This window comes from Silene latifolia, chromosome 9 (genome assembly GCF_048544455.1).
Source record: "Silene latifolia isolate original U9 population chromosome 9, ASM4854445v1, whole genome shotgun sequence".
Taxonomy (NCBI): Eukaryota; Viridiplantae; Streptophyta; class Magnoliopsida; order Caryophyllales; family Caryophyllaceae; genus Silene; species Silene latifolia.
The window spans coordinates 181,199,286-181,271,374 of record NC_133534.1 but is presented as its reverse complement, the minus strand read 5'-3'; positions in this window follow the sequence as shown (position 1 = coordinate 181,271,374).

The following is a 72,089-nucleotide window of genomic DNA, read 5'->3' as shown; positions in this document are numbered from 1 at the left end:
TCCTTATTTTCTAATTTTTCTTATTTCATTTATTCGTTTTTTTTCTTTTATTTCTAAAACTCTTTTGGGCATGTTTATGATGCAAATTCAAATATGTATTATAATTTATTTCTTATTCCTTCGTAATATTTCTTATTATCTTGTATGATTTATTTGCTTGTTATTCACATGTAATTAATTCTAATTCCAACTTCGACATAATTAATTACTAAATTACGTATTAACCGACATAGTTTAATCTCACATGTTAGGATTATTCTATTTGTTTGTCGCATTGCATGCATATAATCGACGACAAATCAACTATGAATAATTTTCCTAATCTTTAGTAGAGGCCGCTATCGAGGCGGGCGGGATTAGGTGTTCGATTAAAGAGTTTCCTAATACGTACCCTCACCTCTTACTCCAGATCACTGTGAACATTCGTGTTCATTGGCCTCCACGAGAGTCATTCTAGACATAGAATGCTAAGGGTAACGAGTTCTTAGTGTTCATGTCACTACTTTGTGTCTTGACATGGCACGAGGTATTCGAACGGTTCCAATTTTCCATAAAAATTGGCGGCGAGTCCACAAATGCACGCTTATTCAAGCGCTTTCACGCGCGCCGCGGGTGGCCCATGCCCACAACTGTATTATAGTATAAAACTAGGTAGTATCCCACGCTTTACGCGACATGTTTTAAAATTTTATTATTATAATTGCAAAAAAATAATATAATTTATATATTTTAATATTTTTACTTATAAATAAAAATAAATTATTTTTTATGAAATTTTATTTGTTAGGTTTAAGTTCAATTTTTAAAATAAAATAAATACAATTTTTATTAAAACTAATATGTTATAGTTAATTATGCATGATCAACATTTTACAAATAATTTGATTGATCAAATAGCATACTCCCTCGCATCCAAACTAAAGGTAACACTTCTTCAATATATGTGAGGAGTATTATATTAAAATGTTACCTTTGGTTTGGATGGGAGGGAGTATTAGTTAAAATAAAATTTATTTGAATAATGCAACAATCAACACTACGTTCTCAAATTATATCATTTCACGATACGTAATGTTTCAAATCAATTAGTATTTGTTCAAAATGATGTGATTATAATTTTAAGCATTTTTTAATTTTTAATTTATAACGTGTAATATTTATGTATCAAACTTATATGGCCAAACTAAACTTATTCAAATGTTTTGGTTGTGTCTTACATGTGTTATGTGTTAAACTTATATGACACATGACACATGTGCTATGTGTCATGCAATCGCTATCACTGTGTACATACATGATGTTTATCACACTTTTTAAGCCCTCTTATAGTCTTATATGTATTTACATTTTAGAATTTTTATTAAAATATTTTTTACTAAATTTAGATTCAAATAATCGTACTTATAATACTCCCTGAGTTCTTTTTATTGTCATTTTTACTTTTCGATACACTTAATTCTCTTTTCAATATCTCTTAAAATATATAACGAAATATATTGAAATGTATACTTATATTAAAGCTCTATTCGTAAAGAAACTTACGGTGTAATTTTTATAATTTTTCAACCAATGTATTTTTGTAGAAATTGAATTCAAATGCTCGCCTCGTAAAATGAAAACTTCAATTTTTCAGAACGGAGGGAGTATAATTTAATAAAAACCGTAACATTTATTAACTATAACTAAAATTTTGCTGAGATGTATGCAGTATTTATTATGTTCATATTTAATAATTAGTTGTAATTAAGGTTGAAACCTCGCGTGGCACATCCACAATGTTTCAACCCAGTTATATAAAATATAAGATAAAGAATTTAATGTGATGTACATACCTGATAGCACTAAATCTTTTAGCTAGACAGCGACCTTCCAGCTTATGAAAGTGCATAAAATCAAACTTGTGATGGGGAATAGATGCGATATCCATGTTAATAACCTTGACATGAGTTTTATAGATAAATGATAACATGATTTTATTATCGCTCACAACGCGGTAATTATCTTTATTTGGCCCAATCTTGAAATTCTTGATTATACAAATACCTCCTTCAACAATTTTGGTACGATAGAATTAGAGAGTAGCATGAATATAATTCTCCATTATGGGGCAAACAATAACAATAACAATAACAATTAATATATAATTTACGAAAGGTAACATTATCACGAAACAAGTTGCGTCCTCATCAATAAAAACTAGGGTTTTTTGATAACTGCTACCACAAGTAAACCAGTTTTTGAGAACTGCTACCAATGTAAAAAAAGTTTAAAAACCGCTACCATAATCATTGGTTCGTTAAAAAATCAGTACCAATTCATTAAACGAGGCTAAATGATTGAATCTCAGCCATCCATTTAAGATCTTTAGATTAAGTTATAATTCCGATTCCTATTTTGCCCTCCCCCCCTCTTTATAACATACACTGATATACTTTTCCTTACCCATTAAACTCTTCAACTACATTAATCCCTCTTCAATTTCTCAACTGTTTTTCCCTAATTCATTGAATCTTTCTCTTTGAATCTATTATCAGGTAACAATTCCTTTCAATTCATTCATTCTCTTTCCTTCTACTCCATTAATTCATGTTAAATTTGTACTTTGTTTTCAAATTGGGATTTTACAAAATCTGGGTTTTTGCTATTTGAATCTTGTTGGAGAAGAAGGTACCAAAATTGTGATTTGATGATGATTAAGTGTGAGAATGAACACTTGTTGGAACAAAATAAGAGGTTCAAGGAAGCCACTGCCATTCTTAGGCAAATTAAGGCATATGATGATGAGGTTGTGGTCAATTAAAATAATAATTAAACAAATTAATGGGACAAATTTCAATGATATTAAAAATTAAAAATTTAGGGTTTTATGAAATCTAATAAACAATTCCGACAAAAGGCTTTTTCAAGTAAATAAAGTTAAGTTATGAAGGTTAATTTTGTCAGGTTAAATTCTTCAGATGAGTAGGTTAATAATTTGATAGATTATGAATGATGAATTTGAAAAGTTAAGTGAAGAAGATGAACTTGATAGAAGATGAGGGTTAAATTGTGTTTCTATGACTGAGTAAAAAAGGGAAAGGTTGAAGAAGGGGTAGTTTTGTCTTTTCAAGTCAAAAATTGCGCTTCGGTGTTAATTGGTACTGATTTTTTAACGAACCAATGATTATGGTAGCAGTTTTTAAACTTTTTTTACATTGGTAGCAGTTCTCAAAAACTGGTTTACTCGTGGTACCAGTTATCAAAAAACCCTAAAAACTATACCAACGCATATTAAACTATTATTTTTTCTAAAGTTTAAAACTTCTCATAATCTCAAAACGCGAACTTTGATTTTTCACTCTTTCTTAGTCGAACTCAGCTCATTGATGAAAGAATAAGAGCTGGTAACCGGAATATAAAACACGATTAAAGCAAATTCATTCCATCATTGCTGTGATTTATTTGACGTACGAGTTTTGGTGCACAACCATGCAAAAGATAAGGCATTAATTAATACGATAAATATAGATACTGTAGAGCATATCTCTTCATGAAACATGTGTTTATATGATAAAAGGATACACTTTGCAGTAAATTAATGAATACGATGTACAACTATTTATAATAAATAAATAATTAAAAGGTTAAAACCTGACCAAATCGAACAACTGCCAACATAGTATCATATGTTTTGGAAAGTACCTTGAAGTTGCCATATTCTTACACGAAAGTTGAAATATGTTTGTATGTATGAGGGAGATTTGTAAACACTATTGCTATGGATATGCAGGGGCGGCCCATAGGTAATGCAGTTCGGTACTCTGCACAGGGGCCAAATAAAATAGGGCCCCAAAATCTAAGCCCAGTTCATTTCTTTGAATGAAATTAATTTTAATGAGAATGACTGTGCCTTCCCCCTCTTTCTGGACTTATATGGAGTAGCCCAATTCAATGCTGGTCTACACTCTACACCTTAGTTGTATTCCCCAAAATACACGTGCATGGCATTCATAGGCAGTCTTTTTTTTCTTTTTATTTTTTTTAAGTAGAGCACATATTATGTCATTGTACACTTTTTTACTTTTCTTGGTTCTTTTGTTGGAGTACAATCTTGATCTTTAAACTTTTTATTTATATTTACACTTTATGTTAATTATTGCATGAGACGGTTTCATTATATAGAAAAACGAGGCATTTGTTATAAATAAAGGAATAGTTATTTTACAAAAGCGAACCATTTCACGATGTTGAACCGTCATATTTATATAACTTTTGTTTTACACATGCCTAAAATAAATCTTAGCATTTCCTTCTTTTCATACTTCGTATATCTTAACCTTTCCTTTTTTTTTTCTTCTCAAATTTTTATTTTTTTAGTTTACTTCGTAAAAATGTACAGCGATGATCAATTAGCTTGGTGAAAAGTGATTTAATAATTTTCGTTTAAAACCTAAAGTAAATAGCGATTAATAATTTTGGGGCCTCAACTTAATATTTGGAACAGGGCCTCCCAAACTCATGGGCCACCCCTGTGGATATGGAGACATCAATTCAGTGATCTTATATAATGAAATAGTAACCGTCCTACAAACAATCGAAATAGGACAATAGGACAATATAAAATACACAATACATAAATTAAACAATGAACTACATACAAATTAGAATTAGAATTAGAATTAGAAGTCTAATGAATTAGGAGTACTGTGTATAATTATGATGACTAATTTAAGTTGGATTAGGTTTTGATAAGCTTTAGATTAGACGTATCATTATGATGACAATTGTTTGGTTGGATTTGGATTTGATAAATAATGGAGGAAGTACATAGTTAAACACGTTTAATTTTTTTTATAAAGAACTTTTGCACACTGCACTACTTTTATTAAAATTTGTTTTAAATTTTAAAAAATGTACTTTTATTAGGATAACTTTATTAAATTTGGTTAAAAATCTACTCTTGTTAGAATAATAATTTTTAAAAAATTTGCTTTTATTAAATTTGTTTAAATATTAAAATTTCTGTAAAGCATAAGAATTCTAAAAAAATTGGACTCTCTAAAATTTTTTTTTTTTTTTGGGAAAATGTAAGTTATCATTGATAATAAGAATTCACCCATACAATTCCCTTAGTCTATTATGCTAAGCCTTTAAGATCACCTCATTTTTACTTTACAATTGAACTTACCCAATTACTAGCTCCTAATATCTTTGATTCTACTCTAGAGTATTTGATACGCAGCATTGTCTCATCCTTACATTGTTTGACAACCTGCTTTGGATGGGGCACAGAGCCCTCAATCCTACATTTGCTTCTGCTCATCCATATATGGTAAATCAAACTTGCAAGAACAGCAGCAACAATCTGCTTCAGAAGCAAAGAACGAGCTCGTTTCTTAACCCATCATTCAATCATTCCCTGAGCTGGCAGAGATATCTTCAACCAAGCAGCAATCAGATTCAGGCATCTACTGCTGAAAGGGCACTGGAAGAATAAATGCTCCACTGTTTCAGTAGTATACCCACACAGAAAACAAACATTCGCCCGAATGATACCCATTCTCATCAACCTATCCTGTGTCAGTAGACGTTTATGAGCAGTAAAGCACAAAATAAAACCATGCCTTGGTATAATGAGTCTAGTAGAAGTCCAAGGATGCCAGGATGTATCAAGCCCCTCACCAGTCAGCCATGAGTAACCCAGTTTAATAGAGTAAGTGTCTGCAACAAAGAGATTTTGGTTAACCAAATCCTTTGCCCAACACACCTTCCTCCAAGCCCAGCTTGACCCTTGACCAGGTTTATAATCCTCCCATTGATGCTCTTTGATGTAAACTGAATGAACCCATCTTACCCACAAATGGTCCGTTTTGTTGGATATCAACCAAGCATACTTCACAACAACTGCAACATTCCACCAGATCAGCTGTTTAATGCCAAGTCCCCCCTTCTTTTTTGGTTTACAGATTTGCTCCCATGACGCCATGGCAGGACTCTCCCTAGTTTCATTACCATACCAGAGAAAATATCTGCAAATACTCTCAATTTGTTAAAGAATTGTCTTAGGGATGATAAAAATCCTTGCCCAATAATTATGTAGAGTACTGTAAACCGCCTTTATAAGGACTACTCTACCTGCATAGGATAGTCTCCTAGCTCCTATCCCTTTAATCCTAGAAGTGATCTTATCAATTAGGCATTTACAGTCCTTAACACTCAATCTTTTTGGTGAAATGTTAACCCCCAAGTACCTAAATGGTATGGCCCCTCTCTTCATTCCTGGGGCCTTTACCATCTGTTGGATAGTACCCTCATCCACTCCATTACTGTAAATATTGGACTTCCTTTGGTTCATTTGCAAGCCAGATGCTTGGGAAAATGAAAGGAAAGCTCTTAAAATTAAAGCATAACCATAGAAGCTATGTCCCTTCTACAAAACATAAGCAAGTCATCTGCAAAACAAAGGTGACTTAGATTGACTCTTTTGCGGAAAGGATGGAACCTGAACTCTCTCTGATTTTGGACCCAGCTGAGAATTCTACTTAAATATTCAAGACAAATGGTGAATAACAGAGGGGACAAAGAATCCCCCTGCCTAAGTCCCTTCTTGCCTTTGAAGAACCCAAATATTTCCCCATTCAGAGATAAAGAGTAGCTAGGGGTAGTCACACATTGCATCAAAATTATGATGATGGAATCAGGGAAATTTAAAGCTATAAGCATGTCATGAAGAAATCTCCACTCAACTGAGTCATATGCTTTCTGAAGATCAGTTTTCATCATGACACGTGGGGAGCAAGCTTTCTTTTTATACATTTTTATGAGGTCCTGGCATATCAGTATGTTGCCCACTATGTCTCTACCTTTCACAAACGCACTTTAAGAAGGGTTGATGATACTAGGCAATATAGCGCTAAGTGAATTGCACAATACCTTTGTGACACATTTGTAAAGAGTGTTACAGCATGCTATAGGCCTGAATTACTGTACACTCTCAGGAACCTCCACTTTTGGGATCAAGGTAAGAATAGTTGCATTGCATTCCTTCAAAAGTTTCCCAGACTGTATCACATTTTGTACAGCTATGGTCACCTCCTTCCCAAAAGTTGGCCATGCATCCTTATAAAACTGACTGCTATATCCATCTGGCCCAGGGGCTTTGTTTCCAGGGATGGAGAACATTGCTCTCTTGACCTCCTCATCAGTGACAGGGGCAAGTAACTCCTGCTGTTGTTGCAAGCATAAGCAATTCCCAGCTCGAACAATATCCAAGTTAACAGGCACTACTTCTTTTGAAGTACCAAGCAGCTCTGAAAAGTTCATGCTTTATATATATGTATTGATTGATTATATTAAATTAGTCAAAATATTAAAAAATTATAAAAATTATGTTAATATATTATTTTAATATTCTTAAAATTTTAGTAATTATTTAGTGTATAATAAGCCTATATATAATATGATTTAACATTATGATGTTGGTTGAAATTAGCAATTAAGTTGGATTTCACTTTCAATCAAAGTTATGTGGCCTAATCACTACATTTGTAATTAATTTATAGACTTGATCTCACAATTATCATCTAAATTAAAGGGGTTAATTACCATTTTTGCATTTACCCTTCTAACCACATCATCTTCTACCCTCTTTTCACATCACTTAAACTATTATATACTTTAGTTAATCCACTCGACTTCCAACATAACATAACATACTCCCTCAAAATCTAATCCAATTCATTCTTCCCATTTAACTTTTTAAGGCCATGTTTTACAAAATTTGACTATAAATACATTAAAAAGATAAAAAATATATGAACACATACAATATGACATTAGCATTTTGTTTGCAAACATGACTCTTGGAAGTCCAAATTTCTTTCTCAAGCGGGTAGGTAAATGTCGTTGTGTCTTATATATTCCACTCTTAGTTTCGTTTCTTCATATTTTATACAATGCATTCATCTCCGTACTCGTGCCCCTTTTACACTCGATAAGATCACTAAAAATTTCCTCTATTCTGGTCATCCTTCTTTAGATAAGATGATCCACCTCATCATTTGGAACCATACCTCCCTCCCCATATCGATGGGCAGTGTAGGTATCCGTACCTTGAAACTTTGAAACCTTTTCTTCGTGGCTCGTCTTTGTCGGAGAACCATCTTCCTCCATTAAAATCTTGCCTCTTCTACCATTGCTTCTTAAAAAATATATTTTGGGCCGTCGCTCCAAACCATTACCCTTGGTTCCCATCTTTGGAAATTTTCTAGACTTGGTTGGCCCTTGATTCAATGTTATTTAGTTTGTTCCATTGGTGATGGTGAGAACATTAATTTGGGATGCTAATTGGAGTACTCTAGGACCTTTAAGATCTCTTGTATTGGGTCCTTTACACTTATCTTTATTTAATCACCGTGTCTCTTCTGTCATCGTTTATGGTTCTTAGGACCTCTTTGATGTTAAACTCGTGCTTCCTTTTTAATACCACGGTTTTTTGAGTTTAGTTCACTCGGCCGAATAGGGGAAACTCAGCCGAGTAGTGTGTCATGTGTTTTATGGCTAGGTTACTGCCCAAGAACACTCGGCCGAGTAGTATGATACTCGGCGGAGTACCCCAGGTGTTCGACTGAGTAACCGGTTTGACGGGTTATTTCTGCGGTCTTGATTAAAATGATTAGAGAAGTATAAATAGCATGTTGAGCAGTTTCTAATCAGTTTCTAAATCATTATTTTACTAAACCAATGACGCCCTAAACTTCTCTAATCATCTTCATCATTTCCTAAGCCAAGGTTGATCGATTGTGAGCTTTTGGATCTCGCCTTCCGTGTCGATTGTGTTTGTAAGTTTCTAGTATTCCTAATCATTTTATTATTGTTATTGTTAGACTTTGTCCAAGCCCTAATTCGTGTTAATTTGGGGGAATGGTTTATAGTGATGGTATGTGATTATTGTGTGTAGGTGACGGTGTCATGAAGAATTGCTATTGACTGCTTGTGTTTGCTTAAATTACAAATGGTAGGGTTTCCCTACTTAGTTGCTTTTTTTAATTTTGTTTTTAATTTTTTTTTGTGAAATGTAAATTTCCATTAAGATCAAAATAGCTATTACAAGCTACATATTTCAATAACATACATTTTCCAACACATAGGTAGCTAGATATTACAAACACACTTACAGATTAGTGAGCCATGAATGATCCCTAACATTAATGCTCGTCTTCACTCTAGCCTGCAACCAAACCTTAACTTCACGTGTTATCAGCTTACAAAGGATATCATGTCTCTGAATGCATCCTTCCAACCTCCCCTTGTTCCTCTGCATCTAAATATGGTATTGTGCAGCAAGGAACATGCACAATATCACACCTTTCTTCATCTTAGAGAGTTAACAGGTCCCAATCCACTGGAAAAAGTTAGTAGAAGGGAGCAAGAACCCACACATTCTGGCCATTTCTTCTAAAACTCGTTTGCTATACTCACATTCCATAAACAAATTTGTATGTGTTTCAGTTTCAAAGTCTACACAGCAAGCAAGAGTTATTAGGAGAGATACCCAAGCTCCAGAGCCTATCCTTGAGAAGAATTGCTTCTATTGCTATCAACCACCCCATGAATTGATGCTTAGGCAAGCACCAACTATTCCAGATGTATTGATGCCAATGCACAACCTGAAATTTCTTCCTCAGTAACTCGTATCCACTGCTGATAGTATACCCCTTACTGTCCAAAAGCAATTGCCCATTAGAATAACCAGAAGCCAATCTGTCCCTCACTTTACATATACTTTTCCACCCCCAGCTAATGTCTCCACTGGGACTGTACTCAGACCAGTTAGCCCCTTTTAAATAGATCTGACTGATCCATTTATCAGGACCGTAGTAGATCCACCACACTAACTTCCCTATTATAGTTATATTCCAAGAGAGACTATCTTTAATGCTCAACCCTCCTTCTTGTTTTGGAGAGCATACTTTTTCCCAACTTACTTTAGGCACCTATATAATCCGCATTGACATCCCAGAGATAATTTTTACAAATAGAGTGGTTTTTATTCAACACACCTGTTGGGATGATGAAGATGTTACTCCAGTAACTGTAGATTTCAGTAAGCACAGAGTTGGCCAAGACAAGCCTACTTGCAGAGGGCAATTGCTTGGACCCGAAGCTCTCGATTCTGCTAATCAACTTCTCAATCAGGATATTACAATCAAATTTCTTCATTTTTCCACAGGTAATGGGAACACCCAAATATCTGAAAGGTAGCTGTCCCTCAATAAACCCAGTTGTTTGTTTAATTGATTTAAGACGATATTGTGTGATGTATTGGCATGATAGTATTGATATTGGAATTGTCTTTCTTGGATGTTTGGATTGTTGTTGTTTGTCTGTGATCTCGAAGCGCGTTTTTGGCTAAGTGGAGTCATCTTCGGGCATGGCTTCACGCCCTTGATTTTCCGCTTGTGGTTCCCGTCACAAAGGGGGATGTGCACATTAATGGACATGGGTTATTACTCGTTGCGATGAGAGGGGATTTGGTGGGCAAGGCTGCGGTCCCCCACTTGCGGTGTGGATTAACTATTGCGATGGGTAATCTGGCAGGGCTACACACTTGAGTGTGTAGTCGGTTACTGGTTACTATGTGTTGGGGTTGGTGTCCTTAACAGTTAGTGCAAGGACTAATAAACCTCTAAAAGGATCAAAGGGCATACTTTGGTATTATTATCAGTTGATCCACGTTTATCAATAACGGTTGGCTTGCTAGATAAGTTTGACGTTATTGTCATACAGATGGCGGTGATCAACTGGTCCCTAAAAGTCACACCTATAGGATACGTTCGAGAGATGTGACGGTATGAAAATACTGTCATGTAGATGCCAAAATTGACTAACCAGTTAGTCCGAGTTATTTGACTAAGTAATTAGTCAAATACGTGATGTTGAGATATTATATTTAATACGGATTAAATATCATGGGCTAAGGCGAATTAACCAGTTAATTCGTGAAATTAAATATACGTAATTTATATTTAATTAAATGTATATTAAAATAATTATACAATACTGTTTTTGTCGGACACGAATTAATAATTCAGCTAACCCGTATTATTAGCCGATGCCTTAATTTCCGATAACCGATAACAGTTTATAATATAAACCGCGTCATATACATTTTAAGCGAGACGGGTCGGATCATCGGATCACTAGTCAAATGAGGAGAAAGTGGAAAGCCCACTCCCTCCTCTCTTGACCCGCGGACCGAGGCAACAAAAGGAGAGGCTCCCTCTCCTTTTGACCTAGCGATTTTCATTTGACAGAAAACTAGGGTTTTGGAGATAGTTTCTCTCTGAAACCTGAGATCTCTCATCTCGACAAAACTCACATCAGTTCTCCCTATATTGCAAGGCAATCGGAGAACACTGTTCTAGCACAAGGGCATATCTCGGACAAAGTCTTGGGTGCAACGATTAGGAGGGAATCGCTTAGATTTTACGATCTTTACGCCGCAATTAAAAGGACCCGAGGTTGATTTCTATACACTTATCGTTTCTATTGTTTTATCGTTTTATGACTATAAATTGCATGTAAATTTTACGTTATAGTCCTGCAATTTAAGGGGTAGTATACGGATATTAACCCACAAGTGGTATCAGAGCGAGGCCACGTGAATTTTTCATGTGTTTTTCATAAAACGATCTTGAAACGATTTTGTTTTGGCTAAAAATTTTGTCTCGGCAGCCATCCTTTTAACTCGGCAGAAATTTTTTCTAATTTGCTGCGTTTTTGGTTGCTTTGGGAACCGTGTCTTGTTTACACGGTTGCTCTTGTTGTTGTTTTGTCTCGAAAACCAAACCGTGTCATGTTTTACACGGCTGTTTTGCTTCAAATTTCATGTTGTTTTTACATGTTGTTATTTTATACGGAGATTATAGCAACATGTCAAGTTTTTGTCAATTGTCAAATTTGTTTTAATGCGTTTTTGATCATATTTGCAATTGATTTTGTCTCGAAATCAGTTTTCACGAGGGTTTGGGATTTTTCAGAAATTTTTGTACTTGATCGAATAAAGTTTCAATCGATCGAGTGTTTTTTCTGCTTGTTTTTGTTCGATCGAGTCCCTGATGTACTCGATCGACCCTGTGTCAAAAACCTTTTCTCGATCGAGTCCCTGTTGTACTCGATCGACCCCCTTTCTAAACCTCACGCTCGATCGAGTTGTCCTCGTACTCGATCGAGTAGTGTTCTTGATATAGGTACTCGATCGACCACCAGTTTAGTCGATCGAGCACCTCCTGATTAGCATTCCTCTCGATCAACTTGCGAGTTCGATCGATCGAGCTCCCCGTCCCTCGATCGAGCACTTATGTCCCTGGATCGAGGGATTTCGTCTTCTTGACTTTGAAAATTTGTTTCTTTTGATTTAAATTTTCCTTTGGCTTTAATATGTACTTTATCCGGATATAGTACACTCGCTTAATAGTGAATCGGTTCACTCACGTACCATATAGTTGTTTTAAAGTGTTTTTAAAATGACGGATTATAATAGATTAAAATTAAATGATAGAAGCGGTTTTATCACACGAATTTTAATCATTAAAAGGTGGTTTGGATAAATTTAACATAATTACAGAATTATGTCACGAATGAATTTGTTTTAGTTGATGCATTTTTATTTATCGTTTTGTTGAATGCCGTGAATGCCTTTTAATTACGTATTTAATTTTACAAGCGATTGTAACTTAGTGTGGCCTTAGTAGAACGTGTTACCGTAATGATGGAACACGGTCTTGGTTGTATTTTGAGATCTTGTATCTCCGTTTTGGATTTTTCACTTGTAATTACAGTTTTAATTAGAATGTAAATAGGTTTATATTTGTAATTTTAATTGTAATTTTTGAGAAGACCAAAGATGGAGACCGGATGCTCACTCCCGCTACTTGGATCAAGATGGAACATCAAGACAAGCTTTCGGGTCCAACGGTGGATTCCAAAGTTGTATTATGTTCTTTTACTAGGATAGGCCACACTAGGACTTTTTTTATTTACGTTTTTGCATTCATTTATTTATTTTTCGCAACGATAATATGCATCATATTCCGCCTAAAAACCAAACCACCTAATTTATTGCATGAAAACTGACACATATAGAGGTCACGAGTTAGTTTTCATTGACATTCTCATGTCACACGTTTTAAAGCCATCATCCAAATAAATTCATTCACGACAGACGCTAGTTATTCGTTCACTTAAAAATGAATTATAATTTAGTTGATGGGATCTTCCTCGTATAAACCAAAATTGAGAACGGTCTTTATAGGTCAAACTCCAATGAGTCCCTTCTTCGTCGGTAGGCATACTATGACCCCTTCTACGTCGGGTAAGTTGGAACCGATTGACCTATTTTATCTCAACTTGTGGTCACTCGTACGATCCTGTGATCATAGTGGACTATAGATAGGATTTACGGAAATCTATCGACCAAGAGTTCTTACGAAGAATTAGCTAAACAGTTGGCTTATCAATTTACTGAAATTGAGTCTTGGGATCACTTGTATCATTCTTGAGGGAGATCAATTATGCAAGTGCAAGAGTCTACATGTTTAAAATGAATTTTAAAATAGACTTAAATCACCTCGATGAGTTGCTTATTTCGTTTTGTTTTTCTTTCTTTTTTCAGTGTAGATCACGTTTTAAATCGCTTAACATCAAATGGCTGGTTCAAGTGATAACCCAATGCCAAGTGCCACATTGGACCGTGAGTCCTGGCTTAGGATCTTCATGAATCGGATGAATCGGTCTACTCGATGAAGAATGATGGATCCAACTTCGCGGATCGGGAGGCAAAGATTACGGAATCTGCCGCTGCGACGGAAAGCTCAAATATCTACTTGAGCCCATGCCGCCACACCCAGTTCCCACGGCTGGAGCTAACGAGATCGCTACTTATAACGATTTCGTCATGGAAGCGGGTGCGATTAAAAACGTGCTCATTTTTGCAATGGAACCCAATTTGCAGAAACGCTTCATAGCCCAAGGTGCAAACAAGATTTTCACCACGCTCACTAAGGAATTCTCGAAAGCACCGAGAATCGTGACCTATGAGCATACCACTCGCTTCTTTGATGCGAGACTCCAGAAGGGCCAACCGGTTAGCCCACACATTCTCAGCATGATTGAGAATGTCGAGAAGCTGGAGACCTTTAACTGTAACATCAGCGAGAATATTGTTATCGACCGTATTCTTCACTCACTCCACGATGGTTATTCGCAATTCAGAGCGAATTACTATATGAATGATTTGAAGAAAACTCCCCATGAACTGCACTCCCTCCTCGTACAGACCGAGAAGGACATGAAGTGCAGTGGGAGTTCGAAACAGGATGTCCTCGTTGTGTCAAACAAAGGGAAAGGTAAGGGCAAAGCTCCGGCAAACCTAACAGTAGGTAAGGCGAAGTTCAAGAAGTCGGGTTCAGGGAAGAGTGATCCTGGTGAGGCAAGTAACTCATCAGGCATGACAAAGAGCAAGAGTGAAAACATGGAATGCCATCATTGCCACAAGACTGGGCATTGGAGACGCACATGTCCTGTTTATCATGAGGACTTAAAGGCAGGTCGTGTTAAACCTGTTGGTATGTCTTCTCTCTCTTCTACTTTTATTCATATGATTGAGATTAACCACGCAAGTTACGGAACTTGGGTACTTGATACTGGTTGTGGTTCTCATCTGTGTAATCATGTGCAGGGGCTCCGAAACATCGAACCCCTCGTAAAGGGTGAGGTGGACCTGCGTGTTGGAAATGGAGCAAGAGTAGCTGCCATCTCCAAGGGGACATATGTGATCCAGCTTCCAAGCGGATTTGAGTTGTCATTATATGACTGCTATTATGTACCTAGTCTTTCTAAAAACATTATTTCTGTTTCTGCGCTTGATAAACTTGGTTTTTCATTTGTAATAGAAAACAATGCTTGCATTTTCTCATTACACGATATGATTTACTGACAAGGCGTTTCCATGAATGGAATTTATGTTTTAGATCAGACCAATGAAATATTACACGTAATGAATAAAAAGTTAAAGGTTGGTGACAAAGATCAAACGTATCTATGGCACTGCCGTATGGGACACATTAATGAGAAACGCGTAAAACAGCTCATCAAACATGGAGCTATCTCGGCCTTTGATTTTCAATCATTTGGCACGTGTGAATCATGTCTCATCGGTAAGATGACTCGGATTTCCTTCAAAGGTGTTGGAATGCGCGCTGCTGACCTATTAGGGCTCATACACACGGATGTATGTGGTCCTATGTCAATCACCGCACGAGAAGGCTATAGATATTTCATCACTTTCACGGACGATTTGAGTAGATATGGCTATGTCTACTTAATGAAGCACAAAAGTGAATCCTTTGAGAAATTCAAGGAATACCAAAATAGGGTGCAGAACCTATTGGGTAGAAAGATAATAACACTGCGTTCGGATCGTGGTGGCGAGTATCTTTCTCACGAGTTTGATCAACACCTGAAGGACTGTGGGATTGCCCTACAGTTAACTCCACCTGGAACACCTCAGTTGAATGGTGTGTCCGAACGGAGAAATCGAACACTACTTGATATGGTTCGATCCATGATGAGTCACACGGTTTTACCTGATTCATTATGGGGTTATGCTCTTATGTCGGCGCCGCTCTAATACTTAAATCAAGTCCGTCTAAAGTGTTGACAAGACTCCATATGAACTATGGAAGGGAACGGTCCCTAACTTGTCCTTTATACGGGTTTGGGGCTGCGAGGCTTATGTCAAGTGGAGACACGAGGATAAGCTCGGCCCGCGATCGGTCAAGACATACTTTATAGGTTATCCTAAAGGAACACGTGGTCATTACTTCTATTCGCCAACCGAACAACGTGTTTTTGTTGCGGCTAGTGCGACATTCTTAGAGAAGGAATTTCTCGAGAATGCAAAGAGTGATAGAACCTTCGACCTGTCGGAGATTCCAGAACCAAATACCGAGCAACTATTGGAGGAACCTATTCCTTCAATCCCGGCTGCGGTGAATATTCCTGAGGAACCTAGGAGGTCGGGAAGAGTCTCTATTCCTCCGGACAGATACATCGGTATGGTCGAGGAACATGACATAGATGACGTTCTACTCTTAACGAGTAGTGAACCCGCAACCTATAAAGGTGCCATGACCGATTCGACTCAAAGCTATGGCTTGAGGCCATGCAATCCGAAATGGACTCCATGTATGAGAACAACGTGTGGGATCTTGTTGACTTACCTGCTAAGGTTCGTCCCCTTCAATGCAAATGGCTTTACAAGATAAAGCATTCTGTGGAAGGTCAGCAAGATATCTACAAAGCACGACTAGTTGCTAAAGGTTTCACCCAAGTGCCAGGTTTGCACTACGATGAGATTTTTGCACCCGTAGTTATGCTGCGTTCCATTCGGATTATCTTAGCGATTGCCGCTTTTCATGACTATGAAATTTGGCAAATGGATGTGAAAACCGCCTTCTTAAACGGTTTTTGGAGGAAGAGTTGTACATGGTACAACCCGAAGGTTTCATCGATCCAAAACATCCTAAGAAAGTGTGCAAGCTTAAGCGTTCCATTTATGGACTTAAGCAAGCATCAAGGAGTTGGAATCATCGCTTCGACCAAGTGATAAAAGACAATGGATTTACTCGATCGGTCGAGGAACCATGTCTATATATCAAGTCGAGTGGGAGCAAGATTGTCTTCCTAATATTGTATGTTGACGACATACTCCTGATTGGGAATGACATACCTCTCTTAACTTCGGTGAAAGTATGGTTGAAAAACCATTTCCAGATGAAAGATCTGGGAGAGGCACAAAGAATTCTAGGCATCCGTATCTATCGAGATAGATCACGACGGATGTTATCTCTCGATCGGGGAGTCTTACATAGACAAAGTCCTAGAGAGATTCAAAGCATGACTAACTCCAAGAAGGGGTTCCTTCCCATGTCCCCGTGGGTGCATTTGAGCAAGTCTCGGCACCGAGACACCGGAAGAGAAAGAGCGCATGACACGGATTCCTTATGCTTCGGCAATAGGATCAATCATGTATGCCATGATATGCACACGTCCGGACGTGGCATATGCATTGAGTATGACAAGTCGATTCCAACAGCAACCAGGTGAACCACATTGGTTGGCTGTCAAGAACATTCTTAAGTACCTACGGAGGACTAAAGATTGGGCATTGACTTATGGAGGCTCTCAAAAGCTATGCGCAACCGGTTACGCAGATGCTAGCTTCCAAACGGATCGAGATGACTCGAAATCTCAGTCTGGATTCGTTTTTACTCTTAATGGCGCTGCAGTCAGCTGGAAGAGTTCGAAACAAACTGTTACAGCAGATTCTACGACTGAGTCCGAGTACTATGCCGCGTCTGAAGCAACAAAGGAAGCGATATGGATGCGTCAATTCTTACATGGACTATCTGTAGTGCCTAGTTCGAATGACCCGATCACCATCTATTGCGACAATAGTGGTGCCATCTTCCAAGCTAAGGAGCCTAAGTCTAGCAACAAGTCTAGACATGTACAACGGAAAGCTCATCTAATCCGGGATTACGTGGAGCAAAAGATAGTAGTGATAGAAAAGATTGCTACAGATGATAACATAGCAGATCCTCTCACTAAAGCATTACGACAAGATAAGCATGAAGGGCACGTAAATTCCATGGGAATCAAACGTGTTCCTGAGTTGTAGTACTCTTTTATGGATCAGATTCATTCTCCTTTGTACTCTATACGACATCATCGTTTTGATATTTTATATATATTTTGTTTTTCATGTGGAATTGTACGACAATTTTGAACACCACAAAGTGAACTGAACAAACATCATATCTTGTTAGTCCTTAATTGCCCACATGAGTGATAACTCGGCAATTATTCCGTGACGTTGGTTGATGGTGGGTTCAACGAGCCATAAGTCAACCGGTTGACTGACCAATCACAGAGGCGATTTATACGGATATTTCGTAGGACACAATTGTGACATCGACGTGGAGTCCTAAATGTTTTATAACATTCGTTGCCCGGTCGTGGATAGGACTTCCATGGTGATCCTAAGAGTCGATTCTTTGACTATCGACTGTCTCTTGAGACTACGGCAGATTTTGGGTGACTTTGGTTTCTTTCTCACGGTCATCCGTAACAGAGGGCCAAGTAGTTTTTTTTTGGGTCATTTCATGTTGTGCTTAGATCGGAAGGAGTCGAGTTGAAGGAAATATTCAGCCTTTATCGGGTACTCGATATTTCTCAGGGCCACTCGAGGAGTCAGAATCGAAATGCATGGCCATGCTCGGATACGGATTCGTTTTATCAGTTAAGTTACTCTCTAGTCGGGGAAACCACTCTAGATACAGATCGATTGTAAAATACGACCTTTGTGGATCCAGATCTGCAAATTGTTTTACATTGAGTGGGAGAAATTTTAAATGAATATGAGAATCGGTTATCGCACCTACACTTGTTCGGACAAGTGGGAGTTTGTTGGAGCTTGTGTCCTCCAGTTAGTGCGGATAACGTCATTGCACATACACTTGTACGGACAAGTGGGAGCTTGTTGGGGTTGGTGTCCTTAATAGTTAGTGCAAGGACTTATAAACCTCTAAAAGGATCAAAGGGCATACTTTGGTATTATTATCAGTTGATCCACGTTTATCAATAACGGTTGGCTTGCTAGATAAGTTTGACGTTATTGTCATACAGATGGCGGTGATCAACTGGTCCCTAAAAGTCACACCTATAGGATACGTTCGAGAGATGTGACGGTATGAAAATACTGTCATGTAGATGCCAAAATTGACTAACCAGTTAGTCCGAGTTATTTGACTAAGTAATTAGTCAAATACGTGATGTTGAGATATTATATTTAATACGGATTAAATATCATGGGCTAAGGCGAATTAACCAGTTAATTCGTGAAATTAAATATACGTAATTTATATTTAATTAAATGTATATTAAAATAATTATACAATACTGTTTTTGTCGGACACGAATTAATAATTCAGCTAACCCGTATTATTAGCCGATGCCTTAATTTCCGATAACCGATAATGATTTATAATATAAACCGCGTCATATACATTTTAAGCGAGACGGGTCGGATCATCGGATCACTAGTCAAATGAGGAGAAAGTGGAAAGCCCACTCCCTCCTCTCTTGACCCGCGGACCGAGGCAACAAAAGGAGAGGCTCCCTCTCCTTTTGACCTAGCGATTTTCATTTACAGAAAAACTAGGGTTTTGGAGATAGTTTCTCTCTGAAACCTGAGATCTCTCATCTCGACAAAACTCACATCAGTTCTCCCTATATTGCAAGGCAATCGGAGAACACTGTTCTAGCACAAGGGCATATCTCGGACAAAGTCTTGGGTGCAACGATTAGGAGGGAATCTGCTTAGATTTCTGATCTTTACGCCGCAATTAAAAGGACCCGAGGTTGATTTCTATACACTTATCGTTTCTATTGTTTTATCGTTTTATGACTATAAATTGCATGTAAATTTTACGTTATAGTCCTGCAATTTAAGGGGTAGTATACGGATATTAACCCACACTATGGAGTTTGGAGGATAATTCTATGATTGGATTGAGTTGTATTGGTTGTCTTTGTGATTTCTTATCTTGATTATACAATTGACTAACCCCGGTTTTGTTTTCAAAACTGTTATAATCCATTCGGGGATGGTGAGCAGTTGATTAAGCAGGTGTGGTTGTGGATAGCTTGCGGGTTTGGATGGGGTCGAGTCATCGCCGATCGCTTAGCTAGCTTCCGCTGATAATTTATACATTAGTACTTTTGATAGTTTTGGTTGTCAACAATTTTGGTTAACTTCAGTTGTATCTTGTTTAAACAGTTTTATTTTTTTATAAACATTCTTGGATGGTCTATGTGATATATTTTACCTCGAGCAACCGAGATGGTAGCATTTTTATATGCTAGGGTGGTCCTTGGCAAGGCACCTTATTATATGGGGGTGTTACAAAGTGATATCAGAGCGACGATTTTGGATTCTAAAACCAACGAACAAAATGAACTTAGGCTTATAATTAAAATGAACCCGGTTAAGAATTGTTTGGAGCTACCGCAAAGGTTTGAGATACATCTCGAAACCGCAATATTGCCCATACAACATCGAGCCGGTCACTACGGGGTGTGCCAAGAGGATCGTTGCGTGTGTGTGTGTGTGTGTTTATATTTGTAGGAATAGAGTGGTGAATGTGTATCTTGGTTGGAGGTGATGTGGAAATTGTACTATGTGGTAGTCTATGAGCATTAATATGGGTATGTGGACTAATGTGGTGATTTTGACGAGTAATATAATTGGCATGGGTGAGGGGAGGAACAATGTGGGTAGTGACGAATTGTGATATGTTTGGTTTGAATTTCATTTTGATGAGATGTGATGCATATTATTCGGTTTGGAAGTACGAGCATGAATGTGGCAAGAAAGGATGAACGCGACTTCTAGCATGTGTAGTATATGAATGTTGTGTTAATTTACATGTGAGTATGATAAAAGTTCACCTATGTACTGGTTTTTAGAAGTATTGAGTTGCTATTGTTTGCCTCATTCATGTTTAAGTTGTTTTGTTAAGAAAAATTGATTTGTATGATGACCGATTATGGAAGGGCTGTCTTAAAACTGTCATAAGTCGAGGTATAGGAATGATATTGCCGTGATTCCAATTTTAAGTGATATCTTGTATTCTTTTGATTCTAACGATAGGTCACACGCCCAAAACGACCAAGTAACGAGTGAGATATGACTGTTTTACGAAAACTGGACGTTGCTGAGAACTGTGCAGGAACTCGGCCGAGTAGGCCCTACTCAGCCGTATAACTTGCGTATTCCGCCGAGTAACCTGTATTCGACCGAGTAATCTTTCTGTGACAATTTGGGTTAGCTTTTGGAGTCAAGAACTCGGCCGAGTGGTATAGTTACTCAACCGAGTACGTCATCTACTCAACTGAGTACCTCTTTGGGCGGTCGTTTTGAGTCGGCGGCTATGTGCTTACATTTTTTTTGAGTCTTAGGTTATGTGCACACGTATGTTTTGGGTCTTAAAGCATTATTTTACATATGTGACTGTCTTGATACTTAAGTTACTCGATACTATGATGTGGAGAGTACCAGCATATTATGAACAATATGTGTTTGGTAAGGAGGACATGGGTACACGTGATTGTGATGGATAATGGAAAGAATAAGTGAAGTTGACATTATTGAGATAAGGAGTGTTAGTTATTTAGACCATATTAATACTCATCTTATGATATTAAAAATAACAAATTAATTAAAAATGGTCTAAATCTACATGCATGCAAAAGAAATGTATAAAAGATGGTTTTGAACCATCTTAAGACAAAAGTTCCTTACATTGCTATAAGGCAAATATGGGCACTACAAAGGTCTCCTACCTTTATAGTTCTTGTGCTATTCAACTTTAGATGATCCTCCAAGAACACTAATTACCAATATAGGTAATCTCCTTTGGTGGCACCCAAGATTAACCCAAAAAATACTACTAAAATTAATAACTAGTTAACAATAGTAGCAACCTTGTAGTTGTATTTTTTGATGTACTAATTAATATTATTACTTTGATAATATTATTAGTTAGTTTTTATATGTGTTTTTGGTGAAAAATGATGAACAAAAATATGAAGAAAAGTTGGTCACTTTGTGTAGGGAATGATTCGGCCAAAGTAAACATCAAGGACCAAATTTTCTTCAATTTTTTTCCACTAATGAATTAGGTGAATTGTAGGGTATATATATAGCAAAATATGGGGACAAAAAAGAATGATAAAAAATCACAAAGAGGACACTTGTTGTGTACTCATAAAAATCGGTCCAAGTGGACAATTTTGAGTCCAATTCGATTTTCGACATTTGCCCCACAAATGCTTATAAGTCTTATATTTAATTATCTTACATAATTAAATATTAATTTAATTATTTAACACTTAAATAATACAAATTAACTACTAATAACTACTTAACCATTAAGTAATCATAAGACCATTTTATCAACATACAATGTGTCAATATTAACCCATTTAGCTAATTTTACAACCTCTTGTAAAATTTAATAGCTAATTGATTCTACCTCAAAACATATACACATATCGTATAAAATTAATTAATTAACAATTAATTAATAATATATAATCTTTTATTATTTAAATATCTCATAATTAAATAATAAATCTCTTTATCCCGAGTTCGTAACCCGTCATCAAATAATACATATATGTGACTAACTAAGAGTCAAATAATACAAGGAATTAATTATTTCGTATCTCATACAAACAATTAATTTATTCTATTTGGGTGTTATCCTATAGGTGTGACCTAAAGGGATCAGCTGATCACCGCCGTCACACGACAGTAATGTCAAACTCTAGTCAGCCAATCATTACCGATTAATGATGACCAGCTGACAAATAAATAAATAAATCCCTGATATTCCTTTTACGAGATTTACTATTTAAACGCACTCATTGTGGAGGACACTACTCCAACAATCTCCCACTTGTCTGACACAAGTGTGCGTTACCAATTTTCTTGTCCAATAATATCTCCCACTCAATGCAAGATGTCTTTCAGGTCGTTCTTGCACGTGATCATATCATAAAGTGGTTTCCTCGATCAGGAGAATGACTGTCTGACCGGATAATCTACTATAGATATCATCCGAGCGTGGCCACGCATTCACAGTCATCTCTCCTCGAGTGGCCTTGAGATAAAATATGACTTATAAGGACAATCCTGTTGACCTATTTTCTTCATTCGATACAGATCACAATGACCCAGAAAATGCTCATCGGCCTCCTTTTACGGTGCGACCTAGAACAAAAACCAAAGCCACCGGAAAACCGTACCAACTCAGACAAATAGCACCAGTCTAAAGAATTGACTCGAAGGAATAAATAGAAGTCCTCGCCACGACCTAGCAACAAAAGGACTCTATAAACGGTCACTGTCCGACAAATTGTCTCACAATATGCCTATGTAATCGACCAGTCATCACTATGACCATATGATGATCGAACTGTCATCTATCGCCTTACAATCTAGTCACTCCGAGATGTCACCTCATTAAGTAACTAGGGACAAAATACAATGTTAATCCAGTTCACTTAATAGGGTTCGACATTGTCTTTACAACCTATTTGGAGAAAACAAAGTATATAAATTCAGACATAAAACTGAATAAAACGATAAATGCAACTTATCATATATGAAATAATAAATACAATATTTTGATTATTACATATCATATAATTTACAACGGTTCGGCATTCGTCTCAACCCCATCGAAACTACATGACTATCATGTTTAGCTTGAGACAATGGCTTGGTTAAAGGATCAGCGATGTTGTCAGTTGTCCCAACCTTACAAACTGCAATTTCTTTCCTTTCGATTAAATCTCTAATTACATGAAATTTCCTCAGTACATGTCTAGACTTGTTACTAGACTTGGGCTCTTTTGCTTGAAAAATAGCCCCACTGTTATCACAATACAAAGTGATAGGATCCTCGGCGGTCGGAACTACTTTCAGTCCCTCTAAAAATTGCCTAATCCAAACGACTTCCTTTGCGGCTTCGAGAGGCTGCAATGTACTCAAACTTCCGTTGTAGAATCAGCATCCACGGACTCTTTGAAACTTCTCCAAAGCAAACCGCTCCTCCGTTCAACAAAAAGACAAAACCAGCATGGGATTTCAAATCATCCTTATCGGTTTGAAAGCGGCATCCGTATAACCTCTTATACGTAATTCAGATTCTCCTCCAAACACTAAGAATGAATCTTTAGTCCTTCTCAAGTACTTCAGAATATTCTTGACGACTATCCAGTGACTCTCACCTGGAGTTTTCTGAAAACGACTCGTCATACTCAAAGCATACGAGACATCAGGACGAGAACACATCATAGCATACATGATCGATCCAACAGCGGAAGCGGGAATCGATTTCATGCGTTCAATATCCTTAGGCTCAGTAGGACACTGTGACTTACTCAAAGTGATCCCACTGCCCATAGGTAGAAAACCTCTCTTGGAGTTTTTCATATTGAATCGGTCAAGAATCTTATCGATATAGGCTTCTTGACTCAATGCTAATATCCTTTTGGATCTATCCCTATAGATCCGAATACCCAAGATGCGCTGAGCTTCTCCCAAATCTTTCATTTGGAAGTGATTTCCCAACCACTTCTTAACAGAAGCAAGCATATCAACATCATTCCCAATGAGTAATATGTCGTCCACATAAAGAAGTAAGAAAACAACTTTACTCCCACTAAACTTCATGTATAAACATGGTTCCTCAACACTTCGAGAAAACCCATTCTGTTTAATAACATGATCAAAACGATGATTCCAACTCCTTGACGCTTGCTTAAGACCATAAATGGATCTCTTAAGTTTGCATACTTTGTTAGGATTCTTAGGATCCACAAAACCCTCAGGTTGTGTCATGAACACTTCCTCTTCCGTAAAACCCGTTCAGAAAGCGGTTTTGACATCCATTTGCCATATCTCATAATCATGAAATGCAGCAATCGCTAACATTATCCGAACAGATCTAAGCATAGCAACTGGTGCAAAAGTTTCATCATAGTGTAAACCATGAACCTGAGTGAAACCTTTTGCAACCAATCTAGCTTTGTAGACATCTTTATGTCCATCCATGCCGATTTTAATCTTGAATATCCACTTACACTGAAGAGGTCGAACATCTTTAGGTAAGTCAACCAGGTCCCATACCTGATTATCGTACATGGAATCCATTTCGGATTGCATGGCTTCGAGTCATAGCTTAGAGTCAGAACTCATAATAGCTGCTTTATAGGTCTTGGGTTCATCACTTTCTAAAAGTAAAACCTCATAGTCACCATCTTCCTCGATAATACCAAGGTATCTATCAGGCTGGCGACTAACCCTTTCTGACCTCCTAGGTTCAGAAGGAACAATAACCGATTCAGACGTAGAAGGAACATCTTCCTGTATTGTCATATCAGTTTGTGGCTCTTGAACTTCGTCAAGTTCAAATTTTCTCCCACTCTGTCTCCTAGAAATAAATTCTTTTTCTAGAAAGACAGCTTCACGAGCCACAAACACTTTGTTCTCGTTACTATTGTAGAAGTAATATCCACAAGTTTCTTTAGGGTAGCCTACAAAAATACACTTTTCAGAACGAGGTGCAAGCTTATCGTCATACTTGCTCTTGACATAAGCATCATAACCCCATACTTTCATGTATCGCAGATTCGGGACTTTTCCTTTCCATATCTCATATGGAGTTTTGTCAGTTGGTTTAGTGGGACTTTTATTAAGTGATTGTACATCAGATAAAATGGCAAAACCCCATAATGACTTAGGTAATTCTGTTTGACTCATCATCGATCGAACCATATCTAATAAAGTTCGATTCCTCCTTTCAGCCACACCATTTAATTGTGGTGTGCCAGGAGGAGTTAACTGAGATACAATACCGCAGTTTATAAGGCGATCTTTAAATTCATTGCTTAAGTATTCCCCACCACGATCTGATCGTAATGCTTTAATCTTCTTATTTAATTGGTTTTCTACTTCATTCTGAAACTCTTTGAACTTATCAAAAGCTTCACTTTTATACCTCATTAAGTAGATATACCCATATCTACTCATGTCATCGGTAAAAGTAATGAAATAGTCATAATTACCTCTAGAAGGATTTGTCATTGGGCCACACACATCGGTGTGTATTAAACCCAATAACTAACTAGCTCGAGATCCTTTTCCTAGAAAAGGTGAACGAGTCATCTTGCCAAGAAGACAAGATTCGCATGTACCAAATGATTCGAAATCAAAAGGTTTAATTACACCAGTCGACACTAGTCTTTTAATGCGCTTCTCGTTGATGTGTCCTAATCAACAATGCCATAAATAAGATAGATCAGGATCACCTGTTTTGAGTCTTTTATTATCTAAATGATAAACATCGTTGCAAGTATCTAGAATATAAATACCATTGATTGAAATAGCTTGACTATATACAATCCCATTAAGGGAAAAAGTACAACACTTGTCTTTAATTACAAAAGAAAACCCTTCTGTGTCTAACACAGATACGGATATTATATTCCTAGATAGCGTTGGTACAAAATAACAATTATTAAGATGCAACTCCAAACCCGAAGCTAAACTAAGTACATAAGTTCCTACTGAGACGGCAGCTACTTTAGACCCGTTTCCCATTCGGAGATCGACATCACCTTTGTTTAGCTTTCTTATGCTTTTTAGGCCCTGCAAATGATTGCACAAGTGAGAACCACAACCAGTATCTAATACCCAAGTTGTATTTGAAGCATAATTTATGTCTATCATAAAAGATTCAGTTGAGAAATTACATGTCGGCTTCACAATGCCAGCTTTTATGTCATCCAGGTACTTTGTACAATTACGTCTCCAATGTCCCTTGTTATTACAATAATTACAAGTATCTTTAAGAGGATTACCCTTTATGGGATTTGGCTTGGTAGAGCAATTCGCAATTGCTTTACCTCTGCCCTCCACCTGAACGGGCTTCTTACCTGCGTTCCTCTTAAACTGCTTCTTCCCCTTCACGTTAATCGCAAGAACATCTTTCCTTGTACTCCCACTCAATCCCATGTCCTTCTCTGCTTGCACAAGCAGAGAATGGAGCTCATGTAAACTCTTTCTCATGTTCGTCATATTGTAATTTACCCTAAATTGGGTAAATCCCTTGATGTGCGAGAGAGAGTGGAGCACTCGGTCCACCACAAGTTCGTCGGGGATCTTGCATCCCAACCCCTCTAAAGTTTCCACGTACTCAATCATTTTAAGTACGTGTGAACTTACAGGTTGACCATCTTTGAGGTTAGCCTCAAAGAAACGAACAGCGGTGTCATACTGAATTATTCTCGGGGCTTGAGAAAACATAGTTGAAAGCCTCGAGAATACTTCATGTGCATCACGAAACTTGACACATTGCCTTTGTAAAGCAGGATCCATTGGAAAAATCAAAACATTTTTAACAGCAGCGGATTCCTTTTGATAATTTGTAAAAGCCTCCCTTACATCGGCAGTGGCCCTAGTACTAGGCGAAGGGGGAGAGGGATCGACAAGGTAGCGTAATTTGCCATCACCTGCGGCAGCTAATCGAAGTTGTTCTTCCCAATCTTTAAAATTACTACCGTCGGCTTTTAAAACATATTTGTCCATAAAAGAACGTAGCCATGAATCTCTAGCTATTGTGGCGGTTTCACTAGTAGAAGTCATCGTGATTACTACAAAGGAAATAAAGGAAAGATTAACATTCGTCTAGAAATATTTAACTTGTGAAACTATTTAACAAGTTCCCATTTATATAATGATCTCCCACTGAATTATATAAATGATTCCAAGATCCAATTTTATATAAACACGGGCACGGTGGACCGATTCAACCCATATTTATATAAATTTGGTGAGTCAACAACTTTGACTGATTCTACTACTAGAACTCTTGGTTGACGGATTTTCTTAAAATCTATCTTTTAGCCCCAGAATAAATATGGGCACGGTGGACCGATTCAACCCATATTTATCCCGTTGAATCCAATCAATTTTCACGCGTAATAACTTTTATTACCCTACTTACCCAACGTAAAAAGAGTGTACCTCGGTGATCCGAACCTACCTCTAATGAAGAAGGGATTCATAGGTGCTATTATTTGGTAAGACTTAATCTCAATTTTAAACAAATGTGAGAGATCTTATCAAATTAATTGTCTATCACTTTTAAGTGAACTAAATTGGTGAATGCTAGACAATTAAATCGATAACAACAAAAATAAAACATGTAGTGACGATTTGGCATGAATGCATAAAAGAATTAAAACAAACAAGTCCTAATATGGCCACCTAGTTAATCTAATTAACTAAAATTATTACACTTCGGAAACCAACTCCTTGGTCCCTTGAGTCTTCATAAATTGGCCTTCTTCTTTAGGATTTCGGAACGCCTTTCCGAAAACACCGTCTTCATGAAAACTCCATCTTTAGAAGCTTCATCTAATTACTAATAATTAAATTACATAACAATACCCTATCATACAATTTTTAATAAAATTAAAATAAAACTATTAATTAATTACAAATTAGGCGATGCGAAATCGCAATAAATTACAAAACAAGTCGATATTCCCTTACATTTCGGGAAATACCAACTTCTACCTATGGCCATATTAGGAAAAATTACATAATTATAATTCTAAAAACAATTCATCTAAAAGAATATTAAAATGCATTATGAAAAATGACATGCCAAATCGTCTAACTTACCAACAATGATCATTTGAGCTTGCCTTGACGGAATTTTTACCAATAAAAATTCATAATCAATTCTTAAAACACTTTTAAGACTTACTCATCATTCTAATCTGGTCTAATATCAAAATAATTATTCTCAACAATTATCTTGTATTTATATGGGAATTAAAACACAATTGTGACAAAAATGATATAATAATTCACAATTATCATACAAAAATTCCATTTAATGTAAAAATTTATGGAAAAATAAATTTCAAAACCATGAATATTCTGGTCTTGCACCAAAAATGCCATGCAAGTGAAAATTTTTGTTTTTGAAATTTATTTAAAACGATTTCACAATTTAATCGGTAAAGCGATAATTTTTACGATTTAATTCTAAATCAAACCATAAAAATTGAAATGACTTAAAATAAAATTTTGTACATTTTGGAACAATTTTCAGGAGCTAAAAATTCATAAATTTCGAGCCCCAAAATTAAATCAATATTTATTTACAAAATAACCATTATTTACCCATTTTCATCAAATAAAAATCAATAAACTACCTAAATTAATCACATTAATCTAAAGTATCTACTTATCTCATAAATAGAACATACATGTGGTTATTTCTAAATAAACATGCATAAAATTAACATGCAACCCAATTTAATTAACTCTTAATTAATTTTAATGCATTTTTACTCAATTTTATGCCAATTTAAGTAATAAAAAATGGAAAAATTTAACAAAAATCAAATTTTCGTCCCATATCATCCTAAGAACAAATTATTTACATGCAAGACTATATTATGTGATAAAACGAATTTTAGTAACATAATATCAATTTTATTAATTTATCTCATAAATTACTAAAATCGTCTTAAGACAACATGCATGTATTTAACAATGCTCTGATATCACTTGTTAGTTATTTAGACCATATTAATACTCATCTTATGATATTAAAAATAACAAATTAATTAAAAATGGTCTAAATCTACATGCATGCAAAAGAAATGTATAAAAGATGGTTTTGAACCATCTTAAGACAAAAGTTCCTTACATTGCTATAAGGCAAATATGGGCACTACAAAGGTCTCCTACCTTTATAGTTCTTGTGCTATTCAACTTTAGATGATCCTCCAAGAACACTAATTACCAATATAGGTAATCTCCTTTGTTGGCACCCAAGATTAACCCAAAAAATACTACTAAAATTAATAACTAGTTAACAATAGTAGCAACCTTGTAGTTGTATTTTTTGATGTACTAATTAATATTATTACTTTGATAATATTATTAGTTAGTTTTTATATGTGTTTTTGGTGAAAAATGATGAACAAAAATATGAAGAAAAGTTGGTCACTTTGTGTAGTGAATGATTCGGCCAAAGTAAACATCAAGGACCAAATTTTCTTCAAGGAGCACCTTCCATAAGCTATAATAAGTGAATTAGTCGTTGGCTTAAGTGGTGTGGTGATGACCGTATATGGTCTAGTGATGATGAGACTGGTAATGTAAATTCGAGGAATGTGAGAAAGAAAAGTTTGAAATAAGGGATGTGAAAATTATGGTAATTTGGGATATATAGTGATTTTGGGTGAGATATGATTATGACGATGTTGGGTGAGGAGATGTGTAATGGAAGGTTGTGATCAAAAAAATGGAAAAGATTGGTGTGTAGTGATTTTAGATTGAGGGATGCCGCAATGAGGAATTGTATGTGGTAGTTGTTATGGAGATTTGTATTACTAGAAGGTGAGCCTAGTGTATAATCATTTGGGAGGTCACGGGATGAAATGAATCTTGGTTTTCTAGAATTATTAGAAAAAGATGTAACCAATTAAGGAGAAATCATTGAGTGGGTGAATCTATCGGTGGGGAGTATAGTGAAAAACATGATGAGAGTGTAACACCCCATACACCAAGGTGCCTTACCAAGACCACCCTAGCATATGGAGATGCTACCATCTTGGTTACCCGAGGCATATTAATAAATGTAGACCATCAAGAAACGTACTTTAAGTATAGGGTTAATTGATACAAATACTATGAACTATAAGGGTGCTTCTCAAAATAGTCTATACTATGTTTTAACTACCAATAAAACCATCTATTATACCCATTCGCTTATCTTATAACATGTTAACCGGCTACCTAATAAGGAGGTCGCCTTTTTATTTAAACCGCTGTTTACCTATTTTCTTTCTCCTCTCCTGTTTATTGGGTTCAAAAAAGTTGGATTCAAAGATTATACTTACCCACTTCTCCATACATCACGCATCACCAAGCTCCGACCACCGTAGCCCCCGTTGGTCACTGATGCGACGCTTATTCCTCCTAGTACGTTACGTGCGCAGCTACGACACACACCGCCACCCAGATCTCACCGGCCGTCCCTTTCACAGGACACCACTCCTCAGACCGCCTAAACGCCGCCTCGTCGCACACTGGTGCGATACCGCCACGTCCACCTCAGTTGTCCCTGGCGAGCACCACGAAAACCCTAAACCCCAAATCGATTTTTATTTGTTCTCATAAATTCGGGGTTTTGTTGTTTCGAGTTATTGTTCGATTTCAAATGATCCTTAGGGGTTTGAGTTTAATTTGAACGGATTTATGGGTTCGACATTTTTAATTGTGCTGTAAATTGGACACGAAATTTTCTGGTTTCTCAAGCTTGAAATTTTTTTCGAATTTCTGGGCAATATGAGGCGTGATACTACATGATTAAACATCTAAAGACTCATATTTTTGCTTTTTCAAGTCTTCTTCAGCCAATTGAAACAATTTAGCAGCTTGTTGTCTCAATCATGACTTGTAATCGGATGTCCCACTCAATTTTGATAAGGAAGAAGATGATGTATGTTAAAAGGGGATAAGAAGAGTGGGCCCAAAGCTAAAATAACCTGCTATAACAGGTTAAAAAGACATCAATTATATTCAAAGCGAATGGGTGTAATTGTTGGGTTTATTGGTAGTTAAAACATAGCATAGAGTATTTTGAGAAGCGCCCTCATAGTTCAGAGTATTCATATCAATTAACCCTTAAGTATAAAAGTTTAACTTGAGTATAACAAAACCAAAACTGAAATGTAAAATACAACTGTCTCAAAGCCGAAATCCAACTAAAGCAAAAAGTGTGATGACAAAACAACGGAAGACTATGACTCTGACACATGGCGACTCTATCCCCAGCTAGATCCCGCGCGTATCCAAAATTTACATGCTAATCAAGTGCTCACTATCCCTGAATGGATCACCACAGTTTTCAAAACATTTAAACAGGGTCAGTTACTGCATAAACAAGATAAGTCAATAACAATAGTCAATTACACAATCACATTCCTCCAACTACGTCACATAACCAAACATCTAAATACACACTAAAGTGTGTAGCCCTGCCAAAATATCCATTACAACAGATATTCCACACTGCCAGCGGGGACCGCAGTCGTACCACCTAAGCACCGCTCAAAACCATAGAGCGAATAACCCATGTCGATTAATGTGCACATCCCCTTGTGACGGGAACCACAAGGGGCAAATCAAGGGTGTGAAGCCACTCCCGCAAGTTACTCCACTCAGCCGAAGGCGAACCTCGCGAACCTCAGACAAACAACAACCAATCCGCAACATTAAAACATGCCAATTCCAAAGTATGTTAACAACAATCATGCCAATCAAACAACCATGCCCACTTATAATATTTACACAGTCAACTGAGTAGGAAAACCCTACCTGAAACGGAATCACCAACTATCAACCAAATGCAACGGATAAAAAACCTTCTTCTACGAAATCACTTCCTATAATCAATTAATCACATAATCAATATCTATCACATAATCAATCCCAAAAACCCCCAAATTACCCAATCAGGGTTTTAAACAACATTAACTATCTGACATAAAACAGTACAGTGATCTTACCCACAAGATGACGATCAAAAAGATGTGACGAATTCCAAAATCCCACGACCCTAGCCCTTGATTTGATAGCAAAGAGTGAAGAGGAAGAACGTCGTTGCTTTTCTTTTTGTGAAAAGTTTAGAGAATAAGGTAAAAAGTAAAAGTAAACTATCGAAATCACTTTATATAACTCTTCACGCATTACTGTCAAACCCGGCCGAAAACCCGTAAAACCCGGCTTACTCGATCGAGTAACTAACGTACTCGATCGAGTACCTGCTACTCGATCGAGTAACTACGAAGCAGAATACTGTCCAGAATGCAGCCAAGACTTACTCGACAGAGTACCTAACAGCTCAAATATCTGAGATATTTCAGTCTTCCCTCCTTAAAAATGAACTTCGTCCCAGAAGTTCAAACCCATACTGAAAAACAAACTCATTAAACTCAACTATAACGCAATGACACAACTAAAACTCAAAAGCAAAACTTAAACACAACTCATTATGACTGAAAATAAACACTACCTTACCAAAACTGACCAAAAACCGTACCAAAACCTTATGTGATCATCTTCTACCTCCCTTAAAGAAACATGGTGACGTCCCTATAACCACACATACCTGATCAAAAAGAGACGGATAGAGTTTCCTCATAGCTTCCTCCGCCTCCCAAGTTGTTTCTTTAACGTTGTGATTGGACCATAAGACCTTTAGCAACACTGGCTTCCCAGTTCTAGTCTTGCGAACCTTGCGATCTAGGATCTCTTTTGGCACCTCAAGATAAGACAAAGATTCATCCAACTCAATGTTCTCAACCTCTAGCACATGAGAAGGGTCACTCACATACCTCCGTAATTGAGACACATGAAACACATTATGTACACGATCCAAAGCTGGTGACAAAGCTAACTGATAAGCAACCTCTCCCACACGATCCAAAATCTCATAAGGGCCAATGAACTTCTGGCTTAGCTTCCCTTTCTTACCTAATCGCATCACTCCATGCATAGGTGACACTTTCAAAAGAACCATGTCCCTAACTTGGAACTCGATGTCCCGACGACGTAAGTCCGCATAACTCTTTTGTCGATCTTGTGCCGCTTTCATCTCTTGCCGAATCAACTTCACCTATTCCACCATATAATGTATCATCTGTGGTCCTAAAACCACTACCTCTGCGCAATCATCCCAGCAAATCGGACTCCTATATCTCAGCTCTTCCCATACAAAGCCTCAAACGAAGCCATCCCAATACTCGTATGGTAGCTGTTATTGTAAGAAAACTCAGTCAAATCAAACCTATCTTCCGAGCTACCACCAAAATCCATCACACAAGCCCTTAACATACCTTCCAAGGTCTTGATTTTTCTTTCCGTATGCCTATATGTCGCAGGATGAAATGCAGTATGTGGGAAATAATCTGTATACTTTCCTTTAACATGAAGGATTACAACGATTTAACAAAGATGATCTAAGGTCATAAAATAAAATACATAAACAAAAGTAAAAGGATTTTGAATTAACCTCAGGTCCTAGCAAAATTGGCCTAAGAACAATATCAAAACTGATATTCGCCTATTAGTTGCACCCAAGACAATCTGAGATATACCCTTTGATTATGCTAGAAATCAATCTAAAATTTTCTGTAAAATTTAATTGTCTTTGTGTTCTTGTGATGAGAAAAGGAGGCAAGGTCAAGAAAAAGCATTAGGGTAGAAATAATTCTCTCCCTTTCTTTTATATAGACCGAATTACCAAATTAATTAGGAAAGATACAACCTCCTAATTTTCGGCCAAACAGACCGAAAATAAGGAGTGTATTTTCCTTATTTTGGTCTTTCCAAAAATATATAAAGTGTGTTAAATTGTCATCTAGTGAGGATCGAACCCATGACCTCTTGGCTTGTGTACCCTCACTATTACCACTATGACACATTCAACTTGTTGATATTAAATACAACTGATTATATTTAATTTAACTACGAATTAATGATTAATTCGTCCAAACTAACCTTATATATATTTAATTTAAATATAACTTATTATATTTAATTTACGAATTGACAGTTAATTCGTCTCAACTTAATATTATTTAATTTTCATTAAATAATTATCTCATCAACACATTGACTAACTTTTTAGTCATTTTGGGCATCAATGTAATTATATTTCTATAACCACATTTCTCAAAGACATCCTATAGGTGTGATCTTTAGGGACCAGTTGATCACCGCCATCTGTATGATAATAACGTCAAACTTTCTAGTAAGCCAACCGTTATTAGGTAAACGTTAATCAACTGATTAAATATACGAAGTATACCCTTGTGAACCTGTAAGAGATTTACAAATGTTATCACACTAATTTGTGGAGGACACCACCTCCAACAAACTCCCACTTGTCCTCACAAGTGTATGTGCGATAACCGATTCTCATATCCTTTAAAATTTCTCCCACTCAATGTAAAACAATTTGCAAATCCGGATTCACAAAGGTCGTATTTTACAAGCGATCAGTATCAAGAGCGGTTTTCCCGATTAGAGAGTAACTTAACTGATAAACGAATCAACATTCGAGCATGGCCATGCATTTCAGTTACAACTCCTCGAGTGGCCCTGAGAAATAACTATACCAGATAAGGGATGGATATTTTCCTCAACTCGAATCCTGCAGATGTAAACACAGTATGAAATGACCCAGAAAAAATCTACTTAGCCCCAGTTACGGTAGACCGTGAGAAAGAAACCAAAGTCACCCAAAAACTGCCTTAATCTCAAGAGACAGTCGATAGTCAAAAGAATCGACTCTAGGAACACAATGGATGTCCTATCCACGACCTGGCACCGAATGTTATAAAACATTTAGGACTCCATGACGTTGTCACAAAAAGTTGTCCTACGAGGTATCGTCATAATCTCGCATCTGTGTTCGATCAGTCAACCGTTTGACTTATGGCTCGTTGAACCCACCATCAATCGACTGCACAATATAATATCCGGAGTTATCAACTCACATTGGCGATTACGGACCAAAACAAATATAATGTAATTCAGTTCACTTTGTGGCGTTCAATGTTGTCAGTACAATCCACATGAAAAACAAAATATTATATATAAAACGATGAAGTTATAAATAGTATATGAAAAAGATAACGTATCGAATTCATAATCAACTACTATAACTCAGGTACACGTTAAATTCTCGTGGAAATAACGTGTCCTCAATGCTTATCATATTTCAATGGCTCAGTAGTAGAACCTGCTACAACTTCCGTTTGGAACTATTCCGGTGACCGCAAAGCACCATTAAGAGTAAGAACGAATCTAGACCGAGATTTCTAATCATCTCGATCCGTTTGGAAGCTGGCATCTGCACAGAACCGATTGCGCATAGCTTTGCATCACCTCCATAAGTCAATACCCAATCCTTAGTCCTCCGTAGGTACTTGAGGATTCTTTTGGTACCGACTCGTCATACTCAATGCATATGCCACGTCAGGACGTGTGCATATCATGGAATATATGATTGATCCTATTGCAGATGCATAAGGAACACGACTCATGCGCTCAATCCCTTCAGGCGTCGTGGGTGACTGAGACTTGCTCAACTGCATCCCACACGTCATTGGAAGTTTCCCCTTCTTGGAGTTGGTCATGCTGAACCTCTCAAGAACCTTATCCTAATAAGACTCCTGACTAAGTGATAACGTCCGTCGTGATCTATCTCGGTAGATACGGATTCCCAAAATACGCTGTGCCTCACCCAGATCTTTCATCTGGAAATGGTTCTTCAACCATTCTTTAACCGAAGATAGGAGAGGAATGTCATTCCCAATCAAGAGTATGTCATCGACATACAATATCAAGAATACAATCTTGCTCCCACTCGACTTGATATATAAGCATGGTTCCTCGACCGATCGAGTGAAACCATACTCTTTTATCACTTGGTCGAAACGATGATTCCAACTCCGAGAAGCTTGCTTAAGTCCATAAATGGAACGCTTAAGCTTGCATACTTTCTTAGGATGCTTAGGATCTATGAAACCTTCGGGTTGGCACCATGTACAACTCTTCCTCCAAATAACCGTTTAAGAAGGCGGTTTTCACATCCATTTGCCAAATTTCATAATCATGAAATGCGGCAATCGCTAAGATTATCCGAATGGAACGTAACATGACTACAGGTGCAAAAATCTCATCATAATGCAATCCTTGCACTTGAGTGAAACCTTTTGCCACAAGTCGTGCCTTATAGATATCTGGTTGCGCGTCTACAGAACGCTTTATTTTGTAAAGCCATTTGCACTGTAGAGGTTTTACCTTATTAGGTGAATCAACTAGATCCCATACGTTATTCTCATACATGGAGTCCATCTCGGATTGCATGGCTTCGAGCCATAACTTTGAGTCGGAACAGGCCATAGCACCTTTATAGGTTGCGGGTTCATTACTTTCTAGAAGTAAAACGTCATTCTCCTCGACCATACCAATGTATCTGTCCGAAGGATGAGAGTATCTACCCGACCTCCTAGGCTCCTCAGGAATATTAACCGTATCATCAGTTGAAGGTACAGCTTCTTCCATCTGTTCCTCAGTTGTTGGTTCTGGAATCTCCAACAGCTCGAAGGTTCTATTACTCGACTTGTTCTCGAGAAATTCTTTCTCTAAGAACGTCGCACTAGCCGCAACAAAAACTCGATGTTCGGTTGGCGAATAGAAGTAATGACCAAGTGTTCCTTTTGGATAACCTATAAATTATGTCTTGACCGATCGCGGGCCGAGCTTATCCTCGTGTCTCCACTTGACATAAGCCTCGCAGCCCCAAACCCGAATAAAGGACAAGTTAGGTACCGTTCCCTTCCACATTTCATATGGAGTCTTGTCGATGACTTTAGACGGACTTGATTAAGTATAAGAGCGGTGACAAAAGAGCATAACCCCATAATGAATCAGGCACTACGGTGTGACTCATCACGGATCGAACCATATCAAGTAAGGTTCGATTTCTCCGTTCGGACACACCATTTAATTGAGGTGTTCTAGGTGGAGTTAACTGTAGAGCGATTCCACAGTCTTTCAGGTGTTGATCAAACTCATTTGAAAGATATTCGCCACCACGATCTGAACGGAGTGCTTTAATCTTTCTACCCAGTTGGTTCTGTACCCTATTCTGGTATTCCTTGAATTTCTCAAAGGACTCACTTTTATGCTTCATTAAGTAGACATATCCGTATCTACTCAAATCGTCCGTGAAAGTGATAAAATATCTATAGCCATCTCTAGCGGTAATTGACATAGGTCCACATACGTCCGTATGTATGAGTCCTAATAAGTCACTAGCGCGCATTCCAACACCTTTGAAGGAAATTCGAGTCATCTTGCCAATGAGACATGATTCACACGTGCCATATGCAGAAAATCCGAATGAGGGAATAGTCCCATTATCGGCGAGTTTCTTTACGCGTTTCTCATGGAAATAACGTGTCACTAAAATAAAATAAACATACATAAGACAAAAGTAAAAGGATTTAGAATTAACCTCAGGTCCTAGCAAAATTGGCCTAAGAACAATATCAAAACTGATATTCGCCTATTAGTTGCACCCAAGACGATCTGAGATATACCCTTTGATTATGCTAGAAATCAATCTAAAATTTTCTGTAAAATTTAATTGTCTTTGTGTTCTTGTGATGAGAAAAGGAGGAAAGGTCAAGAAAAAGCATTAGGGTAGAAATAATTCTCTCCCTTTCTTTTATATAGACCGAATTACCAAATTAATTAGGAAAGATACAACCTCCTAATTTTCGGCCAAACAGACCGAAAATAAGGAGTGTATTTTCCTTATTTTGGTCTTTCCAAAAATATATAAAGTGTGTTAAATTGTCATCTAGTGAGGATCGAACCCATGACCTCTTGGCTTGTGTACCCTCGCTATTACCACTATGACACATTCAACTTGTTGATATTAAATACAACTGATTATATTTAACTACGAATTAACAGATTAATTCGTCCAAACTAACCTTATATATATTTAATTTAAATATAACTTATTATATTTAATTTACGAATTGACAGTTAATTCGTCTCAACTTAATATTATTTAATTTTCATTAAATAATTATCTCATCAACACATTGACTAACTTTTTAGTCATTTTGGGCATCAATGTAATTATATTTCTATAACCACATTTCTCAAAGACATCCTATAGGTGTGACCTTTAGGGACCAGTTGATCACCGCCATGTGTATGATAATAACGTCAAACTTTCTAGCAAGCCAACCGTTATTAGGTAAACGTTAATCAACTGATTAAATATACGAAGTATACCCTTATGAACCTGTAAGAGATTTACAAATGTTATCACACTAACTTGTGGAGGACACCACCTCCAACACAGTACTCATCTACAAAGTAGTCCCCATCAATTCCTGCAAATGTAGCTAAAATCGAGAAATGAATCTCGCATCTCGATCTGAGACAATGTTCTTTGGCACCTCATGTAACCTCACTACATTCTTTCTTTAGCCATTTGTCAGCTGCACTTTAGTCCACGTATCCATCATGGGAATAAAATGAACTGACTTGGTCAAACGATCAACGATTACCCAAATCATGTTATTACCTTGTTGAGTCCTCGGTAATCCCACAATGAAATCCATGGAGATAGATTCCCATTTCCACTCAGGTACCTCTAAAGACTGAATCTTAACTTGCGGTCTTTGTTGTTTCCCTTTAACTCTCTGACAAGTCAAACATTGAGCCACAAACTCAGTTGTTTCCCTCTTCATCCCAGGTCACCAAAACGTCTTCTTAAGATCCTTATAAAGCTTGTCACCACCTGTATGCACCGAATATAGAGTGCAATGAACCTCTATCATGATTATCTTTTTAAATTCTTCATCCTTAGCTACACACCATCTCCCATCAAACCGAACACTCCCATAAGAATGAATAGAGAACCGAGACACTATCCCTTTTCTCTACTCTAACTCTCCACTCCCGAATCTTAGAATCAAGAGTCTGTTTCCTGCGAATATATCAAAAAGATCTAGTTTAACTGTTAAATCTCCCCTGGCATCCTCCTTTTAGATCACATGAATCCCCATCTTGGTCACTTCATCTTTTAACCTCATCAGTGACATAGCTATGCATAGAAAATGCACACTCTTCCTAATCAACACATCGGCCACCATATTAGCCTTCCCTTCATGGTATATAATACCCATGTCATAGTCTTCTACGAGCTCCATCCACCTCCTCTGTCTCATGTTCAACTATTTCTGAGTAAAGATGTACTTTAAAATCTTGTGATAATAAAACACCTTAAAGGCCGCCCCATATAGATAGTGTCTCCAAATCTTTAGAGCAAAAACAACTTCACCCAACTCTAGATCATTCGTCGGATAGTTCTCCTCATAAGACTTCAATTGCCTAGAAGCGTAGGCAATTACTTTCCCGTTCTGCATCAACACACAACCCAACCCGTTCTTCGAAGCATTTGTATATACCTCAAAATTCTCACTCCCTTCAGGTAAAGCTAAGACTGGAGCTATGGTTAAATGCTCCATTAATGTTTAGAACGTCGTCTGACAACTTTGATCCCAACGAAATTTGTTCTCTTTCCTTATCAAAGCAGTCATAGGTCTGGCAATCTTTGAAAAGTCTTTCACGAACCATCGATAGTACCCCGCCAAACCTAAGAAACTTCTGATCTCGGCCACTTTCTTTGGTGCCTCCTAGTTAGACACCGCCTAAATCTTGCAAGGATCAACATATACACCCTCTTTAGAGATCACATGGCCCAGAAAGGCCGCTTTCTCTAACCAAAACTTGCACTTAGACAACTTAGCATACAATTAGTTGTCACGTAGAGTTTGCAACACCAACCGTAAATGCTTCTCGTGATCCTCCTAAGTCTTGGAGTAGACTAAGATGTCATCAATAAACACCACCACAAACTAATCCAAGTACTGGCTTAAAACCCGGTTCATCAGATCCATAAACACTGCTGGCGCATTCGTTTATCCAAACGGCATCACGACATACTCATAGTGACCATACCGCGATCGAAAAGCTGTCTTTGGTATATCTTCATCCCGAATCTTCACCTGATGGTACCCCGACCTTAGATCAATCTTCAAAAAGACACCAGCTCCACTCAACTGGTAAAAAAGATCATATATTCTTGGTAAAGGATACTTGTTCTTCACTGTAACATGGTTCAACTCTTTGTAGTCGATACACAGCCTCAAACTCCCATCTTGCTGCTTCACAAACAAGACTGGTGCACCCCACGACTATACAATAGGTCTAATATACCCCTTATCCACCAAGTCATTCAACTGTTTCTTTAGCTTCTCTAATTTCTTAGGACCCATATGGTACGGGGCCTTAGAAATCGGTCCCGTCCCTGGTTTTAACTCCACAATGAAGTCGATCTCTGTCTTCAGTGGTAAACCATGTATCTCATCTGGAAAAACATCTGGAAACTCTCTTACCACTGGTATCTCAGCTACTGTCGGCTCTACCATGTGAGTATGTTTCACATGCACAGTATCAAAGGACTTCAATGTCACCGCTGTAATCACTTTGACTTTGGGTTTGATAACAAACCCACGATAAGACACACTAGCCCCCTTAGGACTTCTCAAATACACTTTATTTTGGTGACAGTCTATTCTAGCTTTATACTTACCCAACTAGTCCATCCCGACTATCATCTCAAAACCATCCATAGAAAACTCCAACAAGTCAAGTGGAAGATCAACTTGCCCAATAACCATGGACACCCCTTTATACTGTTTCCACAAGACACTGACTCCCCATATGGTATAAAAACTTCATCTTTTACATACTCAAACTCTCTCAAACCTATTTACTTAGCATGACTTGACGATAAAACGAATGCGACACCCACGAATCAAACAAAACAAAGGTAGAAACGTTGTTAACAAGAAATGTATCGGTGATCACGTGAGCATCATCCTCATTAGTTTGCTTATCCATCATGAAAATTTTGTCACTGCTCTTTTGTCCTCCCCCTTGCACTGTACTAGCTGATGTAGAAGGCTTGGCAGCTGACACCTGATCGGTATTAGCCACCGGTCTCTGATCGGAATTGCTGCCATTGCGGTTGGAACCAACGTTGTTGTTTCCCTGCCCCCCTCGGTTGTTCCACCACCCAGCTGGCCGGTTACTAGCATAGCTCTCCGTCGGTCCCTAAGAAAAGCTTTGTTGAGACAGTCCTTGAAAACGCCTCCCCACGGCACTAGTACACTCATGCCTCGTGTGACCAACACCTCCATAGTTGAAACACGCGATACCCCAACTACTACTGCTACCACGACCACGCCCATAAAAATATCTTCCACTAAACCCTAACCCATAATAATAAGCCCTTGTTTGATTGTGGTTACCTCTCTTGTAACTAGATTGGACACCGCCATCACTCTCAGCCTCCCTCTTTTTCGAGTCCTTCTCCTTATTTTCCTTGGCCATTTCGACCAACCTCTCTGCCCGTCCAGCTCTCTCATAATCCTCCTTCACATCGGTAAGATTCCCCGTCGGTAGCTTCTCTATGATCTGATAAGTTAACCCTTTCTCAAAATGAAGTGCTAAGTTCTCCCGACTTAGCCCCATATCCTCCGCATACCTTGCCTTCTCGTTGAACTTGTGGTTGTACTCTGTCACTGTCATGTCCCTGGTCATCTTAAAAGAATCAAACTCATCATGTAGCTTACTGCAAACATGCTCCGGAACGAACTCCTGCCTCATAGCTCTCTTGAACTCAGACCACGGAATAACAGTCTTACCCTGCTTCAGATACATGTCTAAGGCACTGTATTTCACCTTATCCCACCACTCTCCGACTGAATCCCTTAGGTAGAACGCATCTTGTTCCACCTTAAACTCCTCTGGATAATGCACCACTCTAAGGATATTCTCCATCTAACGATGCTAGTGTCGAGCAGAATCGACGCACCTGTACCCACATAGTTAGTGGGGTTGAAGCGAGATATTGTAGTGCTCATCTTGGCAAAGTCTACCCCAGCCTCCTTATCTTTCCCTATCTTCTTGAGGATCTCAGTTAGCGCGTCTTGGTGCTCAAGAATTTTGGCAATGTCCTCAATGCTCATCTCTTGAGCCTTAGCATACATAGGTGATCTCTTTGGCTGCATATCTTTGAGCTATAAAAGGGAGATAAACGTAAGCACATAGCCTACAGCTCAAAGCAAATATGACCCGCACCAGAACTTACTCGATTGAGTAACCACACATATTCGATCGAGTAACCTACACACTCGATCGAGAACCCAAACTACAGAAGCTCTCTAGAACTGACATAAAACATACTCGGACGAGTCACTTACGTACTCGGTCGAGTACCAGACACTCGATCGAGTACTCCCCTTACTCAATTGAGTAACACGACTCCGGTAGCTACTGCTCAATCACATGCGCATAACCACTCGATCGAGCCAAGCCTACTCGATCGAGTCCACCCTACAAGATCGAGTTGCCCCCACTTGATCGAGTCATGCTCAGATACATACTACCCGTATGCTTTTATAACCTTACATAAAACAAAATCATAAATATACATCGCAACCCGTATTCACACGTTACTAATACAACAACATTATAAATCCACTTCGTCACATAAACATATTCTCACGCAATTACTAATACAACAACATTATTAATCATGAAATTCATATTCTCACGTAATTACTTCCATATTTTCCAACCAATTTATCCATTTTAATTACACACCTGACCGGTTTAAAGTTGCAAGGGCAAGTTTGCGACTTTAGGACGTCTCCCAAGCCTTTGCATTAGCTCCTAACAATTCCTACCCGGGTTCATTTTAATTTGACTCTCTACATTCATTGGTTTCATAAGTTACAGGTTCCAAAATCGTCGCTCTGATAGCACTTTGTAAAACCCCCTACACCAAGGTGCCTTACCAAGACCACCCTAGCATATGAAGATGCTACCATCTTGGTTACCCGAGGTATAATAATCAAAGTAAACCATCAAGAAACGTACTTTAAGTATAAAAGTTTAATGTGAGTACAACAAAACCAAAACTGAAATGTACAATACAACTGTCTCAAAACCGAAATCCAACTAAAGCAAAAAGTGTTATGACAAAACAGCGGAAGACTACGAATCTGACACGTGGTGACTCCATCCCCAGCTAGATCCCATGCGTATCCAAGATATACCTTCCAATCAACTGGTCACCATCCCCGAATGGATCACCACCGTTTTCAAAACATTTAAACGGGGTCAGTTACTGCATAAACAAGATAAGACAATAACAATAGTCAATTACACAATCATATTCCTCCAACTCCGTCACATCACCAAACATCTGGCTACACACTTAGTGTGTAGCCCTGCTAGAATATCCATCTCAGCTGATATTCCGCATTGCCAGTAGGGACCACAGCCGTACCACCTAAGCCCCGCTCAAAACCATAGAGCGAATAACTCATGTCCATTAATGTGCACATCCCTCTTGTGACGGGAACCACAAGGGGTGAATCAAGGGCGTGAAGCCACTATCGTAAGTGACTTCACTCAGCCGAGGGCGTACCTTGCGAACCAGAGCCAAACAACAACCAATCCACAATACCAATAAAACATGCCAATTCCAAAGTACGATAACAATAATCATGCCAATCAAACAACCATGCCAACTTATAATATTTACACAGTCAACTGAGTAGGGAAACCCTACCTGAGACGTAATTACCAACTATCAACCAAATGCAGCGGATCAAAAACCTTCCTCTACGAAATCACCTCCTATAATCAATTAATCACATAATCACAATCTATTACATAATCAATCCAAAAACCCTCAAATCACCCAATTAGGGTTTTAAACAACATTAACTATCTGACATAAAATAGTACAAAGATCTTACCCACAAGATGACGATCATAAAGATGTGACGAACTCCGAAATCCGAGGATCTTAGCCATTGATTTGATAGCAAAGAGTGAAGAGGAAAAACGTCGTTGTTTTTCTTTTGTGAAAAGCTTAGAGAATAACGTAAAAAGTAAAAGTAAACTGTCGAAATCACTTTATATAACTCTTCACGCATTCCTATCAAACCCGGCCGAAAATCCGTAAGACCCGACTTACTCGATCGAATAACTAACGTACTCGATCGAGTACCCGCTACTCAATCGAGTTGCACCTACTCGATCGAGTAACTTTGAAGCAGAATACGGTCCAGAATGCAACCAAGACTTAATCGACAGAGTATGTCCTACTCGATAGAGTAACCAACAGCTCAAATATCTTAGGTATTACAGAGAGGGATTGTTGATCATAAAGAATGAGAAGTTATTGATACGAATTAACGGAATTTGACTTTTGCAGGTAATGAGACATAATTGAATTACTAAAGAGAAATGTAGTGGGAGGACTGAGTTGAATTGTTAGTTGGCATTGTCGAGTGTACTGGGAAAATAAGGATAAAAGTAAGTTGAGTGAAGGTTGACCGGACTTATGGGACATGAAAGTAGAGAATCATGGTGGTATGGAGTATTTTTATAATGACGATGTGAGTTAAAGAATATATATATATATATATATATATATATATATATATAGAGAGAGAGAGAGAGAGAGAGAGAGAGAGAGAGAGAGAGAGAGAGAGAGGATCTCGTGAGTTTGGTTCTTATGGTGAGTTTGTGCTCACAAATCTAAAGCATTGGATAAGTAGTAGGTGTACGGTTGAGATGATTCTAAAAAAATAGAATAGTTAACTCGAAACACCCTTTTCATATCACTTCATCCCTTAACCATGAAGTCAGTGGTCCGATCCTGCCGTGAGAATGAAAGAAACTCTTTGGTGTAGTTCTTACATCTTCTCTTCGTGAGAAAGACGCAATGAGGATTATTATCTGTTTGTTGTCGACGGTGGACAACCCGATTTAAAAAAAAAAAAAAAAAAAAAAAAAAAATCACCGAACTCGACTTTCTCTCTCCTTTTCAACAATGGCAGCCAATTATGCCATTATTTAAAGCCCCAATTCTGCCATCGCTTTCGTGTAGCTGTCAATTGCTATCTCTATCTTCGTCGCCCTATTTCTTTTGTTAAAAATAAATACTTTTACAAAGGAGGAAAATCGATGGATAACCATTAAAAAAGCAATCTATTCATAAAAATCCATTAAATACGCCGGAGAGCTGACTGAACTTGAAGGCGTGCCGTTCACCGGAAAGCTGCAAATTACCGGAGACGAAGACAACCATGGCGTTCGACAATTATTAATGGTGCTCGGTAGTCGTTAGATCTGTGATCGAACTTGAAGAAGGGAGGAGAGTAGTGACCGTGGTGGAAGCTCGACGTGACATTTGGTGAACTGTTGTGATGGTCCGAGCCAATTAGAAAATTAATGGGATAGCATGAATAAATTGCCGACGGAGTAGTGAACGGGGACGAAAAAATCTCAGCCCTCGGATCTGACACTTTTGCCGACGGAGATTGATCGCATGATGGCTGAGATAGATTCCGACAAAGACGGCGTCATTACTCTCTGCAGCACAGTTGCTTCCTTTTCCTTTCTTCTTTACTCCAAATTCAAACCAAGCACAATTCCGGATTTTAGCTTGAACAAGGGATGGCTGTTCGTGGTGAATTCTGGGCTCGGAATTGTTGGTTGCCTGAGATGCAGGGGAAGAGGAAGTCGAAAAGTGGATGTTGGTATGTTAAAAGACGTCGTGTTATTGGAGCTCAATTTGAAGTCCAAGTCTTCTTTAAGGCGCATTTGGACCCGAAACTCTCACCTCTTCCTTAGACAAGGCCTTTTGTTACATGAAAATGGAAACTAGTGATTGAATTAGCCATGTCTAAATGATGCTGGCGAAGAAGGCTTGCGGAAGGTTGTCATCAACAAAATATGGAAAACCTCATCATTCTTTGTTTGGCTTAGCTACTGTTGGTTGAATATTCTACAGTTGGATGCTGTATTCAGCTTTAAGTTTATTTAGAATTTTTAAGAAAATCGAAACAGATATTTGTGTTCAGCACTTGAACTAGCTGTAATGCTTTTGACTAATCAGTCTTATTTGATAAGAATGGCTGGCTCATTGATGAGGTTTTGACACTCCATGATGGGGTTCCACTTGGCGATTATTACAATGTATGCTGGAGAAGGTGGATGATGTGGATTGTGGAACTTGGTTATGGTGATGGAAGGTTTTGAGGGTGAAAATGTAAATGAATGGTGTAATGGTGGTGTTCAATGGAGATTGATTCAGTCACTAGTGTATGATATGTTTGAATTGTATAAATAATATGTTGAGGGTCCTAACTCCTAATTCAGTCACTAGTGTTGTTATTGAAAATTGAAGTTGCAGAAGATAACGATGACACTACAATAATACAACCATAACACCAGAATAATACTACTCCAATAACACACGGATAAAACTACAATAACACTACAATAACACGGGAGGAAAAAAAAGTAAAAAATCAAAGTAGTAAAAAAAATCAAAGTGACAATAGAATAATATCATAATAACACCAAAATAACAATACCACCACCAGAATAACAGCAGAATAACACGTGGTAAAAAGAGTAAAAAAATCAAAGTAGTAAAAAAAAATCAAAGTGACACCGGAATAACATCACAATAACACCAGAATAACAATAACACCAAAATAATAGCACAATAACATGTGGTAAAAAAACTGTAAAAAAATTAAAGTAGTAAAAAAAATCTAAGTGACACTGGAATAACATCACAATAACAATAACAACACAATCACACGTGGTAAAAAAAAGAGAAAAAAAAAATCAAAGTCGTAAAAAAAGCACAATAACAACATAATAACACGAGGTAAAAAAAGAGTAAAAAAAATTAAAGTAAAAAAAATCAGAGCAACACTAGAAAAACAAGTGGTAAAAAAGATAAAGAAAAAAGGTAACATTATGAGAATAACACTACAATAAAAATGTGGGCACAAACTCACCATAAGAAACCAAACTCAAAAGATTCCATCTCTCTCTCTCTTATAGAATTAGGTTCAACTAAGTACACCTTCCTTAGATGAGTCCATGAGTCATATTTCTGACCATTAGATTATAATAAAATCAAAGGCTAAAACTAAATCTCAAAATAAAGTGCCATATAAAAACACAACAAACCCTAAATATCTATTTCATTGCCTCACAAACACATTTATCACTTTTTTCTCTCTTCCTCCTCAGCTTCTCTCAACAGCCCACCACCAAACACCACCGCTCACTACCACCTCCGGCCATGACACCACCCCAGCGGTCCTCTCTGTCCCACAGATCACCACCACCAATGACGGCCGCCAACTTCCCCTCAAGCAACTCAGGCACCCACCACGCTGCCCACACGATCTCCTTCCTCTCGGCCGCAGGCACCACGGCCACCCACACGCTCCCCTCAAGAAACTCAGGCACCCACCATAGCCACGCTTTTGCTGCCCTCGGCAGCAGTCTTCTCATTTTCATTTTTTTTTTTTCAGATTTGTTGTTGGTGGGTTATGTGTGGGCCGGATGGTGGTGGTGATGGCATGGTGGAGGTCGGTGGGTCAGGCCGCCACCTCCTTGTTTCTCTTTTTTTTTTCTTTCTTTTCCAGATTCGATGGTGGTGGTTAATGTTGTCGTGGTGGTTGTTGGTGGGTCAGGCCGCCGCCATCACGTTTCTCCTTTCCTTTTTTTCAGATCTGTTCGTTGAGTGGTCATGTGTGGGGCTGGTGGTGGTGGTGGTGGTGGTGCTGTCGTGATGCTGTGTTGGTGGGGGTGTTGGTGGCGGTTGGTGGCTGCTGACTCCTTTTTTTTTTCCAGATCTATGGTGGTTGTTGGAAGGTGGTAGTAGTTGGTGGGGGACTGTGGCGGTGTTTCTGTTATGGTTGGGGGTGTGTGTTGGTGGTGGGTCAGGTGGGGCGTTGTGATGGACGTTGGTGGTTATTGCATATATTAAAAGTTTTGACTCGCAAATATTAAAGTTTCGACTCGCAAGCATTAAAGTTTCATTCGCGTACCATTAAAATTACAATCAATAGTTGGTGGTGGGGTAAGGTGTTGGTTTTGTTGTTGTGGAGAGGACGTGGAGGTGACAGCGGGGTCATTTTGGTGATAATGACATGGCGATAATGGATTAAAGTTTCAAAGATATGAACTGAAGTTTCACTGGTATTGACTAAAGTTTCACTTGACACGCACTAAAATTTATTTCACATGATATAGACTAAAGTACACATGACATGGACTAAAATTACATTCCTAAGAGCATAAAGTTTCATAAACCGTTTAAATTACATTACATAAGTTCAAAGTAGTATAAAGTTAAAATCCTAAAAAAAAAAATAAAGTTTCAAAAATTATGATTAAAGTTACAATCGTAAAACATTAAAGTTACGTTCATAAAATTACAATATTTACATAAAATTTATAAATCAGTAAAATTAATTAAATTCAAATATTTATATTAGAAATTGTCCAAAAAAATTAAAGTTTTAATTTTTAGCATTAAACTTTCACTCGTAAAACATTAAACTTTCACTCGTAAAACATTAAACTTACATTTATAACGTATAAAAATCTCTTATAGGTTCACAGGGGTATACTTTGTATTTTATCAGTTGATTAACGATTGCCTAATAACGGTTGGCTTGCTGGAAAGTTTGACGTTATTATCATACTGATGGCGGTGATCAATTGGTCCCTAAAAGTCACACCTAAAGGATGTGTTTGAGAGATGTGATTATGGAAATGTAATCACATTGATGCCTTATATGACTAAAAGGTTAGTCCATGTATTTGACTAAACAGTTAGTCAATGTGATGATGAGATTATTATTTAATTCAATTAAATAATATTAGCTGAGACGAATTAACTGTCAATTCGTAAATCGAATATAATATGTTATATTTAGCTTAAACGAATTAAGATGTTAATTCGTAATTAAACGTAACCAGTTATATTTAATTAGCTAATTATAAATATGTTATATTTATAGTTAATGTATATATATACGATATTGTCATAATAAATGTTGACAGACCGGTATTAATAAATCGACTGCAAGCTGTTATAAGTGGACTTATTAATACATGTCAACATAATTGATAATTGATAAAATATACAGATATTATTATACATTTTTGATAACTACCTAAAAATAAGAAGATTTTTCTTCTTATTTTGTTAGGTGGTTTGACCGAAAAAAGGTGAAAAAAATATCTACCCTAATGACTCCTTATACACGGTTTATAGGGAGAAAGGGAGATCATTATTTTTAAAACCTAATTTTTCTAAAACAACTCTCTCATCAAAAACACATAAACCCTAAAATTAGTTACTGAATTTGGGGATCTCATTCTAGCAAATTGAGAGGCATTTCTCGGAGCATCTTGAGTGCAACAATTAGGAGAATATCAATTCGATATTGTTCTTAGGCCAAATTTGCTAGGACCAAAAGTTGATTCTTAATCTTTCTATTTTGTTTATGTAAATTTCATTTATGACTAGTTTTTCATAATCATAATTTCGTTATAATCTTTATAATCTTAAAGGAAGTATACCGATATTTCCTACAAGTGGTATCAGAGCCAAGGCCACGAAATTATTTTTGATGATTTTCATAAATGGATTTAAACAAATTTGAAGACAAAAAAAAAGGTCTCGGCTGCTTTGCAAAATTTTTTTTTGCCGTATGAAATTTTTTTTAGGCCGTGAGTTTTTTTTGTTTTGTTATTCTTATTTCCATTTTGATTTATTAATATTGTTGTTTTAATAAATTAAAATGATAATATGATGAATTTGTAGTTGTTTGATTTAATTAGAATTAAATTAAAATGTAAATGGAAATCGTTTTGATTGTTGATAATTTGTTTTTGCTATATACTTTTGGCATAGAAATTAATTTAATCATGTTCAAATCAATTGTGATGAATCAAATATATGGATAATCGATTTCGTCATAATTTGGATATTCATTTTAAGAAGTTAAATTGAATCATTAAGTTTGAATCCATGTTTAAATTAATAGATGATGTTTATGTCGATCATGTTATATTAGCAACATTAAACTTATTGTCCACATAAATTTTTTTTCGAGAAAAGTATGTATAAAACGGCTTAAATGCCGCAAGAAAAAAAAAGGGAAATCTGTTTTGTTTTTTTTCAGTTTTGCCGAGTAAAAAAAAAAAAGTTTTCTGTTTTTGTTTCGGTTTTTGTGGGATTGCCGAGGAAAAAAAAATATTTTCTGTTTTTTTTTGTTTGCCGAGAACATAAGGCAAAAGAGAAAAAAAAAATTTTTTTTTTGGGCATAAATGCCGAGTGCAGCCGAGTATAACAAAAAATAATTTCTGTTTTTGTTTTATTTTGGCCAATGATTATTATTACACATCATTTCTATATTTTGTATAATAGTTTGTTGTGAAAAAGTTCACAAATTAAAGATACCTAATTATTTTAAAGAGGTTTAAAATAATGTTGGATTAATTCATATTACAAGATTAATATGTATTAAGATTAAAATTATTGTGAGTAATTGAGCAATTGTCACATAATTTGATCATTTAAATAGGTGGTTTGGATAAATTATTCTACATAATTAAGGAATTATGTCTTGAATGTTTAATTTATTAGTTGATGCATTTTTATTTAGTTGAATGTTTTGTTGAATGGTTTAATTTAAGTATTTTTGCAATCGGTTGTAATTTGTAATACCTAGTGTGGCCTTAGTTAAATTATGTTTTCGTAATGATGGAAACATAATTTTTAATGTGATTTTGAGATCTCGTATCTCCTTTTGCTTTTCTTTAAGTATTACGGTTTTGAAATTAGAATGTAAATAGGTTTATTTTGTAATTTATTAATTGTAATTTTGAGAAGACTAAAGATGGAGATTGGATTGCTCACTCCCGCTACATGGACCAAGATGGAACATCAAGACAAGCTTCTCGGGTCCAAGGATGGATTCCAAAGTTGTATTTATGTTCATTTTGGTAGATAGGTGATACGTGCATTTTATGTAGTCTTTTTAGCCTATTTTATGCACGTATTTCTATGCTTTTATCGTGGTTTTACGCTACGAAATGCCCCGAATATGCTACTTTGGGTTATTTTGTCTTATTTGCAGGAATGAACCAGAAAGTAGCGGAAATCAAGCCAATTACCGTCCGTTTAGCATGCATTTGGAGAAAGAGTAGAATTGGAGCGGGAATTATAGCTGTCTTGGGATGCGTGAAGGTGTTTCGGGAGCTAAAAGGACAAGTCAAAGTCAAACTAACGAGAATTGTAGCTGCTGAAGTCAAGACCCACCTGATCGAGTGATTTATTACTCGATCGAGTGGTTTTAGGTGCAATAAATAGTCGATCGAGTTGCTTCCTTAGTCGATCGACCAGTCCCTTATGTGTAATCAGTCGATCGAGCACCCTTCTTGGTCGATCGAGCTGTTTCTGAGTCAAGTTCACTCGATCGAGTGATTTAAGTGGTCGATCGAGTGGATATTGATGACGGGCTGGGCTTTTTAGTTATTTTCCGTCATTAGGTTTAATCCTACTCCTAATTTCTTATAAATAGGAGTAAAGGTTGTCGTTTGTAATCATCCAACAATCCAGGGAAGGATCACGTTACTCCTTTTCCCTTCCTCTATACACTGTTACTTTGTTCTTCCATTTCCGGACTATTTAATTTAGTAATTTCTCTCCCTTTTTCTCCTTAATTTCTTAATGTTATTTATTGTTTCTTCTTTATTTCTTGTTCTTCCTTTAATTATGCGTAGCTAAATCCCGTAGTATGTTAGGATTAGGGAAGCCGTGGTAGCGATGTTTTAATTGTATTAAATAGATTAGCCTTGCGATAGGAATTGTATTAGGCAATTTAAGCGTTATCCCGGTCGAATGAATGCATGCGAGGAGACAATAATTCTAGTTAACCCGACCTAGATCGAAAGATTGGAAGGGAAGGCTTGCTTAATTACAATAGGGTATTGCGGTGAGGGCGAAAGTTAAGCTGTTTACACTCTAGGGCGGTTTAAGGACCGAAAGGTGACGACCATAGCTCTTCTTATCAATAGTCTAATCGCCTTAATATTCCGATATAATAGATCGATAGGCGCCACGGTGGACCGACTCTTAGCATACTTCTTTCTCTTCTTTGTTAATTCTTTTCCCTTGCCTTAGTTTCTAGTTTAGCTGAATCAATTCAACCCCATTAGTGACCTTAGACAGATAAATAGACAAATAGATAGTACACCGCCTCCCTGTGGAGATCGACCCTACTTACCCGACTTCGTTAGTTGTACTTAGGTATTTTATTTTTGGTGTAGAAACGACCGCATCAAATTTTGGCGCCGTTGCCGGGGAGGCAATCTATTTATTTATTTGTTTAATTTTTATCTGTTTTTAGCCTCAGGGGATTTTTCCCTGAGGCCGTTTTAATCTTTTGTTTAGTCTTTGTTTTGATAGGCCTTACAGTACTACCTAGACAGTTCTAGGTGAAAGACGATCAAAGGGAAGGCTTGAGTACCTTTGACCCATCACCGATGTCCCATTATATGGAATGTAGGTGATCGCTATGGGAGATGTGGTCCTGCTGAGCACAATGCAGCTGTAGTTGTGCCGCCACATCCGCCCTATCAATGGCCGCCGCAACAAGATCCTCCTGATATACAAGAAGAAGAGATTGCGGAGCTGAAATCCTTACTGCAGACACTTGCATCTCAATTGCAAGATCGTGACCGAGAGAGGCAAGATCATGATAGACGCACTTCTTCGCGACTTGAAAAGCTCGAAACTGATATTGCTCGGTTAGCGGTGAGATACAAGAAGAAGAGGTTGCGGGCGAGGTCTTTAATGGAGATACTTGCATCTCAAATACAGAATTATGATCGAGTGAGGCAAGAGAGTGATAGACGTGCGGATGCTCAAATCATTGAGCTGGAGTCTAAAATTGCTCAGTTAACAGCTGAGTCGGATAATTCGCAACCAGAAGAGGTACACCTCGGCGAGAACGGTTTTCCCATGAAAAAACCGTGTTGCCCAATGCTGAGGATGACTTTTATGACTCGGACGACGAGTTTCTATCACATTTCATTGCCCCACACGAGGATTTCAGCGCTGTACAGGAGGAATCACTCGATCGAGTGACTTATACTAGTCGATCGAGTGATTTTCCAGAAGAACTTGCTCGATCGAGTGATACCACTGCTCGATCGAGTGGGATTCAGGAGGAAGTTGGTCGATCGAGTGACTATTCTGCTCGATCGAGTGAAATGCGGGAAGAGATTGGTCGATCAAGTAATTATTCTGCTCGATCGACTGAAATGGCCATTGGGAGCTTTGGTTCGTCATTTTGGTTTGATTTGGATGACGAGTCTGACGATGATTACGGTGAACCTCCCCTATTCATAGCCGAGTCGGATACACTTGAAGCTGCGATCTACGGGGCAGATTCCACTGAGGAGGTTGATGAAGAAGCAGTTGAGACGGTAATTGCTCCTAGCACGGAAGAGGTAATAAACTCTTTTACCTATGATTCCGTCATTGAGAGCGACCGATCTGAGGTAGTAAACGATAATTTTATTATTGTTTGTTCTAATAGTATTTTGCCTCGTTTGACTCGCGCTATTCCTTTTAAAGTGTGGGTTAATATCCGTATACTACCCCTTTAATTGTAGGACTATAACGTAAAATATACATGTGAATATAGTCATAAAACATAAAAACGATAAGGAACAAGAAATCAACCTCGGGTCCTTGATGAACGGCGTAAAGAACAGAAATCAAACCAGATTCCCTCCTAATTGTTGCACCCAAGACCTTGTCCGAGATATGCCCTTGTGCTAGAACAGTGTTCTCCGATTGCCTTGCAATATAGGGAGAACTGATGTGAGTTTGCTTGAGATGTGAGATCTCGGTTTCTACAGAGAAAAATGCTCTCTCGAAACCCTAGTTTTTTAACAAATGTTTTGATTAGGTTAGAAGGGAGGAGAAACCCTCCCTTTTGTTCCCTCTCACTCGGCCGGCCATGGGCTACCTAGGGAAGTGGGCTTCCACTTCCTTTTAGTCTTGGCTCATGGTCTGGTTCGCAAAATCGCTAAAATGTATATGACGGGTTTATATTATAAACTGTTATCGGTTATCGGAAATTAAGGCATCAGCTAATAATACGAGTTAGCTGAATTATTAATATGTGTCCGACAAAACAGTATTGTATAATTTATTTTAATATACATTTAATTAAATATAAATCACGTATATTTAATTTTACGAATTAACTGGTTAATTCGCCTTAGCCCATGATATTTAATCCGTATTAAATATAATATCTCAACATCACATATTTGACTAATTACTTAGTCAAATAACTCGGACTAACTGGTTAGTCAATTTTGGCATCTACATGACAGTATTTTCATACTGTCACATCTCTCGAACGTATCCTATAGGTGTGACTTTTAGGGACCAGTTGATCACCGCCATCTGTATGACAATAACGTCAAACTTATCTAGCAAGCCAACCGTTATTGATAAACGTGGATCAACTGATAATAATACCAAAGTATGCCCTTTGATCCTTTTAGAGGTTTATAAGTCCTTGCACTAGCTGTTAAGGACACCAACCCCAACAAGCTCCCACTTGTCCGTACAAGTGTATGTGCAATGACGTTATCCGCACTAACTGGAGGACACAAGCTCCAACAAACTCCCACTTGTCCGAACAAGTGTAGGTGCGATAACCGATTCTCATATTCATTTAAAATTTCTCCCACTCAATGTAAAACAATTTGCGATCGGATCCACAAAGGTCGTATTTTACAATCGATCTCGTATCTAGAGTGGTTTCCCGACTAGAGAGTAACTTAAGCGATAAAACGAATCCGTATCCGAGCATGGCCATGCATTTCGATTCTGACTCCTCGAGTGGCCCCGAGAAATATCGAGTACCGATAAAGGCTGGATATTTCCTTCAACTCGACTCTTTCCGATCTAAGCACAGCATGAAATGACCCAGAAAAAATCTACTTGGCCCCCCTGTTACGGATGACCGTGAGAAAGAAACCAAAGTCACCCAAAATCTGCCTTAGTCTCAAGAGACGGTCGATAGTCAAAGAATCGACTCTTAGGATCACCATGGAAGTCCTATCCACGACCAGGCAACGAATGTTATAAAACATTTAGGACTCCACGTCGATGTCACAATTGTGTCCTACGAAATATCCGTATAAATCGCCTCTGTGATTGGTCGGTCAACTTTGTTGACTTATGGCTCGTTGAACCCACCATCAACCAACGTCACAGAATAATTGCCGAGTTATCGGCTCATGTGGGCAATTAAGGACTAACAAGATATGATGTTTGTTCAGTTCACTTTGTGGTGTTCAAAATTGTCGTACAATTCCACATGAAAAACAAAATATATATATATATAAAATATCAAAACGATGATGTCGTATAGAGTACAAAGGAGAATGAATCTGATCCATAAAAGAGTACTACAAAGGCGAGGAACACGTTTGATTCCCATGGAATTTACGTGCCCTTCATGCTTATCTTGTCGTAATGCTTTAGTGAGAGGATCTGCTATGTTATCATCTGTAGCAATCTTTTCTATCACCACTGTCTTTTGCTCCACGTAATCCCGGATTAGATGAGCTTTCCGTTGTACATGTCTAGACTTGTTGCTAGACTTTGGCTCCTTAGCTTGGAAGATGGCACCACTATTGTCGCAATAGATGGTGATCGGGTCATTCGAACTAGGCACTACAGAGAGCCCATGTAAGAATTGACGCATCCATATCGCTTCCTTTGTTGCTTCAGACGCGGCATAGTACTCGGACTCAGTCGTAGAATCTGCTTTGTATGTGACAGTTTGTTTCGAACTCTTCCGGTGACTGCGGCGCCATTAAGAGTAAAAACGAATCCGACCGAGATTTCGAGTCATCACGATCCGTTTGGAAGCTAGCATCTGCGTAATAGGTTGCGCATAGCTTTTGTTCGCCTCCATAAGTCAAAGCCCAATCTTTAGTCCTCCGTAGGTATTTAAGAATGTTCTTGACAGCCAACCAATGTGGTTCACCTGGTTCTTTGTTGGAATCGACTTGTCATACTCAATGCATATGCCACGTCCGGACGTGTGCATATCATGGCATACATGATTGATCCTATTGCCGAAGCATAAGGAATCCGTGTCATGCGCTCTTTCTCTTCCGGTGTCTCTGGTGCCTGAGACTTGCTCAAATGCACCCCTGGAGCCATAGGAAGGAACCCCTTCTTGGAGTTAGTCATACTGAATCTCTCTAGGACTTTGTCTATGTAAGACTCCTGACTGAGAGATAACATCCGTCGTGATCTATCTCGATAGATACGGATGCCTAGAATTCTCTGTGCCTCTCCCAGATCTTTCATCTGGAAATGGTTCTTCAACCATACTTTCACCGAAGTTAAGAGAGGTATGTCATTCCCAATCAGGAGTATGTCGTCAACATACAATATTAGGAAGACAATCTTGCTCCCACTCGACTTGATATATAGACATGGTTCCTCGACCGATCGAATGAATCCATTTTCTTTTATCACTTGGTCGAAGCGATGATTCCAACTCCTTGATGCTTGCTTAAGTCCATAAATGGAACGCTTAAGCTTGCACACTTTCTTAGGATGTACTGGATCGATGAAACCTTCGGGTTGTACCATGTACAACTCTTCCTCCAAAAAGCCGTTTAAGAAGGCGGTTTTCACATCCATTTGCCAAATTTCATAGTCATGAAAAGCGGCGATCGCTAAGATAATCCGAATGGAACGCAGCATGACTACGGGTGCAAAAATCTCATCGTAGTGCAAACCTGGCACTTGGGTGAAACCTTTAGCAACTAGTCGTGCTTTGTAGATATCTTGTTGACCTTCCACAGAATGCTTTATCTTGTAAAGCCATTTGCATTGAAGGGGACGAACCTTAGCAGGTAAGTCAACAAGATCCCACACGTTGTTCTCATACATGGAGTCCATCTCGGATTGCATGGCCTCAAGCCATAGCTTAGAGTCAGAACTGGTCATGGCACCTTTATAGGTTGCGGGTTCACTACTCGTTAAGAGTAGAACGTCATCTATGTCATGTTCCTCGACCATACCGATGTATCTGTCCGGAGGAATAGAGACTCTTCCCGACCTCCTAGGTTCCTCAGGAATATTCACCGCAGCCGGGATTGAAGGAATTGGTTCCTCCAATGGTTGCTCGGTGTTTGGTTCTGGAATCTCCGACAGGTCGAAGGTTCTATCACTCTTTGCATTCTCGAGAAATTCCTTCTCTAAGAATGTCGCACTAGCCGCAACAAAAACACGTTGTTCGGTTGGCGAATAAAAGTAATGACCACGTGATCCTTTAGGATAACCTATAAAGTATGTCTTGACCGATCGCGGGCCGAGCTTATCTTCAGGTCTCCACTTGACATAAGCCTCGCAGCCCCAAACCCGTATAAAGGACAAGTTAGGGACCGTTCCCTTCCATAGTTCATATGGAGTCTTGTCAACAGCTTTAGACGGACTTCGGTTAAGTATTAGAGCGGCTGACATAAGAGCATAACCCCATAATGAATCAGGTAAAACCGTGTGACTCATCATGGATCGAACCATATCAAGTAGTGTTCGATTTCTCCGTTCGGACACACCATTCAACTGTGGTGTTCCAGGTGGAGTTAACTGTAGGGCAATCCCACAGTCCTTCAGGTGTTGATCAAACTCGTGAGAAAGATACTCGCCACCACGATCTGAACGCAGTGTTTTAATCTTTCTACCTAATAGGTTCTGCACCCTATTTTGGTATTCCTTGAATTTCTCAAAGGATTCACTTTTGTGCTTCATTAAGTAGACATAGCCATATCTACTCAAATCGTCCGTGAAAGTGATGAAATACCTATAGCCTTCTCGTGCGGTGATTGACATAGGACCACATACATCCGTGTGTATGAGCCCTAATAGGTCAGCAGCGCGCATTCCAACACCTTTGAAGGAAATCCGAGTCATCTTACCGATGAGACATGATTCACACGTGCCAAATGATTGAAAATCAAAGGCCGAGATAGCTCCATGTTTGATGAGCCTGTTTTACGCGTTTCTCATTAATGTGTCCCATACGGCAGTGCCATAGATACGTTTGATCTTTGTCACCAACCTTTAACCTTTTATTCATTACGTGTAATATTTCGTTGGTCTGATCTAAAACATAAATTCCATTCATGGAGACTGCCTTGCCATAAATCATATTGTGTAATGAGAAAATGCAAGAATTATTCTCTATTACAAATGAAAAACCAAGTTTATCAAGCGCAGAAACAGAAATAATGTTTTTAGAAAGACTGGGTACATAATAGCAATCATATAATGATAACTCAAATCCGCTAGGAAGCTGGATCACATATGTCCCCTTGGAGATGGCAGCTACTCTTGCTCCATTCCCAACACGCAGGTCCACCTCACCCTTTACGAGGGGTTCGATGTTTCGGAGCCCCTGCACATGATTACACAGATGAGAACCACAACCAGTATCAAGTACCCAAGTTCCGTAACTTGCGTGGTTAATCTCAATCATATGAATAAAAGTAGAAGAGAGAGAAGACATACCAACAGGTTTGACACGACCTGCCTTTAAGTCCTCATGATAAACAGGACATGTGCGTCTCCAATACCCAGTCTTGTGGCAATGATGGCATTCCATGTTTTCATTCTTGCTCTTTGTCATGCCTGATGAGTTACTCGCCTCACCAGGACCACTCTTCCCTGAACCCGACTTCTTGAACTTCGCCTTACCTCTTTGTTAGGTTTGCCGGAGCTTTGCCCTTACCTTTCCCTTTGTTTGACACAACGAGAACATCCTGTTTCGAGCTCCCACTGCACTTCATGTCCTTCTCGGTCTGTACGAGGAGGGAGTGCAGTTCATGGGGAGTTTTCTTCAAATCATTCATATAGTAATTCGCTCTAAATTGCGAAAAACCATCGTGGAGTGAGTGAAGCATGCGGTCGATAACAATGTTCTCGCTGATGTTACAGTTAAAGGTCTCCAGCTTCTCGACATTCTCAATCATGCTGAGAATGTGTGGGCTAACCGGTTGGCCCTTCTGGAGTCTCGCATCAAAGAAGCGAGTGGTATGCTCATAGGTCACGATTCTCGGTGCTTTCGAGAATTCCTTAGTGAGCGTGGTGAAAATCTTGTTTGCACCTTGGGCTATGAAGCGTTTATGCAAATTGGGTTCCATTGCAAAAATGAGTACGTTCTTTACCGCTTTTGACTTCTAAAGCGAAATCGTTATACTTGTTGATTTCGTTAATTCCAGCCGTGGGACCTGGGTTTAACGGCATGGGCTCAAGCAGATATCTGAGCTTTCCGTCAGCAGCGGCAGCATTCCGTAATGCTGCCTCCCAGTCCGCGAAGTTGGATCCGTCATTCTTCAGTCGAGTGGACTGATTCATCGACTCATGAAGATCCTAAGCCGGGACTCACGGTCCAATGTGGCACTTGGCATTGGGTTATCACTTGAACCAGACCATTTGATGTTTAGCGATTTAAAACGTGATCTACACTTTGAAAAAGAAAGAAAAACAAAACGAAATAAGCAACTCATCGAGGTGATTTAAGTCTATTTTAAAATTCATTTTAAACATGTAGACTCTCGCACTTGCATAATTGATCTCCCTCAAGAATGATACAAGTGATCCCAAGACTCAATTTCAGTAAATTGATAAGCCAACTGTTTAGCTAATTCTTCCGGAAGAACTCTTGGTCGATAGATTTCCGTAAATCCTATCTATAGTCCACCATGATCACAGGATCGTACGAGTGACCATAGTGTTGAGATAAAATAGGTCAATCGGTTCCAACTTACCCGACGTAGAAGGGGTCATAGTATGCCTACCGACGAAGAAGGGACTCATTGGAGTTTGACCTATAAAGACCGTTCTCAATTTTGGTTTATACGAGGAAGATCCCATCAACAAAATTATAATTCATTTTAAGTGAACGAATAACTAGCGTCGGTCGTGAATGAATTTATTTGGATGATGGCTTAAAACGTGTGACATGAGAATGTCAATGAAAACTAACTCGTGACCTCTATATGTGTCAGTTTTCATGCAATAATTAGGTGGTTTGGTTTTTAGGCGGAATATGATGCAAATTATCGTTGCGAAAATAAATAAAGGAATGCAAAAACGTAAATAAAATTTTCCTAGTGTGGCCTATCCTAGTGTAAGAACATAATACAACTTTGGAATCCACCGTTGGACCCGAAAAGCTTGTCTTGATGTTCCATCTTGATCCAAGTAGCGGGAGTGAGCATCCGGTCTCCATCTTTAGTCTTCTCAAAAATTACAATTAAAATTACAAAATATAAACCTATTTACATTCTAATTAAAACTGTAATTACAAGTGAAAAAACAAAAACGGAGATACAAGATCTCAAAATACAACCAAGACCGTGTTCCATCATTACGGTAACACGTTCTACTAAGGCCACACTAAGTTACAATCGCTTGTAAAAATTAAATACGTAATTAAAAAGCATTCACGGCATTCATAAATTAACGATAAATAAAATGCATCAACTAAAAACAAAACAAATTTATTCATGACATAATTCCGTAATTATGTTAAATTTATCCAAACCACCTTTTAATGATTAAAATTCGTGTGATAAAACCGCTTCTATCATTTAATTTTAATCCATTATAATCCGTCATTTTAAAGACGCTTTTAAAACAACTATATGGTACGTGAGTGAACCGATTCACTACTAAGCGAGTGTACTATATCCGTATAAAGTACATATTGAAGCCAAAAGAAAATTTAAATCAAAAGAAACAAATTTTCAAAGCTGTTAAAGACGAAATCCCTCGGTCCAGGGACACGAGTGCTCGATCGAGGGACGGGAGGGCTCGATCGATCGAAGCGCAAGTCGATCGAGAGGTATACTAATCGGGAGGTGCTCGATCGACTAAACTGGAGGTCGATCGAGTACCTATATCAGCAAAACTACTCGATCGAGTACGAGGACAACTCGATCGAGCAGAGGGGTTTTGAAAGCAGGTCGATCGAGTACAGCAAGGACTCGATCGAGCAAAAAGGTTTTGAGACAGGGTCGATCGAGTACAATAGGGACTCGATCGATCAAAAACAAGACAAAAAAAGACACTCGATCGAGTAGAAATACGCTCGATCGAATGCAAAAGTGGTGAAAACCTCGGAAAAACCAAAACCCTCGTGAAAACAAATTTCGAGACAAAAACAATTGCAAATTCGATCAAAATTGCATCAAAACAAATTTGACAATTTACAAAACATGACATATTGTTATAATCTCCGTATAAAATAACAATATGCAAAAACCAAATGATGAAAACGTGTAAAACATGTCACGGTTTCATAAAACGCATAACTGTGACCAAATTAAAAATTTTGCTAGTGAGAAAAATATGCTGATGCAAAGACGGATTTTTAGACAAAACAAAATCGTTTCAAGATCGTTTTATGAAAAACACATGAAAAATTCACGTGGCCTCGCTACGATACCACTTGTGGGTTAATATCCGTATACTACCCCTTTAATTGTAGGACTATAACGTAAAATATACATGTGAATATAGTCATAAAACATAAAAACGATAAGGAACAAGAAATCAACCTCGGGTCCTTGATGAACGGCGTAAAGAACAGAAATCAAACCAGATTCCCTCCTAATTGTTGCACCCAAGACCTTGTCCGAGATATGCCCTTGTGCTAGAACAGTGTTCTCCGATTGCCTTGCAATATAGGGAGAACTGATGTGAGTTTGCTTGAGATGTGAGATCTCGGTTTCTCTAGAGAAAAATGCTCTCTCGAAACCCTAGTTTTTTAACAAATGTTTTGATTAGGTTAGAAGGGAGGAGAAACCCTCCCTTTTGTTCCCTCTCACTCGGCCGGCCATGGGCTACCTAGGGAAGTGGGCTTCCACTTCCTTTTAGTCTTGGCTCATGGTGCAGTTCAGTTCGCAAAATCGCTAAAATGTATATGACGGGTTTATATTATAAACTGTTATCGGTTATCGGAAATTAAGGCATCGGCTAATAATACGAGTTATTTGAATTATTAATATGTGTCCGACAAAACAAAGTATTGTATAATTTATTTTAATATACATTTAATTAAATATAAATCACGTATATTTAATTTTACGAATTAACTGGTTAATTCGCCTTAGCCCATGATATTTAATCCGTATTAAATATAATATCTCAACATCACATATTTGACTAATTACTTAGTCAAATAACTCGGACTAACTTGGTTAGTCAATTTTGGCATCTACATGACAAAGTATTTTCATCTTGTCACATCTCTCGAACGTATCCTATAGGTGTGACTTTTAGGGACCAGTTGATCACCGCCATCTGTATGACAATAACGTCAAACTTATCTAGCAAGCCAACCGTTATTGATAAACGTGGATCAACTGATAATAATACCAAAGTATGCCCTTTGATCCTTTTAGAGGTTTATAAGTCCTTGCACTAACTGTTAAGGACACCAACCCCAACATAAAGTTATACCTCCTCTCATGTGGTCGATTAATTTAAAGATTTTTCACCGTCCTCATCATTTCAAAACTGTTAATCTGAATCGGGACCCCCATATATTGACGATTGCTCCCGCGCACCTTTATTTTGTGGATAAATTTAGGAGCGCCCATAGGAAATTTGTCAGACTTAAACGGTTGTTTAATTTTATTTCCTATTTCTGTATTCCACTTTTGTGCTACTTATGCTTTTGTGTAGCACATGCGCAGCTATTTGACAAAGTTCTTCGCGCGCTTTGAAATTTGTTTTGATTGTGACTAATTAGAGAGGCTCGAAGAAAAAGAAGGTCGAGCGGGACTGATCGAAGCTAGCGCTACCCGGGAGGCAACCCGGCGATTTATTTCTGCATTTATATTTTCCTTAAGTTGTAATAAATGGTTTTATACCATAGACTATCTCAGTATGCTTGTCTTGTTAGTTTGCGGGCTGTTCTTATTGCGTTTTGCAGGAAATACGATGAGAAGTACTCGATCGAGTGCTTTCTGTACTCGATCGAGCACTTGTGCTGCCAAATCCTCTCGATCGAGCTAGTGTCTACTCGATCGAGCACCTGCGGAATGAGAAACCACTCGATCGACCCAGATTCCAGTCGATCGAGCAGTTTAGATGGCCATGTTACTCGATCGACCACTGTTGGACGGACATCGAGTGTTATTGACTTGGATTAGCTTCCTGAGACGGTTTTCCGGGCCTTTAGCAACCTCCCATTTCATGGTCGGTTTGGGGAGGCTCCCTTATTCGCGTTATCTTGTAAGTTTTTCCGTATTCACTCTCTTTCTCCTTTAGTTTGCATTTCCTTTCCATGTTTTGGTACAATGGGGGCATTGTACGGTTTGGTTTGGGGAGGTTATGCATCCATATCTGTGTCTGCATATTGTTTTTATTGCATTTCAGTTATCACGTTTAATTTATGTTTGCATTGTTGTTTATTCTTGTTAAAAATTCAAAATTCAAAATTCAATAAAATTGTTAAAAATTCAAAAAATTTCACGTTTATTTTAGCATATAGGTTGAGTCGGAACGGTAGATTTCAATGATGATATTGCTCTATAACTGTCTTTTTGCTTAAGCCTTGCATTAAACTGTTATCTTTTAGCTTTGTCTGTTGCATAATCTACGAGTTTATGTTTAATTTAGCTGAACGAATAGACTTGACCTGAAATTTTGGCAACCTACTTATAATTTCTAAGGAATTAGAGCCTTATAAACTGGTGTCATTTGTGACCAGTTTCATGTAGGATTGTGAGTAGTTACTCCTTGCATATCATGTATCATTAATTTGCACGTATATGAAATTCAATTGCTTTTTGCCGTCATACATTCGGGTTAGTGGTTGGTGTCACATGCAGGGAGGTGCTTACATTTTCCCCTTTCTTTCATTTTACCCATAAACTCCACATTAGCCAAATTTGCCAGTTGACCCTTAGCCACATTCCAAATTTAGCCTGCCTTGTCAAGCTAGTTTAGATTGTTTTTGCGGTATATTGTCTATTGTATCAAATATTGGCGCATATTCTATAAAATTGGAGCTGGTAATTTATGAAGAAAAGGAGGAGGATGAGAAAAAAAAAAAATGACGTGAAAAAGAAAAAAAAAAAGAATTGAAAAATGAAAAAAAAAAGAAAAATCAGAAAAGAAGAAACCGAAAGAATTGAAACGAGAAGAAGAAAGAGAAACCAAAAAAAAAAAAGAAAAAAGATTTTTGATTATGAGACGGTTTCTGCTCCTATGTTCTATCTTACATCATATGAGGAGTATGTTCAGTTTGGTTTGGTGAGTTTTATGCCAAATGAAGGGCATTGTGCTTATTCTATAATTGCGTAAGAATGGATGTTGATATATGGTTTTGTTTAGGTACTAGCTTGATCACCTATACCTCCACATTCCCATAAATGTTTTGCCTTTTCTTACCCATTGCCTCACTTTACCATATCTTTGTAAGCCCCCTCGGTGTGACGGACCTTGTTTGGTTGGAATGTATGAACGGTAGCTAGAATTGTCTATCATATTAGTTGCATGCATGTTTATGTGGGTCGTAGTCTCGGTGAGCGACTATTTTTCTTCTTCTCTCTTACATTCATATGCTTACCCTTTGCTTCATGAGAGAAGAGTGACCCGTAAGAGTCCATTATGAAAGGTCTTGCAAGGTCGACGGTTCAGCTTTATTTATAAACATCTTACAACTCGTTTGCATTTGACTGTTTAGCTAATAAGTGTTAGTTTGTTTGCATTAAATTGGCTTAAGTAGGCATTTGTAGCTAGCTCTGAGTTATCTTTTTCCGTTCCATTAGTTGCATTTTAGTTTACTCGGGGACGAGTAAAGGTTTGGTTTGGGGAGATTTGATACGTGCATTTTATGTAGTCTTTTTAGCCTATTTTATGCACGTATTTCTATGCTTTTATCGTGGTTTTACGCTACGAAATGCCCCGAATATGCTACTTTGGGTTATTTTGTCTTATTTGCAGGAATGAACCAGAAAGTAGCGGAAATCAAGCCAATTACCGTCCGTTTAGCATGCATTTGGAGAAAGAGTAGAATTGGAGCGGGAATTATAGCTGTCTTGGGATGCGTGAAGGTGTTTCGGGAGCTAAAAGGACAAGTCAAAGTCAAACTAACGAGAATTGTAGCTGCTGAAGTCAAGACCCACCTGATCGAGTGATTTATTACTCGATCGAGTGGTTTTAGGTGCAATAAATAGTCGATCGAGTTGCTTCCTTAGTCGATCGACCAGTCCCTTATGTGTAATCAGTCGATCGAGCACCCTTCTTGGTCGATCGAGCTGTTTCTGAGTCAAGTTCACTCGATCGAGTGATTTAAGTGGTCGATCGAGTGGATATTGATGACGGGCTGGGCTTTTTAGTTATTTTCCGTCATTAGGTTTAATCCTACTCCTAATTTCTTATAAATAGGAGTAAAGGTTGTCGTTTGTAATCATCCAACAATCCGGGGAAGGATCACGTTACTCCTTTTCCCTTCCTCTATACAATCTTTGTTACTTTGTTCTTCCATTTCCGGACTATTTAATTTAGTAATTTCTCTCCCTCTTTCTCCTTAATTTCTTAATGTTATTTATTGTTTCTTCTTTATTTCTTGTTCTTCCTTTAATTATGCGTAGCTAAATCCCGTAGTATGTTAGGATTAGGGAAGCCGTGGTAGCGATGTTTTAATTGTATTAAATAGATTAGCCTTGCGATAGGAATTGTATTAGGCAATTTAACTGTTATCCGGTCGAATGAATGCATGCAGGAGACAATAATTCTAGTTAACCCCGACCTAGATCGAAAGATTGGAAGGGAAGGCTTGTTTAATTACAATAGGGTATTGCAGTGAGGGCGAAAGTTAAGCTGTTTACACTCTAGGGCGGTTTAAGGACCGAAAGGTGACGACCATAGCTCTTCTTATCAATAGTCTAATCGCCTTAATATTCCTGATATAATAGATCTGATAGCTGCCACGGTGGACCGACTCTTAGCATACTTCTTTCTCTTACTGTTAATTCTTTTCCCTTGCCTTAGTTTCTAGTTTAGCTGAATCAATTCAACCCCATTAGTGACCTTAGACAGATAAATAGACAAATAGATAGTACACCGCCTCCCTGTGGAGATCGACCCTACTTACCGCTGACTTCTGTTAGTTGTACTTAGGTATTTTATTTTTGGTGTAGAAACGACCGCATCAAATTAAGGGACTGGTCGATCGACTAAGGAAGCAACTCGATCGACTATTTATTGCACCTAAAACCACTCGATCGAGTAATAAATCACTCGATCAGGTGGGTCTTGACTTCAGCAGCTACAATTCTCGTTAGTTTGACTTTGACTTGTCCTTTTAGCTCCCGAAACACCTTCACGCATCCCAAGACAGCTATAATTCCCGCTCCAATTCTACTCTTTCTCCAAATGCATGCTAAACGGACGGTAATTGGCTTGATTTCCGCTACTTTCTGGTTCATTCCTGCAAATAAGACAAAATAACCCAAAGTAGCATATTCGGGGCATTTCGTAGCGTAAAACCACGATAAAAGCATAGAAATACGTGCATAAAATAGGCTAAAAAGACTACATAAAATGCACGTATCAAATCTCCCCAAACCAAACCTTTACTCGTCCCCGAGTAAACTAAAATGCAACTAATGGAACGGAAAAAGATAACTCAGAGCTAGCTACAAATGCCTACTTAAGCCAATTTAATGCAAACAAACTAACACTTATTAGCTAAACAGTCAAATGCAAATGAGTTGTAAGATGTTTATAAATAAAGCTGAACCGTCGACCTTGCAAGACCTTTCATAATGGACTCTTACGGGTCACTCTTCTCTCATGAAGCAAAGGGTAAGCATATGAATGTAAGAGAGAAGAAGAAAAATAGTCGCTCACCGAGACTACGACCCACATAAACATGCATGCAACTAATATGATAGACAATTCTAGCTACCGTTCATACATTCCAACCAAACAAGGTCCGTCACAGCCGAGGGCTTACAAAGATATGGTAAAGTGAGGCAATGGGTAAGAAAAGGCAAAACATTTATGGGAATGTGGAGGTATAGGTGATCAAGCTAGTACCTAAACAAAACCATATATCAACATCCATTCTTACGCAATTATAGAATAAGCACAATGCCCTTCATTTGGCATAAAACTCACCAAACCAAACTGAACATACTCCTCATATGATGTAAGATAGAACATAGGAGCAGAAACCGTCTCATAATCAAAAATCTTTTTTCTTTTTTTTTTTTGGTTTCTCTTTCTTCTTCTCGTTTCAATTCTTTCGGTTTCTTCTTTTCTGATTTTTCTTTTTTTTTTCATTTTTCAATTCTTTTTTTTTTTCTTTTTCACGTCATTTTTTTTTTTTCTCATCCTCCTCCTTTTCTTCATAAATTACCAGCTCCAATTTTATAGAATATGCGCCAATATTTGATACAATAGACAATATACCGCAAAAACAATCTAAACTAGCTTGACAAGGCAGGCTAAATTTGGAATGTGGCTAAGGGTCAACTGGCAAATTTGGCTAATGTGGAGTTTATGGGTAAAATGAAAGAAAGGGGAAAATGTAAGCACCTCCCTGCATGTGACACCAACCACTAACCCGAATGTATGACGGCAAAAAGCAATTGAATTTCATATACGTGCAAATTAATGATACATGATATGCAAGGAGTAACTACTCACAATCCTACATGAAACTGGTCACAAATGACACCAGTTTATAAGGCTCTAATTCCTTAGAAATTATAAGTAGGTTGCCAAAATTTCAGGTCAAGTCTATTCGTTCAGCTAAATTAAACATAAACTCGTAGATTATGCAACAGACAAAGCTAAAAGATAACAGTTTAATGCAAGGCTTAAGCAAAAAGACAGTTATAGAGCAATATCATCATTGAAATCTACCGTTCCGACTCAACCTATATGCTAAAATAAACGTGAAATTTTTTGAATTTTTAACAATTTTATTGAATTTTGAATTTTGAATTTTTAACAAGAATAAACAACAATGCAAACATAAATTAAACGTGATAACTGAAATGCAATAAAAACAATATGCAGACACAGATATGGATGCATAACCTCCCCAAACCAAACCGTACAATGCCCCCATTGTACCAAAACATGGAAAGGAAATGCAAACTAAAGGAGAAAGAGAGTGAATACGGAAAAACTTACAAGATAACGCGAATAAGGGGGCCTCCCCAAACCGACCATGAAATGGGAGGTTGCTAAAGGCCCGGAAAACCGTCTCAGGAAGCTAATCCAAGTCAATAACACTCGATGTCCGTCCAACAGTGGTCGATCGAGTAACATGGCCATCTAAACTGCTCGATCGACTGGAATCTGGGTCGATCGAGTGGTTTCTCATTCCGCAGGTGCTCGATCGAGTAGACACTAGCTCGATCGAGAGGATTTGGCAGCACAAGTGCTCGATCGAGTACAGAAAGCACTCGATCGAGTACTTCTCATCGTATTTCCTGCAAAACGCAATAAGAACAGCCCGCAAACTAACAAGACAAGCATACTGAGATAGTCTATGGTATAAAACCATTTATTACAACTTAAGGAAAATATAAATGCAGAAATAAATCGCCGGGTTGCCTCCCGGGTAGCGGTAGCTTCAGTCAGGTCCCAGCTCGACCTTCTTTTTCTTCGAGCCTCTCTAATTAGTCACAATCAAAACAGCTCAAAGCGCGCAGCAACCTGTCAAATAGCTGCGCATGTGCTACACAAAAGCATAAGTAGCACAAAAGTGGAATACAGAAATAGGAAATAAAATTAAACAACCGTTTAAGTCTGACAAATTTCCTATGGGCGCTCCTAAATTTATCCACAAAATAAAGGTGCGCGGGAGCAATCGTCAATATATGGGGGTCCCGATTCAGATTAACAGTTTTGAAATGATGAGGACGGTGAAAAATCTTTAAATTAATCGACCACATGAGAGGAGGTATAACTTTAAAAGGAATAGCGCGAGTCAAACGAGGCAAAATACTATTAGAACAAACAATAATAAAATTATCGTTTACTACCTCAGATCGGTCGCTCTCAATGACGGAATCATAGGTAAAAGAGTTTATTACCTCTTCCGTGCTAGGAGCAATTACCGTCTCAACTGCTTCTTCATCAACCTCCTCAGTGGAATCTGCCCCGTAGATCGCAGCTTCAAGTGTATCCGACTCGGCTATGAATAGGGGAGGTTCACCGTAATCATCGTCAGACTCGTCATCCAAATCAAACCAAAATGACGAACCAAAGCTCCCAATGGCCATTTCAGTCGATCGAGCAGAATAATTACTTGATCGACCAATCTCTTCCCGCATTTCACTCGATCGAGCAGAATAGTCACTCGATCGACCAACTTCCTCCTGAATCCCACTCGATCGAGCAGTGGTATCACTCGATCGAGCAAGTTCTTCTGGAAAATCACTCGATCGACTAGTATAAGTCACTCGATCGAGTGATTTCCTCTATCTGTGTTGAAATCCTCGTGTGGGGCAATGAAATGTGATAGAAACTCGTCGTCCGAGTCATAAAAGTCATCCTCAGCATTGGGCAACACGGTTTTTTCATGGGGAAAACCGTTCTCAGCGAGGTGTACCTCTTCTGGTTGCCAATTATCCGACTCAGCTGTTAACTGAGCAATTTTAGACTCCAGCTCAATGATTTGAGCATCCGCACGTCTATCACTCTCTTGCCTCACTCGATCATAATTCTGTATTTGAGATGCAAGTATCTCCATTAAAGACCTCAGTTCTGCAACCTCTTCTTCTTGTATCTCAGCTGCTAACTGAGCAATATCAGTTTCGAGCTTTTCAAGTCGCGAAGAAGTGCGTCTATCATGATCTTGCCTCTCTCGGTCACGATCTTGCAATTGAGATGCAAGTGTCTGCAGTAAGGATTTCAGCTCCGCAATCTCTTCTTCTTGTATATCAGGAGGATCTTGTTGCGTCGGCCATTGATAGGGCGGATGTGGCGGCACAACTACAAATTTGCATTGTGCTCGGCGGGACCACATCTCCCATAGCGAGATCACCCATTTGTTCCATATAATGGGACATCGGTGATGGGTCAAAGGTACTCAAGCCTTCCCTTTGTCTGTCTTTCACCTAGAACTGTCTAGGTAGTACCTGTAAGGCCTATCAAAACAACACTAAACAAAAGATTAAAAAAACGGCCTCGGGGGAAAAATCCCCGAGGCTAAAAAAAGAATAAAATTAAACAAATAAATAAATAGATTGCCTCCCCGGCAACGGCGCCAAAATTTGATGCGGTCGTTTCTACACCAAAAATAAAATACCTAAGTACAACTAACAGAAGTCAGCGGTAAGTAGGGTCGATCTCCACAGGGAGGCGGTGTACTATCTATTTGTCTATTTATCTGTCTAAGGTCACTAATGGGGTTGAATTGATTCAGCTAAACTAGAAACTAAGGCAAGGGAAAAGAATTAACAGTAAGAGAAAGAAGTATGCTAAGAGTCGGTCCACCGTGGCAGCTATCAGATCTATTATATCAGGAATATTAAGGCGATTAGACTATTGATAAGAAGAGCTATGGTCGTCACCTTTCGGTCCTTAAACCGCCCTAGAGTGTAAACAGCTTAACTTTCGCCCTCACTGCAATACCCTATTGTAATTAAACAAGCCTTCCCTTCCAATCTTTCGATCTAGGTCGGGGTTAACTAGAATTATTGTCTCCTGCATGCATTCACTCGACCGGATAACAGTTAAATTGCCTAATACAATTCCTATCGCAAGGCTAATCTATTTAATACAATTAAAACATCGCTACCACGGCTTCCCTAATCCTAACATACTACGGGATTTAGCTACGCATAATTAAAGGAAGAACAAGAAATAAAGAAGAAACAATAAATAACATTAAGAAATTAAGGAGAAAAAGGGAGAGAAATTACTAAATTAAATAGTCCGGAAATGGAAGAACAAAGTAACAGTGTATAGAGGAAGGGAAAAGGAGTAACGTGATCCTTCCCCGGATTGTTGGATGATTACAAACGACAACCTTTACTCCTATTTATAAGAAATTAGGAGTAGGATTAAACCTAATGACGGAAAATAACTAAAAAGCCCAGCCCGTCATCAATATCCACTCGATCGACCACTTAAATCACTCGATCGAGTGAACTTGACTCAGAAACAGCTCGATCGACCAAGAAGGGTGCTCGATCGACTGATTACACATAAGGGACTGGTCGATCGACTAAGGAAGCAACTCGATCGACTATTTATTGCACCTAAAACCACTCGATCGAGTAATAAATCACTCGATCAGGTGGGTCTTGACTTCAGCAGCTACAATTCTCGTTAGTTTGACTTTGACTTGTCCTTTTAGCTCCCGAAACACCTTCACGCATCCCAAGACAGCTATAATTCCCGCTCCAATTCTACTCTTTCTCCAAATGCATGCTAAACGGACGGTAATTGGCTTGATTTCCGCTACTTTCTGGTTCATTCCTGCAAATAAGACAAAATAACCCAAAGTAGCATATTCGGGGCATTTCGTAGCGTAAAACCACGATAAAAGCATAGAAATACGTGCATAAAATAGGCTAAAAAGACTACATAAAATGCACGTATCAATAGGCCACACTAGGACTTTATTTTTGTTTTACGTTTTACCATTCTTATTGCTTTTCACTCACATGATAGTTAGTGCATCATATTCCGCCTAAACCAAACCACCTAATATGCATG